The sequence below is a fragment of the Aphis gossypii genome, chromosome X (genome assembly GCF_020184175.1).
Source record: "Aphis gossypii isolate Hap1 chromosome X, ASM2018417v2, whole genome shotgun sequence".
Classification (NCBI taxonomy): Eukaryota; Metazoa; Arthropoda; class Insecta; order Hemiptera; family Aphididae; genus Aphis; species Aphis gossypii.
Window position 1 is genome coordinate 19,435,728 of NC_065533.1, and position 60,921 is coordinate 19,496,648.

Below are 60,921 nucleotides of genomic sequence, written 5' to 3' on the forward strand. Positions count from 1 at the left end.
AAGGAGCTTTTTTTTGACATTAAGGACCTTAACTTTTATTTTCGATTAGCGTAAGGAGCGGTAGGTATATACAAGTTCTAAGTCAACAAAACACGTAGGAAACCGAAGAGGCACTTTGGATTGTTTGTAAACCACTACATTTATAATTTTCCTTCATTGGAAACCTATAAGGATGACAGTTCATTTCAAATAAATGAAATAGATTCCTATATCACTATTGAAAATAGTATTTTTTATTTGTTCTGGAATATGTGAAAAGTAACCTTATTTTCTTCGTAAAGTTTGAAAACTGTTTTGTATGAGTTTGAATTAAAATTTGCAGTTTTTAATTTTAATTAAAGTAGAAAATTTAAATTATGGACTTAAAATGTATCCATACCTATATTATTATATTCCACAGTGACGTGCTGGTGTGGAGTGGGTTTCAACTTAATATATGTGTTGAAAATTATAAGACAATGAATTTGTGGGATACGTAGCACTCCTCATACCCCATTAAGTTTTAAAAAATTTAAATTCAAAACATATATAATTTTTTCAAGTATAACATCTTAATAATTATTAATTATTAATACAAATAAATTGTAAAAAATATAGAATTCGTTAAAATGTTGAAATAATATTAACAAAAAAAAAATTTTTACTAAGGCTTAATCAAGTCAATTCTCCTATTTTTGGCGAGAAAAATTTCGTCTAATTAATTAAAATAAATTAAATATAATGAGAGATGAAATAACGTGCGAATCAATAGTGTATGTAATACTGATCAGTGATCACACAAACTATAGTATATACAAAATAAGTAACGAGTACACGAGCGTACTATGTATTGTTATTGATATTACATTATTATTTATAACTCCGTACATAATAGTAATGCGGTATTTTGAAAGAATAATATTTACAACGCTTGACATTTGTTTGAATAAACATATAAACAAAAAACATCATATTTGATCAAAAAAACTTGCCTTTTTAACAACATTTTTATAGACCTTTTAAATTAAAATGTTAACGAAAATAAAATTGGATATTTAAATACAGAATTATGAGTTTAGTAATCTTGTTAAAGATAGGTACTTGAAAAAAATAATCTGCGGAATATGAAAATTTTAATGTATTTATTTATTTATCTTTTATTACACAATATCATAAACTCATATAATATGTATTAAATCATTTTTTAGCAATTCATAATTTAAATGAACAATAATACAGAGTCGAAATGACACTTTTAAATACAAGATCATTTGTTAAAAAAATTTGTTAATCGGTCCGCGATGAACTTTATAAATCGTTTTACTATAATGGCACACTCTTACACTTTACTATGATGCCTACAAAACTTATTCGACAAAATAGAAAACTTTTCGATACAGTAATTTTGTGTGCTATTCACGGTAGTCGAGTAATGAGAAATATTCTAGACAATTATTAGACATCTAAACCGCAGCGACTTACGGAAAAATTGGATAATTCGACAACAGTCTAATTAATTACACTACTGTTTATTATGGTTAATGCAAACTTGTCGTGGTTAGATACGTATAGGTACCGACGACAAAATGTGTATTAACGTCGTTAAAACACAATAGTAAGCTATAAAACTGTGTGAAATTGAAATTTTTAATATTAATGTAAGGTATTGAGGAACGCGTAAATGCACTTGGAGGTGTTGAAAAACCAATAGTAATCGCGATTTCCATTTAGTTACAAGTCGCGAACAGACGTCGAAATTCATAAAAATTAAGGGTTTGTTTTGTGCGTCACGTAAATGATATCGCGATGCTTACGACGAGATGTACTGTTAGATATAGGTAACAAATTAATATAATACTTACAACGAAAACGCCGTCTGACTAAACCGCTTCTTGAGTATTAAACTTATTTACCGTCCGTTTAGGTACTATATGCACTACTTTCGACGACCGTACAAATAATTCAAATGAACAGTAACAGAGTCGAAATATCACTTTAAAATACAAGATAATTTGTTTAATTGAATTGTTAATCGGTCCGCGATGAACTTTATAAATCGTTTTACTATAATGGCACACTCTTTGTAATTTTACAAATCATATATGTCAGATTCATTAAATCTGACATAAATTTTATGTGATTTGATAAAAATATATAAATTTACTTGGTAATTGATAAAATTAGTATAAGTAGGAAATATCAAACGTCCAATAAGTACGACTCGCATTGTTATGTAGAACTTAGCATTTTAGATAACATTTTATAATTTATTAAACATTATCGTAGGGTTTGGCATTTGAGTATATTAAGAGGCTTTCTCAAATCCTCGTAATTATTTTAATAATGCGAATTGGTAAATGTGAAATCTATAACATTTTGTGTTATTTGCTCTTCTCAGATAAACAGTTAATTAATGATAATACGTCATTATTATCAACTAAAAAATGAAATAAAGTACCCATTATTCAATTCACATTTACGTAATTGATTTGATAAATAAAATTAATAAAGTTTAACAATTAATTCACATTATTAACCATCATTACCATAATATAGTAATACTCTCGTTTCAATCGTATTCATTCAGACGTTTGTCGTTGTCCAGTCCGCACGTTTAAAATTATAATACATAGTACTTAGGTGTTAACTGATCTTTTTTTAAACATCACAATACCTACCAGAAGATACGCCGTTGGATTGATTTGTTTTATTCATAACAATTACAGTATCTAGAGAGTTAGGTAAGTGAAATTTAAATTTTAAAACCTGGAGTCTTCGATACTAGAAAACTCTTTTCAAATTCTTATTATTATCTTATTTTCATATAGGTACCTATAAGATTTTCAATAGCTTTAAGTTTAATAAGTGTTCGCATTGATTGCAGTTTTTTTTGTTGTTCATAATACCTATTATTGTTTTCAACGTGTTGGTGGATAAATGATAATTGATTTTCTTTTTTTTTTTTTCAACTCATCAACAATCAATATCACCCGAACTTTTATTATTAAAATAACGAAATTCATAGATGCAGAGTGCGGATTTAAATGCATTAAAAACCAACCAAAAATACACTAAATAATCTTAAAATATGGATAAATATATGAATGATAAATAGAATAAATATCTATAAGCAGTTAGCAAAAATGAATATTATTTTTTGAATAATTAGGTATAGTGAAATAATAGCAATGGCCAATCACATTGATCGCAGGTCATATTTGGGAAAACTGTTCGTCGTACCTAAAAGTATCTAAACATATTAATCTATTTTGATACTATAAAAATAACATTTTTTTTAAAATATATCAGACAATAATATACTATCATAAAAAAAACATTGAATAAAAAACTTTTATTTTTTAAATCATATTGTTGTGCTCCCTTAGCATATAATATCATACGATCAACCAGAATAAATATGCAAATGCATACAAATCCGTGCTATAGTCATAGTTGTCAAAATTAATGGAACACAAAATTGCTTTATCGAAAATTATTCTATTTTATCATACAGATAAGATACATTTCTTAATGTTCTTATAAAATCGAAAATCAACGTTTAGTTTTAAATTGTATTAAATATTATCAAAATTTGATAAAATATAAGAAGTTGAAAATCATTATTTAACATAACTGATGGGTACGTAATCCTGCTTTAAATTATTTCTTATTAATTTGCACTTAGATTTAATCATTTTCCGATTTACACGTAACCAGTTGACTTAATTTGCTTTAAATATGTTTAAATGTGGTTATTGTATTTCGTGATTGCAGCAGTTAATAATGTCATCTTCAAAAAACACACAGTCGTCGTCTGGGTTCAAGCCCAAAGAACAACAACCACCAAAAGTCTATGTGGAGATGCGAGATAAAAACTTCGCTGAAAAAGCTCGTCAGAAAGATGGTCTGCCGCCGGTGGACAAATATACGTCGAAATCGCAGTTTCCGCCGCTTGGATCTAAACCAAACTTCGGTCAAATGAAAGATTCAAAAAAGAAATGATTAAAAAAAAAAAAGTGTATCATCTTACTGAAAATAAATGTATAACGATAACCTTTTTTCTTTCTCTATTGCATAATCCTTACACGAACACAGACATCTCAAGTTTAAGTGCATGATGTGTGACAAAAATAATTTCATCGTATGAAAATGATTATGTTATAACGGTAATTTTAGCACAGCGAACTATTTGTGTGATCACACATTTAAATACACGTACAGCTGACTGGTATAGCACTATAGGTACGCAAGTATTAACATGACTGATTTGCAAAAAACTGGTTTAAGTTTCTAATAGTTTTGAAAAATAAATCGGTAAAAACTATAAATTAGAGACGGAACACCGCGAATTATAGTTTTACAAATAACGTCAGATTTTGACAAATTCGATTTTTTTACTTAGTTGTAACTCGAAAACGAATCGTTGTCAATGCTTAAAATGTTCATTAAATGTTTATATTGGTGTAAACTATTCACAGTTAAATTTTCAAAATATTATGGCTTATAATGGATTTTTCTAAGTATTCTTTTTATTTATTTGGGTGGCCGACAAAAACTTGAAAATTTAATTAAAGGCTTCTTATAAGTTGTTCTTATAGTCGTTAAAATAATCGAAAAACGTTAGTTACAATTATTTTTATCAGCGTTTAAAGTTCAAGTTTTTACGAAAAATGCGAAAATCAAGATAATTTGTAAGTAATTTTGTAGTTAAAATCCATAAAATGTTAAGTATTTATATCTAAGATTACAAAATTCAACACATCACGGACACTTTTGTACAACTGTCACGGATCAAATTTTACTAGGTAAGTGTAAAATGTTATAATAATTTTATAAAATACATATTTCTGATACTCTATCGAAATGAGACAAAGATATCGTTTAAAGTGTTTAATTAACGAGTTAACAATTTATTGATGTACCTATATTGTACAAGATTATATTGCGTCTTTGTACTATACGATTTATTTTATTTTCATCTCGTTCAGTCGTTCAGCCGTTTTCGTAATCAACCATAAGAAAAATACTTGATGCGGCTGTTATAGATCGTATCCGCTCAGAATTGCTCAAACAAATTCCTACCTTGCCTTAACTTTTCAAGATACATAAATCTACAGCGTATTATACTATGATGCGATGTATCTTAAATAATGATGAAAATGTTTATTTAGTACCTACTCAATTATCAACAAAAATTTTTGCACGCTTACAGGTTACAGCTGTACGTGTATTTAAATGTGTAATCACAAATAGTTCGGTACCTACGGTACGATTACCATTATCACATTATTGCCATACGATGAAGTTATTTTTGTCACACGTCATGCATCTAAACTGGAGATATTTGTGTTCGTGTAGGGATTGTGAAATAAAGAAAGAAAAAAAGGTTGTCGTGGTACATTTATTTTCAGTAAGATGATACACTTTTTTTTTTTTTTAAATCACTTCTTTTTTGAATCTTTCATTTGGCCGAAGTTTGGTTTAGATCCAAGCGGCGGAAACTGCGATTTCGACGAATATTTGTCCACCGGCGGCAGACCATCTTTCTGACGAGCTTTTTCAGCGAAGTTTTTATCTCGCATCTCGACATAGACTTTTGGTGGTTGTTGATCTTTGGGCTTGAACCCAGACGACGATTGTGTGTTTTTTGAAGATGACATTATTAACAGCTACAAAACAATAACCACATTTAAATTTATTTAAAGTAAATTAACGTCGACTAGTTAGTTAGGTTTGAATTTCAACGTTGTCTACAACACGCATCGGTATAAACGAAATAGTAGACGTAAACAAAACAGGATGTATTGTGAAAATACGTGTAGGCTGATGCCTACAAAACTTATTTGACAAAATAGAAAACTTTTCGATACAGTAATTTTGTGTGCTATTCACGGTAGTCGAGTAATGAGAAATATTCTAGACAATTATTAGACATCTAAACCGCAGCGACTTACGGAAAAATTGGATAATTCGACAACAGTCTAATTAATTACACTACTGTTTATTATGGTTAATGCAAACTTGTCGTGGTTAGATACGTATAGGTACCGACGACAAAATGTGTATTAACGTCGTTAAAACACAATAGTAAGCTATAAAACTGTGTGAAATTGAAATTTTTAATATTAATGTAAGGTATTGAGGAACGCGTAAATGCACTTGGAGGTGTTGAAAAACCAATAGTAATCGCGATTTCCATTTAGTTACAAGTCGCGAACAGACGTCGAAATTCATAAAAATTAAGGGTTTGTTTTGTGCGTCACGTAAATGATATCGCGATGCTTACGACGAGATGTACTGTTAGATATAGGTAACAAATTAATATAATACTTACAACGAAAACGCCGTCTGACTAAACCGCTTCTTGAGTATTAAACTTATTTACCGTCCGTTTAGGTACTATATGCACTACTTTCGACGACCGTACAAATAATTCAAATGAACAGTAACAGAGTCGAAATATCACTTTAAAATACAAGATAATTTGTTTAATTGAATTGTTAATCGGTCCGCGATGAACTTTATAAATCGTTTTACTATAATGGCACACTCTTTGTAATTTTACAAATCATATATGTCAGATTCATTAAATCTGACATAAATTTTATGTGATTTGATAAAAATATATAAATTTACTTGGTAATTGATAAAATTAGTATAAGTAGGAAATATCAAACGTCCAATAAGTACGACTCGCATTGTTATGTAGAGCTTAGCATTTTAGATAACATTTTATAATTTATTAAACATTATCGTAGGGTTTGGCATTTGAGTATATTAAGAGGCTTTCTCAAATCCTCGTAATTATTTTAATAATGCGAATTGGTAAATGTGAAATCTATAACATTTTGTGTTATTTGCTCTTCTCAGATAAACAGTTAATTAATGATAATACGTCATTATTATCAACTAAAAAATGAAATAAAGTACCCATTATTCAATTCACATTTACGTAATTGATTTGATAAATAAAATTAATAAAGTTTAACTATTAATTCACATTATTAACCATCATTACCATAATATAGTAATACTCTCGTTTCAATCGTATTCATTCAGACGTTTGTCGTTGTCCAGTCCGCACGTTTAAAATTATAATACATAGTACTTAGGTGTTAACTGATCTTTTTTTAAACATCACAATACCTACCAGAAGATACGCCGTTGGATTGATTTGTTTTATTCATAACAATTACAGTATCTAGAGAGTTAGGTAAGTGAAATTTAAATTTTAAAACCTGGAGTCTTCGATACTAGAAAACTCTTTTCAAATTCTTATTATTATCTTATTTTCATATAGGTACCTATAAGATTTTCAATAGCTTTAAGTTTAATAAGTGTTCGCATTGATTGCAGTTTTTTTTGTTGTTCATAATACCTATTATTGTTTTCAACGTGTTGGTGGATAAATGATAATTGATTTTCTTTTTTTTTTTTCAACTCATCAACAATCAATATCACCCGAACTTTTATTATTAAAATAACGAAATTCATAGATGCAGAGTGCGGATTTAAATGCATTAAAAACCCAACCAAAAATACACTAAATAATCTTAAAATATGGATAAATATATGAATGATAAATAGAATAAATATCTATAAGCAGTTAGCAAAAATGAATATTATTTTTTGAATAATTAGGTATAGTGAAATAATAGCAATGGCCAATCACATTGATCGCAGGTCATATTTGGGAAAACTGTTCGTCGTACCTAAAAGTATCTAAACATATTAATCTATTTTGATACTATAAAAATAACATTTTTTTTTTAAAATATATCAGACAATAATATACTATCATAAAAAAAACATTGAATAAAAAACTTTTATTTTTTAAATCATATTGTTGTGCTCCCTTAGCATATAATATCATACGATCAACCAGAATAAATATGCAAATGCATACAAATCCGTGCTATAGTCATAGTTGTCAAAATTAATGGAACACAAAATTGCTTTATCGAAAATTATTCTATTTTATCATACAGATAAGATACATTTCTTTATGTTCTACTAAAATCGAAAATCAACGTTTAGTTTTAAATTATGTTAAATATTATCAAATATTGATAAAATAATATAAAAAATTCAAAATCATTATTTAACATCATCATAACTGATGAGTAGATAATCCTCCTGGCTTAAATTAATTCTTAATAATTCGCACTTAAATTTAATCACGTTCCGATTTACACGTAACGAATTGACTTGATTTACTTTAAATATGCTTAAATGTTGTTATTATTTTTCGTGATTGCAGCAGTAAATAATGTCATCTTCAAAGGACACACAGTCGTCGTCGTCGTCTGGGCTCAAGCCTAAAGAAAAACAACCACCAAAAGTCAATGTCAACATGCGAGATAAAAACTTCGCTGAAAAAGCTCGTCAGAAAGATGGTCTGCCGCCGGTGGACAAATATACGTCGAAATCGCAGTTTCCGCCGCTTGGATCTAAGCCAAACTTCGGTCAAATGAAAGATTCAAAAAAGAAATGATTAAAAAAAAAAAGAAGTGTATCATCTTACTGAAAATAATTTTACCACGACGTGATGAGTTATAACTCATTCATTAGTGTAAAAGGTTTGAATTTTACCTAAATACTTTTGTTTTCGATATTATAGTATTAAATTAATTTATAAAACTTTTTAATCTCGTTACATACAGTTATTACTTAATAATATGTGATACGTTTGGGATGTGAATACGTAATTCCCTTACGATTTAATTGGTATGAAACAACATGTTCATATTTATATTATTTTTTACCTTTTATAAATTTTACAGAAAAGGTATACGTGTTATTTTTCAATAATGATGTTACAGATATTTTAGGTTGTTATTGTATATTTATAAGTAAAAGAAGAATATTATGATATTGAATCTATTAACAATAATAAGATACCCTGTGCTGGATCTAGGGGGAAGAGTGGGTATCCTTATTCCTTGCCCCGAGCGCTGTTGGCATAAGGGCGCTCTTTAATGTTTACAACCCTTTCACTAATACTACTTAAGAGCATTAAATGTTCATAAGGTTCGGGCGTCAAATCTACTCGACCCGGTAATGTCGTACTGATCATACCTAAAGTATCCATAATAATCTGCCAAATTATAATACAACTGCCCACTATATTGTTTTATAAATAAATAAAGGTCGTTGCATAGAAGTTTCCTGTACTCACTGAGTCGCACGTCTAAAAAGATATTCTTTCAGTACTTTGCAAGGACAACGTAGGCACTACTAGCACTCATTCAACATTATTTGCCCGATTTATTCATAAGTGTCCAAATTTCGAATTTTATACCCTTTAAATTATCGAGTCTTTTTAATTTCTTAGTGTCCATTTCTTATTTTTAAAAGAAGTATAAGTCTGTTGCTCGAGATTCTAATGATGTAGTCTACAATGGAAGGCATTTAGATTGATTTTCTCACAGACATGTGAAGGTAAGTTTTTATTTTTTAATTATAAGTACAAACAAAATACAGTATTCGTTTATATCGTTCGGATTTGGATAGGTACCCGAACTTTCTATATTGTGTGAGTTTTTCTTTTTACAGCTGCAAATATAAAATGCGCTTTTTAGTAATCTTGCATTATACATTTATAGGTACATTTAAACGTACAGACAGTGTAGACATGTAATTGGTTAACTTATTCAAATCGTTAGATACTGTAAAATCAAAACAATAAAGAAATTAGCACAATCTAATACATAACATGTAAAATAATATTATTGTCAATTTTCAATTATTATAAATTGATTAATATAATTTTTTTATTTAAAAGCGCTCATAGAGGCACAAGCTATACATAAAGACAATTCGCTGTACGAAGCGATCCTATAATCAAGCCGCGGCAGATTATACTTCGATTTTACGGAAATCAATACATTAAAAAAAAAAACCGATTTTTTTAGGTTCATCATATTTTAATTTTTTTTTTTAGATATTTGATGATAACAATGTGTATAGTTTTATTGTATTTAAAATTGTTGTATTATGGGTAAGCGTATGCAAAAGATTTCCAAAACAACATTTACATAATATTATACTTACACATATTATTATTATTATTATTATTATTACGTAATAATAAAAAAAGAATAGTTTAGATGCTAATCAGTGTCCGTTATTAACTACAGTTATACATTTTGATATTTTTTACGAGGTTATTATAATATAAAACAAAAAAACATAGTTAATACTATGTACCGCCAGAACAGAAAAACACGTGTGGCGCAGTACAATAATATTATTATAAAAATAAAAACAACTTCAAGCGTAGGTACATTATATGGTCGATGACAAAAAACATATTATTATTATTTTATTGGTATGCATTAGGGAATCCGCGTTTTCAGCATGGAAGACAGCGTGGCGTATTCTTTGGGCTGCAGACTTGGTGATTTTTTTAACGACAAATGCGAATATGTCATATTACTATTACTTGACGGCATCACGGTATTCGCGCTTCTCGACCGCTTCGATTTCGACAAATTGAATGGCGAATTCTCTCGGGATAATATGTGCTGTTTGGCATACAGTGCTATCCCGATTTCCCTGTGTCCCGCTTCCATTGCAATACTGAGTGCAGTACTTCCGTCCTGCCAAAATAAGTAAATAAAAAATATACGTATAAAATAACTGTTCTTAAAAACGTCGTTCTGTTTACTGCAGAAATTTTGTTCTACAATTATTTGTAAAAGAAGAACTACATATTTTATGATCTATATTTACATTATCTGCTATGGACACATCACATTCTGGACAAGCTAATAGTATATTAACGATTTCCTGAAGACCGTGTTCGGCTGCACACATTAAGGCAGTACTTCCGTCTTCATCCTGCATGTTGAGGTTAGCTCCGCATTCCAGGAGTAATTTTACCACTTCTGATTTTCCGTGTGAAACTGCTAACATTAATGTCGTCTGACCATGCTGCAAGTGAAAAAAAAATAGTCAGTAGTGGAACAGAATAAATAACAATAACATAAAATCACGTTTTAATATATTAAGTGAAATAAAAAAAGTTTATGCATTGATGATTATTTTTTGGCTTACAAGTTACAACCAAATACGAATTAGGTAGTACCTAAGTAATAATATAAAAATAAAAATAAAAACGAAAAAAAAATTAAGCCTAAATCGCGTAAAAAATAATGATAACGTCAATTTAATTATTTGAAATAAAAGCTTATTATTATTAAATTATTAATAAATTACAATAGTTGTATTATATATAGAGCGAGAGTATAATAACCTATTATTTATATTAATTAGAAAAACGCCTGAAATTAATATTCGTTGGTAAAAATGAATGTAGTGCGATAAATGATAATTTACTAGGTATCTAGTATTCATACACGCCGGTATAATCGAAGATAAAAATATTTACCATTGTGCGACGAGCAACGGAAGTCATATGAACGAGCTTATGAACACATTAACATTTAACACAAGTACTTAACACTAACGATCGATTACTACAAGCACGCACGAACTCTGGAAATTGCCTATACTCAACTCCTTAAAAACGATTGGTATCGAATTCTGTAGATATTATAATATTTGATGCTATATAGGATATAGCTACGTTTTATAAGTTTATAACTTATCATTGGCATCGATTTACTGTGAATTGGATTAATGTTCATTATTGTTCATAAAATAATAATATATTTAAAATTTACAGCTTATAAAACAAATATTTATTTTTGTAAATGTATGATTTTTTTACTAATTTATTTAAAGTATAATTTAAAGTATATGAAATGTGAAAACTAAAGAAAATATGTAATCACTAGTATTTATTTTGAAATGGTACTAGTATTTATAATCAATGTTACTAGGTACTTATATTTCAGTGTATAAAATAACATGCATATTGCATAGGTATTATGGTCAAATGATTTAGTTCAAATTTTAATCCATGTATCTAACGAGTTATATTTTAAAAGTTCCTGGAAAATTACGTTATTGCTTAGGAGCAATAATTTAAGTAACTTTGATTTATATGTAACTGATAATTGTCCAACTCTAGTTGTAATTTGCGAAGAATTTTATTGTAATTTAAATAATTTGTTGAATACTGAAATTCTAATATAATGTAACTGATAAGTGGTCTTACGTCAGTTACAGATTATACAATTGTTATTTAGAAAAGCGAGTTTATGCGAGAAAGAATCAAATATTCTACAGTTATAAGTAAGAAAAAATATTATCATAATAAAGGAAACTTAGTGTGCAATGTCATTTGATTTTATCGATAATAACACATACGAAAAAATTTTGTTTTCATTTTTATAATTTTTCTATTTTTCAAACCTGCATAATTTTTATTTGTAATTTTAATATCGAAAAGTAAAAAAAAAAATTCAAAATTCAAAATCTCGAAATTATAATATTTCATGGTGACAATTATTTTGTAATTTTTACGATTAATGCCAGATTCAAGTGATTTTTTCCTAATTAAATAAATAATATTTATTATCGTATTCATAGGCAACTGTCATCCGTTTAATGTATTATCATTTTATTTCGTAGTACAAAATAGTCTAAAAGATTTAATGTTATTAAATAAGTTAAAACTAGCCTAAACATTTGAAAATTTAGTTGTGAATACAAAAAATAATATACAAAATCGAAAATTTTTAATTTTTTGTATTAATATTTCTTGAATTAGGTACAATAAATTATTTAAAATTGTATTTGATTATCATAATATAATATAAGAGTTACCAATGTTTTAACACTCGGAAACTCTATTGATAAAAAACCTTTTTTAGATAGTGGTGATAATGTGGTATTTACTTGAAATCGGTAATTTATTGTTTTTCTCAGTACCTAATAATTTAAACAACAAGAAAGGAAAATCGTATAGCGATGTGTGTATCCAATATCCATCATCTAAAGCATTTTGCTTAGATTATTTTTACATTTGATACATATTTTTAAATTAATATTTAAAAGATAATTATTTAAACTTTGGTGGTATATTAAACTCAAATATAACTATTTATCAAATAAACAGAAATAAATTTAAATTTAGAATCAAGAAAATTCTCTTCAGGATAATCTTCATGACATTTTATTTTGTTCACATCACTATTAACCATTAAACATAAACCCAACTGAACAAATCATACAATATATAAAAACACAGTAAACAGTAATGCTTCATTATTTATTAAGACTTCAAATGGGTCAAGGAGATTGCTTTTAACGTAATCTAAATAATCTAATTAGGTGTGTTGGGTATTGGACATTTTTCTATATTAAATATTTTTTATAAATCCTATATAATACGTGTCTTGTTTTCAGATGAGAGATCAATATAGCAATATGGAAATAAACATATAGTATTATATACTTAAGTACTTATACCATAATTTTCTATTACTAAAAGATAATTATTATATTAAATTGTCTGACGAAGGGTTTACTTTGTATACGCGTTTATATTCTATATCCGTTTTGAAATACTAACTTTTTTAGCCTGTAAGTTAACATCGCCGCATTTGAACAACCTCGTGATGATTTTCATCTCGTCGTCATTTTTTATGTCAGCCAACGAGACGAGCATGACGCTTGAATATCCCGCGTCATTAGTCAAGTTGACATTGCAAACGCCTGTATCCAGTATGGTAGACACGACGTCGAAATTTCCGTGGGAAATCGAATAATGCAGTACGGTGTTGCCCTGATAAAATAAAAACAATCCAATAAAGTTAATGGATAATATTGTTAAGACACAACATAACATAAATATTGTATGTAGTAGCGTAGTAATTTATTATTATATATATGTGAATTCAGAACGCTAAAAATAACGAAACGCTTAGTGGTTGTACATTATAACATAAAAAATAATAATAATATTATGTTAAAATATGCAAAATACAATTTTTTTTCACATAGGTACATTTTTCAAACGCGAAAAAAATTAATTGGTAAAGCAGCTCACGTCACCGCGTCGTGACTCGAGATCGACTGCGATACAGATGTTTGTGTCTTTATTGTTCGTTTTTAAAGTAGAAACAATATCTATGTTTATTAGATGCATGTAAACATTTCATACACTTTATTGAACTGGAAATAATTATCTCTACATCGGTTACATTTACATATTGCTGCTGGACATTACGATTTATATTTAAAAACCGTAACAATAAGCGAAAAATTCAAATATCCATATTTCCTATGGCATAAAAAAAACTATTGTGGAAATTCGCTATAACATAATTTTTGCGTTTTCGGATCATCGAGTTAAGTCCATAAAAGTATCTAATTTTTAAAATCGTATTTATACAAATTGCATGCTTAAATTGCATTATGAAATAATTTATACAGTTAAATGTCTGTAGGTATACATTATTATACATTATTATGAATATAAAGTACAAAAAAATTCAAAAATAAATTGTATAGGTATTTTGAGAAAATAAACGCAAGATGCACTATATGTAATATGAGAATATTATCTAATAATTAACACAAATAATAATTAGGACTGTACATTTTAAATTCTACAAATATGCTTCAAATATAGGTATTACATACAATTTTAAAAAGACTAACTAGAACATTTTAAGTTTAAATACTACATCGAATGTAAATAAACACCAATTATAAAATATTTTGATGGCCTAATCAAAACATTTTTTTTTTTTTTTACAAAAAAGCTTTAAAACAAACAAGAATATAATTATAATATTATAATATTTGTATAAAAAAAGTTTTTTTGAAATAATGGTCGAACACTCATTGGATGGTAGGTATATAAAACATATTTAGTTATTTATTAATATTTGTTAAATGTTTTAGTGGTAGTTAGAATTTGAATTTAACATATTATATTAACGAAGTGAAAATAAATTTATTCATAATATTCATCTCCAAAAAAATATAAGTAATTACCAAAAATAATTTTATTTATTTTAAATTTATCATTGAAAATAATGATACAAGAGAAATTAAAATAACAACAATATATGGTTACTACTTAATACCTATAATTTAAAATTCTAAATTTGTATCCATATAAATAAATTCTAAAACGCATAAAAAACAGTAAAACAATTATACCCAATAAAAATCAGTTATATTATATACGTACTTATGTCACAGATATGAAAATATTTTTTTGTTTTGTTTAGAACGGTTACAGCAGTTAAGCGAGAATCACGATTTAATTAAATTAAATAATTATATCGGTGATAATGTAATTTCTGAACGAAATTTATCAATATACATATAAAAAAAATTATTAAATTCACATCATTGTTTATAATTTATACTCGTGTCACAGGTTTATTTTCGATCGTCAGCAGTTATATATTATACATCTGCTAAAGTAATTGGCATTCAATCGATTTCTCTAATGTGAGTAGTATTAAAATAGATATCCAAATAATTATATAATAATGAGCTTACCGCAGCATCTGTCATGTTGATTATGAATTCTAGCAAAACCGGTGAGTACGAAGTGAACCAGTTGATATAATTTTTTACGAGTTGACCACCGCAATCGCTCGAGCTCGTCACCTGTAAGACATTTTATAATTTTTTTTTTTTTATTATGAACATTAGTTAAATTAGATGGGTCTATTAAACCTTGAACCATTCTTCTCGGACTATGTCGATGGCTTGTTTCAATTGGTTCCTGGGCAATAGCGTGGCAGATGTTTTCTTCAGAGAATCGTTTAGTACTTTTAACGCGCCTTTCATTTCTTTACTAGGATTATCCCTGTATAATATAATACGCATTGGATTAAAATTAAAATTTTAACTACGAAATTGCGAAATAATCGTTTGTTTTCTAATAGTATACATTGTTTGTTTTTATTATTATTGCAATGCTGGCGGTTATTATGTACATTCGGACATTCGGTGCGCGACAGACGTATCAAATTATGTTACAACCGCTTACGCAGACAATATTATATTTATGAAAATAAATAAAAAAATTTTGTGAAATATTTGAAACGTCTTGTTTCTCAATAAAAACTATCCCAAGCCTTTCATGTTGAATGAACCTTCTATAATAATTAACTAGTTTTTATTTATATTAGAATTTGACGGACGGACTTTGGACGAATAAAATATATTCATAATATATTAATTGTGATATAAAAATAAATATGCGCATAAAAAATAATAATTGCATTCGTTCCATCTAATTTAGTATATTACATTGCACTTAGATCATTTTCTCTTTAAAAACAGTAAAATTTAGTTAACATTAAACTTAAATATTGAATTGTTTTTACTATCGAGTTTATTATTCAAATAATATAAGTGTTATAGGATTATATTCAGAGGTGTTTCCATTAATTTTTTGAGAGTATACTAAATCATAAAATACCAAACTATAAACATTTAATACAATAAAAATATTATTGTTAAGTGTTATAGGAGTAAAGCCGGTAAAGAGCTTGTCAATAATATGTAAAAAAATTTTAATCAGATTTTTTATGTATCCTCTTTATATTATACATTTATATCTCGTCAATCTTTACAAATATTAAAAAGTAAAGAGTATGACTCTTACAGTCATAAATAAATGACGTACATTTGAGACTATTACTTAATTAAATTAATATTGTTTTTCCTTTGTGTATGATTTGAGTATATGTAGTATTGTAGTATACTTATAATTTTGTAAAAATATCTTGAGAGTTAAAATAGCAAATCAATTGAGACCTGAGAGCATACTCAGTATCCCCACAATATTTAAAAAAAATCTTGAGAGTATACGGCGTATATGTAGTATACCCTATGGAAACACCCCTGATTATATTATTTTTCTTGGATCACTTTTATATAACGTGTAATTTACAACATTTATAATACCGATATTTTCTGACTTGTATTGTTTGCATATAAATATTTTATAATTAAGTAGGTACTATTAAAACATGATTAATTACTTGTATAATTCATCTTGAATGGGTTGGAAATTCATATCAGATTCTGGAAGCCTATTTTGAAGTTCTGGCGTTGACGACATCGATTCTTTAGCTCTAAAAAAAACGAATTATAATATTGAAATGAGTTTTAAGCAGTTAAAAGTAGAATAACAACAACTGTAGATATCATATTTCAATTTGAGTAATTCTAAAATATAGAAACAATCTTTTGTAGTGTGTGGATTTTTTCTAAACAGTATATTTATACGCGTATCCTTACAATATTTTATGTATAATATTATATAACTTTCATAGTTGTGTTTAAAATGTATTATCAGTTAACATTTTGATATATACAGAAAAGTGTTAAAAATTTGGTTTATTATAATAAATAATAGATTTGAAGGTTTAAATAACGTTAGAAAAAAATGAAACATTACTATAATATATATTTATATTATTACATTATTCCTTGAACGAAAAAAAAACTGATTGATTAACATAATTAACATGTAGAAATGTAGAATATATATTATATGGATTATAGGAATCAATATTATATCTATGGTCATATTATGTGCAATTATATTCATTTCTATAACCTAACCACAAATCAGTATTTTTTTTATGAATATAACGAATTATCCTGACATAAATTATGGACGCAAATTTAAACATTTAAAAATATTGAATATAATATATTTTAACTATACGTTTTTGAGTTTTGACTTTAGTAAATTGTATAAATACATATAATATTATAGTGTATATGAGGATTCTTACATGAAGTAATATGGAACAATTATTCCAAGAGTGGTACATAAGTGATTCAAGAGAGCTAATAATGGAAAATAAACCAAGCAATAGAAAAAAAGAAAAGATAATTTGTTTATATAACAAAGTAAAAAAAATAAAATAATAATAATATAATGTATAATAATCCTTTACATTTGTTATGAGTCTGACTATATTTTGTTCTTGTATAATGGTTAAAGTGTAATTTTTTTTTTTAAGAATCTTAAAAGAGTTGTTACGTTTAATTTCTAACGGTGATAATAATATGTTGTAAATTTAGTAAAATTAGTAAATTAATATTGTATTATTATAATGTATAAATATATTATAATAATCAGCAAATTATTCTATGACAAGACATACACTTATATGTACGAGTATTCACTGATATTACCTACATACCTAGGCTGTGTGACAAAATACATTATAAAATTATTATATCTAATGTAGAATTGAATTTTTCCGTGTTACCACCATCTTTGTAAACATAAAACAACATCAACAATTATATTTTGTAACAGTCGGTTCAATTAAGAACACTTTTTTCCTCTCTTATAATATATAGGTAGGTACTGTAAATATTACAATAATTACTCCGTGACGCACGCCCATCATGCATTCATATTTCATACCATAATATGTACAAATGTAATACGCTATAAACTTTCGAAATATCGTTGAAAATTATTACACAAATTGCATTTGCCATGTTGAATAGTTATAAATTTAATATTATTATTATTTTATTATACAGAAAATATGATTGGTAAAAATAAAAAAACCCGAGTAAAATAATAAAAACGAAAAAATGCATTCGTTGGGTCTCGTGGTATTCTTATTACAATATAATCATCCTTGGTGGCCCAATAACTTCTCTGTAATAATATTTTCCAGTAAGCTTAGGTGTATTTTATATACTTATATTATAGTCACATATAAATACCGTATGGAACATAAAAAGTGACCCCAATTTTGCAGTCAAATGGATATTTTTACGGATATATTAAATGATCGGGTACAGCCAATTCAAATTATTTTACGACATCAACCGCAACAACGAGTACTTAAAAAAGGCAAGGCCTGCTGTGGAATTTTCAGTATAAATAATATGCTAACACAGTTTTCTGCATTGTGAGTCGAGTAGGTACATAATATATTTCACATACTACTTTGGATTTCGGAGGCCAACAAAGCATTTAATTAATAGTTTACATAATTTATATAATATTACCATGTACATATATGGGTTTGCACAATTTAACAAATCACATATTATATAATTCCACATCGGTATTATATTTATTATTTAGGTACCTACATTAAGATGATATTAAATAGACTGAATAATTTTAACTTTTTTTTTGTAGGTATACATAAATATTAAATACATAGGCGATAGCACATATCTGTTGCTAATTTAAACGAAACTCAACATTTATCTATTACATAAGACTATGGTCTATGACTTTTACATAACTAAAGTATTATACTTACAGTGGGATTAATTTTACTAAATATATTAATACGAAAAATAGATTTTCTATTAAACGTTTACAAGTCTATATAAGGAAGTTAAAAAATTGTATGTTTGAACGATATTATAAGTATTTTCAAATTTTAATATTTTCCATACTCATAGTTTTCATACAAATTGAAACGCTATGACTATTTATTATAAAAAATTAACGTACAAACACAGATAATGTTTTTAATTTTAAGTTTGAAAGGTAAATCACACTATTATTAAAACTAACAACACATGGTTAGTTCTGTTGGGCGCTACAAGTTTGTTATGTTATTTGTGAGTCAGGCAAAAAACAAATACTACGCGCTGACATAGTGACATCCTCTTAATATAATGTATTATTTTAGTTCTGAATAAACTTCATTAAAATTTATATTGTGAAGACTAATCTTTTTTATAGCAATTAACGTAATATTCAAATCTTAATAATGACTTAAAAGCTACAAAATAATAATATAAACATCAAATAAACAGAACAATATTATATCTTTCGGGATAAATAATAAATGTATAGGTACCTACTTAAATCTTTAGTATGAAGATGAACTGAATTGAATGATTTATTTACAAAGAAGGTATCTAACTTTATGTGTTTATGAACATTTTAGGAATATTTTCATTCTTTAATTATTTATACAATATAAGTTATTTTAATAGTTGTATATACTTAAACAAGATATAAATTTTAAAATACAGTATACTACGACCGAAATGTCATAGTAATTATGTGTAATCATCATACATAAAATAAAACAATTCTTTCATTTAATTTTTAATAATTTACACTGAATTCTATCAAATAGAGTCAGTAATTTATGAGAATTTTGGTAGTTATGAATATTAAAATTTGTAATGAAATCAGAACGATATTATGACTATTATTACTTGAAAAAAAAAATTAATTAAAGATTAAGTTTTAAAATCTAGGTTTAAATTGTAATGAAAACAAAATATTTATTAATTTTGCCCAATATAGGTATTGAATTATTCAATATAAAAAATTCAAAGTCAAGTACTAAGGTCTAAAATTTAATTCTGAATATGTCAACAAGTATAAAAAAAAAATTTTTGAAGTGTTTTTTGTTTTTATAACAAATTATATGTATTTATAGTTAATAGCGCACTTATTTTGATTCATTAAATTAGTGTTACATAATAAATTATACATCTATTATGTACTTAGTTACATAAGCTATATACATTAATGCATATTGTAGTAAAACATATAACATCAATTTTGACAATTATTCGTTAAAATAGATTTGTTTCTATAATTAGGTATTTCAAATAGGTATTCTCGATATGAATTCGCGTTATTACAATCGATAACTATTCTGTTGTTTCATTAATTTCATAATTATCATTATGTAGATCGAGCATTTTTACAATGTTATGAAGCTTACATGACTTCTGAAAAAATTACAAAAATATGTTATAAATGCAATGTCGACTGTTATAAAACATTATGAATATGTTTCCATCGGTAGATTTATTTTATATCTACATGCAACAACGTAAGGTAATATACAAATCTTGACAAACTCTATTTATCGTGTAAGGAAAAAAAGTAATAATGTCGCTGTATAAAATTATTTGTATCTAGGTACTTACGTAAATGTACATGTATAGACTTAATATACAAATAAAAATGTGATTTTCTGGTTCTCTCTTTTACCTATGTCCTACTTATTTATTTTACATTTATATTTCTTAGCTCGTTTTAAAAGTTAACAATTGTCGAATGGTAATCATATTATATATTAAAACAAAAATAAAGTAATAAGTGGAATAACTATTTACTATTATAAAAAAAATAACTTGTATTAAACATCAAACATTGATTGAAGAATTAAAAATTAAATTAGGTAGAATGTATATTTCATCAACATTCGAACGTTGTATAATCAAATCATTAAATTTAAAATAAAAAAGAATATATTATTTTACACTGCATACTACAATTTATAAAATTCATATAGGAAATAAAAAATATTAATTTATAATTTAATTTATTTTTTTATTTTATTATTATTATTGACATTATCAAAGAAATTATAACTGCATACACAAAAAAATGAAAAAAAAATGAGGAACACGCTATACTATCTATATTATATAATATTATAATAGCATATAAATATAGGTTTCAAGTATACTTCGTTAATGAGTAGGTCACTGAAATAAATGTGTTAAACTTGAATTCAATGATAAATTATTGTATTATATGAAATGTTTTCGTTGTAAATATCGCATATTTTATTATTATATTATTACTATAAGTTATAAGTTAATACCGACATGCAATAATGTAAAATGATTTGAAAAGGACGAATACCTAAGTTCATGATATAAATAGCATAAAATAAGTCTAAATATTTTTTTTAATTCCATATTGTGCATAGAGAGAAATAAATACATTTTGGTAAAAAGTTTCAAGTTTTTTAATTTTTGAACTAAAACCAAATAACACAATACTATGTTGCTATTGTTTGCACCACACTATAATAGAAGAAAAAAGTGGAAATAAAAATCTAATATTGTAATAAGATTATATTATTATCGAAAGTTTGCATGTTAAAACTCAAATTTACAACCAGTACCTATAGTTGATAATTAGTTATAAATTATAAGATGCATTAAAAGTTTTGATAAGTTGAGTGTCATAGATGTAACTCAACATTTTAACTCACTATTTCTCTCTTATAAATACCTTTTTTTATTTTATTAAAATTGATTATTTACGATCTGTAAAAAGGAACACAATAAATAATTTAGTAATAGTAAGGTATATATATATATATAAACAAAACGATATAGATAGTTTAACGACTAGAATGAAGGCTCCTTAGACCAAGAACCAAGGACTTATTTCTATAGTGACTATATATTTTAAGTTTTAAGTAAAACTAATAAAATACTCATTCGAAATTTAATTTTAATACATTGAAATTCGCAGAAAAATATTTGGTTTAAAAATAATATAATATAGAAATGACGTCCCATGTAAATATGATAGTCATAAATCAATATTCATCATTATAATATATGTACTAATTATTAACTCTACCAGACTTGTATCCAGGAACTTTTTATGGAGGAGGGGTTCAAAAAAATTTTTAATTTATTTATTAGTGGAGAACCGCTCTTTACATCATAATTATTAGGTACATCGGATAATTAGTTTTATAAATAATAATATACAACTTAAAATTACTAAATTATCAATGGTTTTTTTAATACTCAAAATACTCAAAATATTTTCAATATTTTATTTATGTCATACAATTTAGGTATAAAGAAATAAACTTTAAAAACAATCTTCCACTTATTCTCAGCTAATTTAAATTTTTTTATGCATATTAAACTGAGCTAATCCATTTAAAAGGATCACCATGATGGGTTTTTAATCATCGCAATGTTAAAAACGACTTTTTTGTAGGATACTATTATAATTATACAGTGTACGAAGAATAAATGCTTTGAAGTATAGAGATCTCCTTAACACCCAAAAGTCATGTTTTCGGCAAATAGCAGGAAAAAATGTTATATTTCAACAAGATAATGCACCAATACATACTGCTCGAATCATAAAATTATAGTTTGAAATAAATTCTATACCAATATTAGATTGGCCTGCACGATATTCAGATTTAAAACTATTGAAAATATTTGGGAACTACTTGCCAAAGAAGTTTATAAAGATAGCAAACAATATTCCTCAATCCGTGGGTTGAAACAATTAATTTTAGATGCTTAGATTGCTTTCCCAAGATGTTATAAAAAAAACTTGATGATACAATTCCAAATACATTATTTGCCACTATTTGTGCTAATGGAGGTTTCACTAAATAATAATATTTAACATTGTAAAAATACCTAGTATATTAACACAATTAAACAAATAAATAAATAAAAAAAAAACTAAATATTATTATTTTAAAATTATGTAAATTATGTATGTAAATATTAATAACTATAATAAATGTTGTAATATCGAATGATTTGTTAATATATTTTCCTTTATAATTTTGTCGCGAAAATATCTTATTAAAATTATTTTATTATTTATGTAGTAAAAAAAAACTTAAATAAAGTATAAAATAAAGTAGGTAAAATAATATATAAGACAATGTATTTATTTAAATACTTAATAATAATATAATTTATACATACTTTTGTGAAAAATATAGTATATTATAACTAGATAATATTCAAGTGCCTTTATCTTTTTGTCGCGCACTGTAGATAAAGTTACCACGATTTTTAAAAGTTTATAGACATTTAAATAGTTGTATTCATTACAAAATTAGTAGAGATGCCAGTCATAATCTAAGTTTTGTAATTACTACTAATATAAGAGAAAAATATGGTAATAATTTTGAATATTTTTATACTAAATACGTTATTTTCATAGAATATCTTACTCTGTTATCGGAAACAAAAAAATAAAGCTCTTAATCGATGTTTTATGTTTTAAATTACTTTCATTCGTTAAACAAAGTAAAATAGTGTCCACTAACTTTGTACGATAATGTGTTTGTATAATAGTGTAAATAAACGCAATACTTAAAATAAACTTAGAATATAAACGACCGATTCTGCGAACTGATTTAAAATCGTTATAATGTGACCCGATTATAATGACTAATGAGATCGTGGGAACCTGAATAGGTTCAATGTGAAAATAATTATTAAAGTAATATGTTTTTATATTTATACATGTATGCATATATGCATAATATATGCTTGTGTGACGTGCGTATAACTATAATACATTTATAAAAACTGAGTATAATTTTCAATTTAAAATTCAAAATAAAAATGTTTAAGAAAAATTATATTTCTTATAAAATTAATTTACTAATTCAAGCCCATGATCTCTCATTGGAGTTTCACCTCCAATTCCATTACAAATACACCACTATACTGTATTATTGTATAATACATATTACAATATTACATATATACATAGGTATAGAAAAAAAATAATATTATCATTATTAATTATACATCTGATAATAATGATTTATGCAACTTTTAAGTTGTTACCGAAAAATCTATATTTTAAACTAAACGAAGTTCTCAAGTATCAATTCATGTGCGTGAAATGATTTTCGGAATCCGTCGTTCATTTTACAAATAAATACAATACGAAAAAAATTACTCAAGGCAAATAATATTGATGCGCAGTTTTTGGTATTTTACATTTTATAGTGAATTTTTTATTAGATTTAAAAAAGCGAAAAAAAATTGGAAATTATTATGGTATTTACGATAAAGATCAGAAATAATTTATGTAGGTAACAAAAAATGAAAAAAAAAACACTTCGCGTACTTGACGCCCGGGGCAACTATGTATAGCAATTATTAGAAAAATAAATTCTAAAGTAATTTAGAGTTACTGTGGTATCATGTAGTAAGTATATTGTTAGAGAGAAACCAATTCTGAAGGTTATTCCACAACAATCAGTACAAAAGAAACTCAATTAATAATCACATATATAACAAGCATAATAATATAAAATATTGTGTACACACTGTATGCGACAATAAGAAGGAAGGCTGAATTCTCAATAGAAATGTGAAAAATAAAAATTGTAAAATATTAACATAAAGTCTATTATTATTATTAAAAATGAATATATTTTAACTCATTTGATCATATAATAAATTATAATAGTAAGTACAGTTATTTCACCATATGCCGATAATTTGGATCTATATTAGCAGTTGACTCTAATAAACTAAAAATAAATTCTAAATTATCTTAAAAACAAGCTTTTAAAAATGATTTATTTAAAATACAACAGAAATGATTAAAATGCTACAATGAACAGTCATTTGTTTTCAATATAGTTTACAAAAATCACAAAAATGTAATAATATTAGTAGAAACGTATTTTATTTAGGAGAGGGAAGTGGGATTCGAGTGATATTTTATAATGTTGGTGCTATATTTGAAATGTATATTATTTCGCTATGGAGTTAAATACCTCATAATAGCCGTTATGGACGGCAGCATCATATAAATGCCACAATTAATTCGTGTATTAGGTATATGAATGATATTTTATAACTATTAACATTGTTTATAAATACTACTAATAATCGATGTATACATAGTGCATAACACAATTAATTTAAATTTTTTGTTTGAAGTAGAAAATATTGTAAATAAAATTATTTACATGTTCATCTTATTCATCTCTGCCAAATATTGGAACCACAAGTCCACAATTAATACGTATAGTCAACTAACGAAAATATAATAAGTCTTTTTCAAAACAAGCAGTTAGTAGATTGGAGCGGTGAGTATTAAAAAAACAATAATCGATTATGTACCTACAAAAACTGCATGTTGTAGAAATTTAGAGAAATTAAATTAACTAAACAGTGAGACTAATAACGATAAATTATTTTGTGTCAGGATAAAATTTCACATAAGTACGGAAAAGTATTAAAAATTATTATGATATAATATTACTACATTTCTATAAGTATTTCTTGTAGTATCAATATTATTTTATTAAGCTGTATATGACATTTAAATATTATGTAGAACTATGTTTAGTAACTCAAGTATTTCAGAATGGTATTACTTTACTACCACTAATTATCAATAATTTCAATTATACATAAATAGGTTATAGTATTTTCAATTTGCATTTCCCATGAGGATGCTTTGTTACGGTGTCAAGGTAAAATCGTGATGTCCATCGTATTTATGAATGTATTTATTTATTTATTTATGATCTGAACACCTTGCTTGATTGTGAGAGATGATAAATTAAATTATTTGTCACGTTTTTACACAAAGTTTTGTTGAGGGGACTGCAGACTGCAGTCATATGGATAAAAATAAAGGTGGTGTTAAAGCATGTGTTGATGAAATGATTAAAATATAGTAAACTTGTCAATCATTATTTTATATTCTACTTTCGAATAAATCTTGAGTATTTTTAATAGATTTTATCATCTAAATCTAAACTTTAAAACGAAAACTATAACAACGTATTTTACGACGCGGCATTAAATTTATCCTCTACAATAATTACGTCTAAAATGTTTAACACAACTAAAAATGTTCATTTTCGTGTTAGTAGATGAAAGATGCAATAATATGCCAAATAAAAAATAAAAAATAGATAATTAGTATCACAATGAGATGATTTGTAAACATTACTTGTACTGGCTGTATTCTTCTTAAAAGAGGAGAGGTGGACTAGCATACTCAAGTCACAATACCTTTTAACTAAAATTTGGGCCTCGTGTTCGGAGAAAAAACTAGGAAAATAAATTAGTTTCAACAATAAATTGTTTTGTTTTCAAATTTTTATAATTATAGTATTAATATCTAGTACTTCAGCTGTGGGGGAACGAGTAGTGGTCAACATTTTAAGCTGTATAAAAACGTAAAATACAAATAACAAAAATACAATATTTTAAAATTGTAATATTTAATTTAAATTTGTAGTCTTAATGTTCAAATAAAATAAAAATTATATTAAACAAATCTGAAATCTTCACAATTTAAAAAATAATAATCATAATTTAAATTTTACACGGTCGGAAAACAAACTATTATAAGTTACTAAATATATTAATATTGACAGTTGTATTTAAATTTTGAATGTTATTCTTACTACGTTTTTTTAAATTTTACATTGAATAAAAATTGTAATTTAGTTTTAAGAACAGTATTATAAAATTAAACAATTAACATAACATTTTTCTTTTTTAAAAACAACTTAGGGTGCCGCTAGTTAAAAAAAAAAGGTTGAGAAGCTTAAGTTTTATGAAATAGCCGAAATTTTAAACGTTCTCAAAAGATTATTATTATTTATTTTGTAATTATTTAAAAATATTAAACATAGAATTAATTTGAAAAATTCTAAGTTCACATATATTATGATTATACCAGCCATTCCCTAATTATTATATAGGTAATATAATATCTAGGGATTTTGGAAAAATTAGTTCAATCATTCGGCTACCGTATTACTTAGTAATAGAATAGATAGTAATAAAAGTATATTTTAAAATATTCTTAGAAATAGAAGTAAAAATTTTAGAATGATATTAATTAAACATCTTTTAAACTTATTTTTAGATGCATCGGTTTTGCTATGATGTAGTTTTTTGTTCGCGTATTTCGTTTTAGAGCAGGAAAAATTCTAATTATTTAACTTTTAAGGGTATTAGTATACGCCGTATATACATGTTACATCATTTTTTAATAGACTATAGAAAACATAATAATATGCAAATACGAAGTGTATAATTCTTATCATTACGCTGACAGTATACCTATTATAAAACTCGTATTTTTTTTTTTATAATACACTCGCGAGTTAATACGATCTTTTACATTTCGTATTTATATTTCATACGTTATACAAGTACCTACAGTTATTAGTTAGCAACGCCTTAAAGCAAACATAATATTATAATATTAGAGATTATAAATAATTACATTTATCAACACTATATGAAGTGACTACGTGTTTACGTTATTGTCTAGGTTTTACTGGTGTCGTCTAGAAAATAATTATATAGGTACCAATGTCTAAAAAAAAAAAAAAAAACCGTTTTTGACGCGTTGGTGCCTATGATATATTATACTGTATACTATGGTACCTATGCAGCTATACCTATTACGACTTTTATTTGTAAACTGTTATAGCCATAAATTATTATTAATGTCAAAATATAATTGTATAATTTATCTCTCTCATCCTGCGGCACATGCAAGGAAGTTCTTGTTTGTGACGATCTAACAATACAGATAATATTACTAACTCATATTATTATAAAGTATTAGGAGAAGTAAAATATACACGTGAAGAATGGGCGCGACTCGCATGACTAAGCTAACATAATTTAACTTCCAAGAAATACAACTATTTCAAGTGTCCGAAAATAATATACAAAATAAACTCAACGAGACGGGCGTATAGTACTTATACGGTTTGTAGTTTCACGGACAATTTGCGACGAAGTAGGTTTTTGAAGTCATATCAATGCGATGTAATATTATTATTATCTAATATTGTCGGAACAATAAATCTCGTAAATTAACTATGTATCTCAGTGCTTAAAAATCTCTCCATTTATAAAAAAATATAATATAAAAAAAAACCCAACAAGTAAAACAGAAATTAAATGTCATTAGTTTTATATTGAAGCCGTGATTTTATTATTGTTAATTAATATATGAGATACCTAAATATATACTACAATTAAATCGGAAAACAAACAAACAAACAAACATAAAAAACAAACATCTAACAAACATCTCCCCCGATGGACAAAATTGATAAAATTCTGGAATAAAGATAGGTACCTTCCAATTCCAATGTAGTTCATCTGCCTGATTCTTTCTATTACAAATACTATTATTAATACAGATACAGAAATTGATATTTCTTCTCAATACCTTCATAAAATCATAACAGACAACAATCTTAGTCCTTAATTCAAACTCAGATTAAATTGCATAAGTATAATATTATATACAGTTCGGTCGCGACAACTCACGCGGTGTGACGTAAAAATACGGATTACGACAGATTACATTTTATATCGCCATAATAACAATAACCTTAATAGCGTAAACTTATAATTATGCATATATGTATAATTAACTATACATGTATACATATATTTATATGTATATATGTATGTGTGTTGTGTGTAGGATTGTGTACTGTATTAATAATATATACTATTGGGCTTTTTTATAATTTTTATATGTTAATTAAAAAGATACCTCAGTATATTATACTTATAGGTGGGTTTTATTAAAATAGTACTAAAACCTGTCTACAACAAAAAGTCCTACAAAACCTGTCTATAAAGGGCATTTTGATGTTCTAGTGTATGTACTGGTTTCATTGCGCTTATACTTAGTTTAAAAATTATATCGGCTTCATAAACCAAAATAGTCCTATGTTTTCGAGTACACTTCTAAAAACGTTAATTATGTTTAAGAGGACTCAAAATTTCATTTGAACTTGAGATTTATATTGATATTATTTAATACGCATAGGTAAGTTAAGAAAGAAAAAATCAATCTTTTAGAAAATATTAAATATGCATAATATATTACCTATAGAATTAACAAATAATCAAAATTTATATTTTTAAACTAGCCATTGTATAGTTCGAATTTCTAGCTTGATATAATGTACATTAAGAGCATATAAAAATACGTAACTCTTAAAATTTCCAAGCCTTAATTTTTTAATACATAAAATTTTCAATTCTCCACGAATAATATTTTTAAAGGACAGCAAAATAGTTAAAATTGTAATTATTTGTTTAAATATTTAATTTTGTCCAAATTTTAATTTCTAATGTCCATAAAACAATTGTGCTTATATAATTTAAAGGATTTTTGATTTCTGTATAAACTACTTATGAGGAACCTTGTATTATATTTTCAAGTTTTTTAGTCTACTAAAAATTATTTTTTCGATCTGTGTAGCCGTGTAGGAAAAAATTAAAAAATCGAATATTTTAAGTATCAATAAATACTAAATACCTTGAAAAGAGCTAAAATATTTTAAAATTATACCATGTATAGAAAATAAAATAAATATTTGCTGTTATTCATTTCTGGAACAAAATAAAAAATTGGTTTTGACTTTTGAGTAAAATTTATTTCTCTTACTTTTATTTTTTATTTCTCCCAGCCAAATTTTAAAGTAAAGTACTAGGATTTTTTTTTACTTTGACTCCTCAAAGCAACAGCTAGATTTACTTATTAATAACAATAGACATGAAGTTGAAAATTAACTTATTTTTATTACTATAAAAACAGTTTTTAGCCAAAAATAAAAACACATCATTGTGAATTGCTAAGATCAGAATCTAAAACCATGAATAATATTATATCCGTTTGTCACGGGTATACGCAAATCGTGGCCGAGAAACAAAAAAAAACTATGAATTAATAATCTCAACGAGTATTATCATGCCTGTGGTATAACCCAATATCGTGTCGTATAATGTATATAATGTAATCTGAGCAAAACAAAGAGATTTGTCCGAAACGAAACAGTATAAACATAATTTTATTATTCATAGTAATATTATGTAAATCCGTCGTCCGATATATATAGGCATAGGTAATCTTTGAATAATATAATATTATACTCGTGTATCGGACGACATCACAAATATTAGGATATGCACCATACGGTGCCGGTAAATACCATTTAAATCGAAAATCTACGATGTTTGTTTTGAATCCTAACCATAATTTTGAATGTCATATTAAAACCGTAGTATATGTGTGTAATATAACATACTTAAACGCCGAGCGTGCGTATTATCGCGGGCAAACGGAATGTTCTTCGTGTAGAAAACAAAAAAAGCCGGTAGATTATATTATGCTACGGGCACAGATTAATAGTGATGATAATATATACTTAAATTACAATCTCTACGTTCCACCCAGAAACACAAACCGTGCGTATGTCGGTCATCTAGAATCTAGATTGATTACGCGATCCGTATCTATATACGGATTCTGTCTGACGACGAGATAAGATTAATCAACATTTTAAGGTTTGTTAATCATCATTTTTTACTATATAATAATATGACACTAACATTTTGTTGATATTATTTAAAAAGCTATATATATGCAATTAAAGGCAGATTTCCATTAAGAACATTGTACATATTATAACGATTTGCATATGAAACAACCCTTTTATCACTTTTGCTGCAACAAGAACAAAAATGTAAGCAATTAGAAATTTAACTACTCGTATTAACATTAACTAGAATTTACGTGATGTGACAGTCATACAATAATCTTAAGGAAAAATAAAATCTATAAACATTTAAACGATCAAAAACCTATTTTATAGGATCAATTAGTTACGCGATAAATCTTTTTTTTAATATTTATTCTTGTGATGTATTTGTTAAATTAAAATAGCGACTAGATACTAACAACAAAACATAAACTCGTATTTAATATGATTCTGTGCATCGGTAAAAATATCAAATATTCTTTTTATTTATTTTTTCGAAAAAAACTTTATTGGGATTTTATTGGATTAGATTTTTTAATAACATTTAAATAATGTCGGAAAAATACATTTTAAAATACTCGGACATTAGTGGTAATTGATAATATAATATAGAAGTTACAACCTTTAAAAATAAGCTTTTTAAATTCTAATCCAAACCGATCTACATAGTTTTCAATGTTTTCATCTTTCAAATAAAAAATAAATTATCAAATTCTGACTATATCATTATTAGGTATCCGAGTTTTTCCCGCTATAAATTAGTTCTTATATATTAAAAAATAATAAAGTATTGGTTATGATACTTTTAAGAGGATGACACACAATCGATTTTTAAAGAATTTGATTTTGGTAAAATTTAAATGAAATTTTGAAAAAACTAAAATTGTAGGTATATCTTAAATAAGTTTGCAGTCTATATCATTGTTAGCTGTTATGTAATGACAAGATTCTATAAATAGAAACTGTTTAAACAAACACTAAGTAAAACCTACAAGTGGAATTGAGCTGAAAAATCGGGTTTTTAAAGTTTGGTCATATCTACAAAACACAAATTAATAATAAATTATACGCAGTTTTTTCAATGGATCTGGTTTATTGATTATTGTTTAGATCACTATAATTGCATAGTATAAAGAAAAAAATTATTCCAAAGAAACGCAAAAAAGTACTCAATACTTATTGTAGGTACACTTTGCTCTGTTCCACCTAACCTAGCTATATGTACAGACAGAAATTTAAAATTCGGTTAACAACGAAGAATGCAAATCGGTTATTTACAGTCCACGTGGTGCATATACTGCATAGATATTCTTATTCGACCGGTTAGACATGTCAATTTAACGTGCTATACATTAATGCATTTGTGCAGGTTTATCCAAGTGAATTATACTGTTAACGGATTTTGGCAAATAAGTACAGTTATACATCTTAATTACGCAATATTTTTTGAGAGAATAATACGTATGAGCCACCAATGAAATATTTGAATTACTTGTTTGAGGTTGAAATTAACAAAAAAATTCAATTAAAAGTCTTTTATTGAAAACATTTACATAGTATGTTTTGTTAATCCTTCCACGTTGAAAACTAAAACTTATAGATATATAGGTGTAATCTTTGCTTTGGTTTTTGAAAAATTAATTACATTATAAATTATTAAGAAAAAAACTATGATTTACTTAGTAAATATCGTGCCTTATATATTTTTGAGACCTTGCCAATATTTATGTAGATGTTAAGTGGTAACTGGCGAAAACGTAATGACATCTCACAGGTTTCTCGTTTCCAACACAAGTGTAGATACCTTTCCCTTTTCCACCAGTGTACGTTTCTGTCATAATATATCTTGTCTTTTTCTACTAATAACCGTTTTTACCATTTCCACCAAATTAAATATTAACCGATTTTACGTTTCCACCAAAAAAAAAAAAAAAAATGTTTATACTGTCAAAAGCTTGTACTCAGTTGTACACAGCAAGTTTATTTAAAATACTTTTCATATAAAATATATTGTATAATATTAAATAGTTAAATAAGTATTTCTATATTAAATAAGTCTATTGAATATAATTACAATTATTTTTGTAAACCAAATGAATAATTTATCAAGCAATAGTAAGTACATCCTGGACCGGTACAGTCGTACCGAAATCGAAATCTTAAATCCGTCAAATACAAACACGTATTACTTACCAGTTTGTTGTATATATTATATAAACATTTTTTTATTGTTCTTTATTATGCTTTATTCAACTGGCTCACGACTTTGGTATTTCTACTAGTAAAAAGTTGCCTAATATTCTTACCTAATAGGTAAAAATGATTTTATTAAAATGATTAGTAAATTGTTTTTTAATATTTTATTGCATATAAACTTTCTTTGTAACAGCTTTTAAATGTATGTATATATATTGTTTCCTCGAAACGTAGAATCAGTCAATACCTTTTTTGGTGGAAACATGTTACGCCCGTAACGGCAACAGGTGCATACAATATAACTGCCTAGTGCCTAGGTATGGGCCTTATGACCTAAATTCTCAATGATTGTATTGTGTAGTGTTAGCACTGTTAGCAGTAACATAAGTACTAACGTTCGGTACAATTGTACAAACATAAATCTTGTAAAGATATCTATGTTAAAGCACCGAATAACGAGTACCAAAAATCAATATAAATTTAAACTGCAGGACAATCACTATTAAGGTCACAAGGTTAACGAGTTGCAAAAATGTACACCTTAATAATTGTTGAATAATTGGTTAATACTAAATAGTACCTATAAGTCACTGTTAACTTTCAAAATGTCTTTATTTCTTTCCATTTTCAGATTTATAAGTTATGCTGAGTTGATTCAAAATTAATAATATTATATAAACAACGATAGACTCGTGCACATCATTAACCATATGTATCGGCAATTGATTTTAAATAATATTTTAATCAAAATTATATGTAACTGCATTTATACTAACCGAAAGCAAAGTAAAATGTACAAAAATTAATTATATAATTGCTATATACCTAACACGTTATTTTTGTTTGAAAATAATCATTTTATCGGTAGTTTATAAGGTTACACTCTTTTTTTTTGTTGCTATTTTGTATTTATCTACAAATACTACATTATATAAACTATACGCACGAAAATGGAAAAATAGTTTTGATTTTTTTTCAGGCAATTCGTACGGCGTGCCTGCCTAGGTATGTAACGATTAACCAATAAAATTTCTTTTTTTTTCGGAGTACCAGATAGTATAGCCTATTAAGAATAGTAAACAGTTACTGCAGGTTAGTGGTTTCGTGGAAGCTGTTGCCGTGACGGTGATTGTTTCGAGTTACAATAAAATCGAGTAATTTGCGCAGCTTTGTGGCTATATTGCACACTGTCGAATTAGGAATCCGACCAGAGTGCAAGTCACAGTCCAGTCTTCGCACCGGACTATTTTATTATTATTATTATTCCTCAGACACCATAATAATAATAATATTATCATACCAACAAGCAACAGCAGCAGCAGCTGTCAACGACCCGTAGTATACGAATACATATAAACGGGAGTGTAATGTGTGACGGTTTTGCGGTGCTACCGGTTATACCGAGCGCGGACGTATTAGACAAAACTCAATGGTTAAAATTTATCAGAAATCAGGATCATAATATTATTATTTATAGATTTAGCGAATTTTAATTAAATATTATTATAAGAATTTTTTAATATCTATAAAAGGATTCTTATATATGTGTCAATATAAATTATATAATATAATAATTGAGAATATTTTTTATACTATTAATAAAAGTAGAGATACAAAGTTTATTACGATTTATTTCATAAGTATTTTATAGCATAACAAAATTATGTTTATTTTAGCGGGGATTTTTCAAATTTGTTCACAAAAAAAACATGACACTCCAAATTAAAATGATTTTCTTTCTATATAGCCAATATGCATTTCACAGAGTGTACCACGAAAGAACTACCTAAATTACAACTCAAAGATTTAAATTTTTAATTTTATAATGAAGCGAAAAAAAAGAAATTTTCAATATTATTTTTATTTGTTGTCAAATTAAAGTTGTATTATGTTATTTTTTGTTATTGCCAATACCTAACATTATAAATTAGTTTTTGGTTGATTCTTAAAATTACTATCATTATAATCTTCACATAATCAAGTCTTATAAACTTATACGGTTTTAATTGTTTGATATTAGAGTCTACGATGAATTTAATTTTTTACTGGATGACAATTTTAATTTTTTTTTTTTAATGAATAAGATTGGATAGAATCAATTTGAATTGATATTTAAATTTATAATACAATTGAGGATGCTGTTATGTTGTACAAAAAATATCAGCAATTACGTTGGGCATGCACTTGGGCAATTAAAGATACAGTTTTAAAAACAAGACTCATTAGAGCATGTCCGACGACAAAGTTTAACATAATATAATAACACATCGATACAATACAACAATAGTATTATAATGTTAAGGTATGACCGCCCCCTACTCCCGAAAACTTTTTTGTTAAAAAACTGGCGCGATATATTTATTTACTTATCTATAAACTCCTAACATTAATAATCACTATGTATAGTATAATATAATGCAATATAGAAATAATACAAGTAATACAAAAAATCCTAATCTCCTACATTAGTTATACACACGACATAAACTATGATGTTATTTCGTAATAAACACATCTCACAAATGTATTATATTTCATACCGAGGTACAAAAATAAACTCCTGATCTGTCAATTATTATTTTATCGCGAAGCGACGATACACATTAGCAACGACGTATGTAATGTGTAACTATATAGTTATCAATATAAATGTTAATTATTATGTAATTAAAATAATCGTTTCCACGTGCGCTTACATTTTATATGCTACTTACTAATTATGTTGTATACATAACACAGTAGTTGTATTGAGAAGTGCGCGGAAAAATTATTTTTGGAGTAATTGTTATTGGTAAAATTAAAATAGTGTCCTACCCCATCCGCCCACAAACATGACCAAATTATGCCACTGATATTATATACAATGATCATGTCAATCCTTATCTATAGGTGCTTACCTCATATATGTTATTATAACTAATCCAACGTAACTATACGTGCGTATTGAAGTTATTCGATAAGTTTAATTTGCGTATTTTGAAATTAATATAATATTTTTAAAATAGAAGATCGATCGCATAGAGCGTGCAATAATATACGTGACGATAAGTCGACACAATGATTTGGATTCTCTTACCTGACGTCGTCCGCGGTTGCGGTTACGCGCGCAGGCGGCGGCGGCGGCGACAACGGTTGCTGTTGCAGATCGTCCGTGCAGATCTCGGCCTCGGTCTTGGTGTACGTGTCCTGTCTGGTCAACACTTTCCGGTTGAGTTCGGGCGTGGCAGGCTTGAGACGGGGTATCTTGGACGTGACCGGCGGCGACGTCGCGTCCGCCGCAGCGGCCGCCGTGTAATGATGAAACGAATTGCTCCGTCGGCCGATCGTCCCGTAATTAGGCCGGGCGGCCGCGGCCTCCGCCGTAGTGGCCCGGGCGGCCGCCGCGGATTCCGCCGGACCGACACGGGCGGCCGCCGCGGCTTCCGTTTGCGTGGTACGGTTATGGGCGCCGCGGTCGTCCCTGCAGGCGTCCGTCTGAGTGGCGCGCGTCACCGGCACCGCGACGGGCGGTTTCGCGTCCGTCGTCGCGTCGGCCGAACACCCGACGTGCTTGAGCGTCGGTTTCGCGGCCACGCTGACGTCGTACGTCCGCGGCTTGGCCGTCACGCCTACCGCGGCCGTCCTGACGGCCGGCGGCCTGGAAGACTGAGTGCCGACGTTTGCCGTCGTTATCGGCGGCGGCGCCGCCGCCTTCACGGCCACTGCCGCCGCCGCGTCCACCGCGGTGGCCGGCCGGACGTCGGCGACCGCTGCGGTCTGAGTGTACGCCGCCGAGGTGGCCGCCTTTGCGGCGTCCTTGGTCTGGGTGTGCGCCGCCGTCGTGGCCGGCTTGGCGGCGGCGTCCGTCTGGGTGTGCACTGCCGCCCCGGGCGGAGGCCGTTCCGTCATCGTGGACGTGTTCACGGAGGTGGTCGACGGTGTGGTCACTCCCACGTCCCGGCACATGGGTACGCAGTTGACGCCCACCTCTTTGGTGGACACTTTGGTGTTAGCTGCTGGAAACGCTGCCGACGACAGGGACCATCCGCCACCGACTGGAAACAAATGATAATAACATATAATAAATTCATGAGTATAAAAAATCAATACGCGCTCGATTATAGTTGTTTAGGCCGAAGTTTTGGCGTAGACAGCCGGCATAATGTTAAGTGTTAAGGAAGAGGTACCCCGCGGGTCGTTTTGTTTTTTTATTTTTACTGAAAACCATATTCTCTTTACATCGAACTCAAACTTTAAACAGGTATACAATATTTATGATTAAATCGAAATTTTATCAATATTTCCCGTCGAGTTCAGATTATTATAAGTAAAACTATAGTGTCGACAAAAACCTAATACAGAGAACTCACGCAAGTATCGCGATGCCGTCTTACAAGCGAAGAATATTGTAAATTTTTCTTCGACAGTTTTGTATAGTTATATATTTAACAGTAAAGAGAATTGACCTACTATCAAATTTAAAGGTCAGAAAACTATATGTGATTATTATGGAATTTTTTACAATATTTTAATTTTTAAGTAAGTTATAAATAAGCAAAACCTAACAATTTAAAAACTCTCATGACTCGCTACTTAACAATTACAATGTCGTAAAAAGCTATACAGAAACCTTTGTTGAAATTAATTCATAAAAAACAATGTAGCCAAAACACATCAAAAAGCATTTATATGGGCGTTAAAAGGTTCCGATGTTTTATGTATAGGTATTTGGTATAACTAAACAGAACTTAGACATTTGTGGCATTTTAAATTAATAATAACACTAATTTTTAATAAGGGATGTTTTAATGGTAAATTATCGTAAGTCTGTTTGCACATACGTATTATGATATGATATTTTCTTTAGAATTGGTAGGTACTTATAATTAGTATTGTTTTAGCTATGTATCACACTATATTTTCAAAGGCATGTGAAAATCTAGTCTAATACCGTGGAAAAAGAAAAGTTTTCCAAGGACTCGATACATTATATTAGGTATATGATATTATAAGGCGAGATTGTACGATGAGTTATTGTCTCGTTTATACGTCAAACTTTTTTTAATTGTTTTAAAACATAATAATATACACGCGCACGCACAAGCGCGCGGCGCATTGCTGCGACCTACTCGTTTGTCCACAAACGGCTAATGCGATTCTGTGTGTTTACATGTGTATACTGAAAAATCGGAAAAAAAATATATATACCATACTCGGAGAGTAGTCCCGAGACACGTTGTGCTTTGTCCCGTGTTAATTATTTATAGTCATTTTGCCTACTACCATATGATGCTATATGCTGCTATTCGTGTTCTTAGGACGCGTGATCCGTATGCGTGCAACTTCCCCCCACATCTCTCTCAAAGTACGTACCTATGTATTTTGAAACATATACGAGTATAGTCGATCGTTTGTTCCACCCGTTTTCGAAAACCACTAACTCAACGACCGTCACGCCAATTTACATATCATACTAAAATTATATAATACATATTATACCTACATATATATATATATGTTAATATAACTCTCTTCCCTACATTATCTTGGATTTTGTACTAAGTACATATTTATCAGAAACTAAAAAATTGTATACAAGTATACTAAAGCGAGAATCACAAAAAAAAAAAAGGAAGAACCGAGGATTAGTTGGGATTACCTATAAGTTAAAATGCATAGTTTTTAGTTTTAAAACCAATGGATTGACAGTTAAATACGAGATTCCTCATAATATGTCTTGTTTACTGGAATCTAAAAACAAAATTTAGACGTATTTTTTTATAAAGCGATTTAAGTTCAAATTTTAAGAAATTGAATATTCAAAAGTATAAAAACGATTTTAATAATTCTGTTATGAATATAATTTTAGAATTCTGGGTAGAGTGATGTATGTACATTAATTTGTTTGGTTTTTTTTTACATATCATCTTTTATTGAAAATTCTTAGTTTTTTAACTAGGAGGTTGGTTTCTGAGAAAAAAAATATGAAAAATGAGAATTTTTATACAAAACTGTTTTATTTTTTTTTTTAACAAAATTAATTCTGTTTTTTATTGTAAATCAAAAAATGAATAACTGTAGAGATTTGAAATTGTTCACCAAACAATTATTGGTATTAAATAGAAGATATTATTTTTCAAAATATTTAATTTATGTTTTATTTATGAAGACATTGTTGATTTTAAGTAAAACAGACTTGAAAATGTAATAAAAAGTTCTTCAGAATAGTTATTTATAATATGCCAATTAAAAAATATCGAAAATGTATAATTATAGGTATTGTTTTTATAAAAAGAAAACAAAGAACCACAAAAATATTTTATGAGTAGTTAAAATTACAATTTTAAAGATACATAAGGATATTAAAACTCGTAATACTGTTTTATATTTTCTAACGATTTTTGTTTTATTATTATAATTTAAAAATATTAATCTTAGAAATTTGAAACATCTCTATATGAAGTACTTAAATTATTATTTACTTTACATAATGATGTTTTTAAATTTTTTTCGTTGATATCGTAAATATTTTTGTATGCGCGAGAAATATTGATCAATATATTTATTATATAATATATAATATACACAAAACACGTGTGTATCTAATATACCAATACAATATGAGTAAAAAAAAAATATATTTTTACAAGAAAATTTAGATCAATCTTTTGAGAATAATTCATGTTTGAGATTATATTTTAAAAATAATGTTTAAAAAATATGTGTAAATTACGTGAAAATATTATCGCATATTAAATAATAATTAATTATGTAGGTATACATATAAATTTAGAAAATTGTAAATAATGGTTGTGATATTGATAGGTAAGTACATGTCCACACAGGCCCGTTAGGCAAGGTGAGGAGGGCGTTTCTCCTTAAAAATATTAAAAATATTAGAAAGACAATGTTTTTTTTTACGTATATATAATGCCTCCCCCTTAAAAAAAAGTTTGCTTTGCCCCATCTGAAAATTTAGTCTGGCTTTGGGCCTTTGTCCACGTAATATAAACAGATACGTTATATTCTGTTATGTTACTTATATAATTTTGTTTCGTATTATATTTAATTTTAAACATCTGAAAAATGATCATCTGCGCAGACTGTACGTTTGGATATTTATAAAGTTATAAATTATAATACCTTTAGTGGCTTCAATACAATTATAAATTTGTTTTATTTCCAAAAATCTAAATAGGTAAAATATAAAATCATCAGCATAGAGTCAGATATAGACATATAGTTGAACAATATGGAAACCATATTAAGTTAGATATTTGTAAAAAATAATCTGAGCTAAGGTATACCAAATAATATACATATTATAATTCATGTAACAAGTACTAAGTTTTTGCTGTTATAGAAAATGTATGATTTTGTATCATAACAATTATTACAATTTTAAAATATTATTATAATTGCATTTAATATATCATTAAAAATTAATTATAAATAAAAGAAATTTTTTTCGTACATAAGTAACTTATGGCATTTTTTAACTATATCTGTGATCGGAGAACTTTCAGAACCAAGTGACTTGCATAAAACTATGTTTGAGTCTAAATGAACGTGAAAGTTTAATATTTAGTATGATACTATTATTGTATACATGATGATTCACCATGTATGTCTAACCCTATTTTTATGATACATTTTCAGATTTTCTACTACAAAATTTTAATTTTTGTAATTTTTAAATTTACATAAAACTTATTAATGTGAAAAATTCTACTATTTATATAATAACTAGTTTTTTATTGTTAATTAATAAGTAAATTTTTTTCAGAAGTTTGTATCTCTACAGGACACTTCTTCAGTAGTACAAAAATCTAATGAATTTAAAAATGTGGTGATGGTATATTTAAAAATTCCAATTATCAGATTTTGAAAAACTGATTTTTTATTGAATTTAAAAAAGGGAGCAAGTATGCTCGACAAATCACGTTATATAACCTTATATAAGATTTGAAAATCTGAATATTGACTAAACTTTACCAACTAAAAAATAAAAATATTGAAATAATAACAAGAATGTAAAATGCTAAATGAATTTTTAAAAAATGCGTAAACCTAAAGACTCTTAAAGCTAGGTTTTAAACCACACATTTACGATCGAATTAAGTTGCAAAACGATTTTTTTTATATTCTTTTTAAAATTTACTCAGTTGATAAACTTAAGTTGAGTTATTTCCATTTTAATAATCCTCGCCTACAAAAAAAAACATAGTCTATAATTTACTATCAACCATAAATTAGATATGTTATTTAATAAAATGCCCCAGTCCCCGCAAGACACTTTTAAATCACTAATAATTTATTAGTTTTCAACTATTAAAGATACCTACCTATATAAATTATAAACATTATTTATTACCTACTTATATTTTAAAATTGTTTTATTATATTATCATAAGATATTTGATACTTGTAAGTACGTTTGATGTTTATTTTCTTCGTTATGCTTCGTAATGTTAAGTATTTATTTTTTTTTCCGTAATAAGAATACTACAATATTATTATCATCTATAGGTACTAACAGTACTAATTATGAATATTCATCAGCCTTAAATACTAACATGTAATATGTATACAATATACATGTATAATATATTATATATATTGGCTATTACTTATACACTATTATACATATAGACTATATAGTTATTAATTATTATAATACATAAGGGCTGAGTGCCCGACTTATCAAAAATCTTGTTCCCAATTCTTAAAATAAATAAGATATATTTTGACCTATCAAACAAATAGTTATTTTATTTAAATATAGGAACGTAAATATAAAGTTATCTGTTGTTAATTTTGTTCATAGAAAATATTTTAAAAAACATTCGAAATTAACTTAAAATAAAAAAATAAAATTGTTTAATAATAAACAAAAAGAAAAAAAGGTAAGAATAAAAATATAGTAATAAATTAATATTAATAATCATAAGATGTCATACTATTTTATTGGAAATATATTTATTAAAATATATTGCTAGCATTAATCTTGTGTGGGGAGCGTAATTACATCCGGTGATATTATACTATTATATTAAGACGACCTTCAAGATTTAAAATCCTATTCAAATTGCGTAGGTATAGTAATTTCGGCAAGTGTACAATTTAAGTATGCAAATTCAAACCTATCCCATCTAAGCATTAAAAATGTATATTTGTGCGAAAACACTTACCTGTTGCATATTTGTTTGTGTACTCCGATTTCTTGTGTTTGTCTAATTCAGAGGATAAACGTTGTTTCTCCAAATTCAATGAGGAAACCTGCGCCTGTTTTATACACACAATACAAATCAAAATATTTAATTATATGCATATTGCATTTCTAAGGTATCATCTACACAAAAATATAAAATATATGCACTTCTTAAAATCCCAAAACAAAATAACTTATAACACGTAAAAATAATAATCTGTTATACAACTGTGAATGTATTTATCACATACCCGAATTTATATTTTGGTTTTATTAAATGTCATATTATTAATATTATATTTTATACTCGACACGTTGGAAATATAATATTGTACGTTATTTAAGTAAGAAATTTACTGAAAATACTTCACTATACGAAATATCCAATTATTTTAATAAATGTTCGCAAACAGATTGGAATATTTTTTCTTTAATAAATGTGTCAATTAAAAATAACTTTGTTTGACAGTGTGGAATCGTTTTAAAATGTATTCTACTCATGAAATATATCACGCTAGAAATAAGCTAGATTTGAAATTGTATCCCTGTATGCAATCGGAGACCTTTGTTTTCCAACGACACGCAACAAAACCGTCATCGATTTGTTCTACTTATTAACACGTTCACTATGCTCATAACAACTAATATTGTTACTTAATATTAATAGTAATTATAGATTAAATAATAGTTATTACTTTAAGCATAGGCACCAGCTTAACTTGTTCTTCTAAGTCTTTGATAATCTCCAAGCTCTTCACCATTTGTTCTCTGATGAGCTGTGAACACCGTGGTTTTAAATACATTAGTGTTATTCCGTACAAATGTGTACTTCATTTGTGTGTACAAATTTACTTGGAGTTCGTTATAAGTGTTCAGAGACCGATGCATGGACTGATCAGGCTTGGTGGAATAACCACTACTGCCAGTTGTATTGCTCTCAAAGCTACTATCGAGCTTATTGAAATTCGATTCATCACCTTCAACTAAAATTCAAATTTCCAATAACAAATTGCTTCACAGATATTTGATCCTGTATTCATACATACCCAAGTTTTGATTGGAAAATCCTCTAGGTGGTGGAACGATAGAGTTTGACTGAAACGCCAACTCAAGGGTCTCTTCGAAGTCCATTAAAGCTCTATCCAGAGAGTCTTGGACGTCAGGAGACGCTCTTGTAACAGCTTCAGAATTCTGAATAAAAAAAGTTTTATATTATTATTAATAATTTAAAAGTAAATGTAAAATGTACGTTGTATCTGTTTAAAATGAAATTCAAGTGAAAACAAATAAATTATTTACATCTATAAAAATAATGATATAGCATTAATAATTACAAATAATTAACTATTCACCAACTATAAATTGTCTACAGATTTAAATACAATTTTAAATTATTAAAAACAATAAATTCAGTTTAAATGATTAAATAAAACTTTAATCAATTCTTTATACAATTATTTATTTAAATCTTTATTAAGTATTTTAAAAATAATTGTTCCAGAATAAATTTGAAATAAATGTATAATATTTTCTAAGCTACATTTTAATTATAAAAATTTATACCTACTAAATTAAATGTTTGATAGGTAAATATAAAGCTATCTACATATTGTTCAAATGGTACGTCTTCAACGCCATAAATAATGATAATTAATAATGTTTCATACGGCGGGGTACTTATTGAATGGAAATTAATTGTATATTTTTACCGCCGTATTTAAAAATATTTTTTTTAACTTCTTACCATATACTATATTGTGAGAAATAGCCAAATAAAAATGTTGTTTTAGTTTAATTTTTTTTTTAAACGTGAATTGCACAATCATACTTGTACACTAGTAGATAAATAAACTTAAAAAATCTGATCGAAAAAAAGACAAATTTATATACTTAACAACATCGTTTTTATTTTATTTAAAAAAAATTCCAACTGAATGCTTGCGGAGCTTTAACTATAAACCTAACACTAAAGTGTTGCTAACAATTAATTGGAAATTTGATCCATATTGTATTTTATATTATATATTTTTATAAGTTATTTAAATATGTTAATTTTTTACTATTTTTCACCAGTTACTCATATAAAATGACATAGTATTTACGTAAAAGTAAAATTATTTAAAATATATTTTAAATTTTATAATTTACTATTTCCTCTTTATTTTATGATAATTAAGTTACCAGCTTAAATTTAAAAGCTTGAAATAGCTTATTATTTCATAAATGTATAATTTTGAATCCCAGTAAATAAAAGTCAATAGTTAATTATAGCTTAACATTTACCCATTTAAAATTGTAGGATTAAATAATTTTTTTAATTGAATTTGTACTTTTAAAAATAAAGATTTAATATTTTAAAATAAAGTTTTGCTATACCTATATAAATATGATGAATATATAATAATATGTTCATATTATGTACAATATATAAAATCAAAAAGACGTGTAGACATTGTTATATATTTTAAACATTTAATCGTTCAGTTAAATATAAATATAAATATATTTTTATGTGTGAAAATTAAAGTTTTTAAAATTAAAATGTCCCACAACTAATGTTATACATTTATAATGAACATAATATATCTATTTAATATTTGAAAATAATGCGTTGATTTACCATCATCACGCTTAAATTTTTAAAAAATTTAACAATAATGAGTATTTAATGCTGCAGAAAATTAGAGAAACAAGAAAAATGCTCAACAGTCATAATATCTGACATCTGTATCCAACAATCGACCCACCTTTTTCCACAAATATATAATAATATTTTAATTCCGTGATTCCATACATAATTCTAAGTATATTTATTATAGTAGTATATAAACTACCTATATGTTATATCTATAGTCGTAGCCCTTAGGTATCAGTTTAACGGAATCTTTGTGTTATCATATTTGTTCTACTCTTTGAATTATTGTTACAAAATAATACACTATCCGGTACTGTACTTCTATGTCACGTACCAGATGTTTGCCATTTAAGTTTTCATCGCTCAATCCCAACAGCGATTCCATTGACTTGAGCTGTCTCCGGCGGTCAGGTACTCTTCCATCGGTAATAGTAGAGATCCGGTGCCTCTTAACTGGTGAAAGAGGGCGGATCCTATGGTGGTAATCAAACTCCGGGTAACTTCGGTCATGGTTACCGTTTGACCGCAGCCAGTCTTGTATTTGAAAAGTATCGTCTGCGTGGGGGCAAAAACAATTAAAACCGGTTAAAAAAAATATATAAAGGAAAATAAAAAAGAACGAACGCCGAGATGACTCGACGGGAGAGAGAGAGTAACAATAATAATAATGGTCACGGATTGCTGGGCACTTCAACTTCAAAACGGATGGACGCTAAGACATATGGAATGCGTCTTATGTACTCACGTAAAACTGGTCTTCACAACGTAAAATTCCTTTACGATGTTACGTTATGCTCGTGTAAATGCTATTTCTATAACTAGATCCAATGATATTATATAAAAACCTAAAATCTAAATTGCATTTCCCTACACACAGTTTTTCTCAAGTCATTTGTACGATTTGTAACCTGCCTCATATGTTATTATGTCACCTTAGGTATTTTTTAGCTTCTAAATATAATTTTTTAATGACATTTGCATTATGTATTATAGCTATGATAGTTATATTACTATTTTTTTTTTATTAATACATAAAAAAAAATGCAGGTTTTATACTATTCGAAGTATAAAAGATTTATATATTATATAAATTGGAGACCTAAGTTATAAAACTAAAAATGCTAGTAATAATTAATTTAATTTAAAACTCTACAATGAATACAGCTGAAAGTATCAGACCATACAAAAACGAATTTTCGAGTAGCTGCCTCAGTTGGGTAATTTAAATCGTTCCATTGTTTGAATATTTGTGCCATTCAAAATACCTACATTTGCGCTTCTAATGGATCTGAATTAGATAGGTACTTACTAAACATTCAGCCATATTATAATCAAGGGCATATTATAAACATAATATATAGTAAATATATTGTGATTAATTTGATATACTTCGTCTCTAAGCCACAATACACGTCGATGAAGATGAGATGAGAAACGACAATAAGGAGAGATGACTTTCTTTATCGGTCGTAGAGTCAAGGACAATTATAATTCGGGCTAGTTTGACAATGAACTCTTGCAAAGTAAAATCAGTTAGGCGAGTACCTGTTTGGACATTGTGCAATGTTTATCATTTGGCTTAACGGTTTTCGAAACTCAATGACATTTGTTTTATGATTTAAAATTAGTCTAAATATTTTTTAAGTGTAATTGAGTAATAAAATAAAATAATACGATAAGTGAACTTTTAATTACAACAAAATAACTATAATCGTTTTAAAGTAAATTATGTTATATATTATACAACCTTTAACTAAAATAAAAATGTTAAAAATTGTTTACTACAAAATACTCTCAAATTTTCGAAATTACAAACTGATTAACATAATTAAAAATTGTAGGTATCTTAGGTTAGAAAATACGACGAAAACAAACACTAAATTTAGAAAACAATGCTATTTTTGTTCATTTTTTCTTAATTATTTTTAAGATAAATAGCCACTAGAAATATTTTAATCTTAGCTGAAAGTACTAACTGTATAAAAATGTTCTACCAGAAAGTAAATACTCTCAAAGTTGCTTTTTTGCCTCATAAGGTAATGATGGAATCAAAAACATAAATAAATTATTAAAAAAAAAAAGTATACAATAATGTAAACTAAAAGATTCGTTATGAATTTCAACAAACACGTAAGAATACGAACATCTTTAAAAAAAAAACTTAAATATTATTAACACTGTATTATCGCATAGGTAGTACCTAAATATAATATTTTTTAATGAGCGTATTTATTATTCCAGTGTTTTATGGATTTAATAATTCTTTTTCATACATATAGTAAGCACTCATTATCTTTGAATATAAGTAGATAGGTAGGTACATATATTACCGCTATTGAAGTATTTATTTTTTTTTAACGACGATTATACATTTTTAATTTTATTTAAAAAAAAATTTAATGTTTTTTGTACATATTATGTACAATTTCATATTTTACAGGAATTTTTATTTTAAAAATACAATTTAGTATGAGTGCCTAGTAAATTGTTGTAAAAGTTTTATTAAAATTTTTTATGAGCACTGATTTGAATCAAAATATCGGTTTACTACTACACACGCCTAAATTTTAAGTAGCTAAATAATTTTTTTACCGCACACTTAAAATTTTTATTTTTTAGAATTTACAAACAATTTATTTTATGATAAACAATAAAAACAAAACAAATTATATTAATACTTTGGTACACTATACAATATATACATATATATTATATAAGGTCATATAAATTGTGGTTAAATAGGTTAAATTATAGTATACATATTATGTGTATATACTGCTCATTTATTAAGTTTGAACAACATTGATTAATAACATTTCATAACATTCGGTGTAAATTTTATAAATTTAAAATAAATCTATTGGTAACAGACGAATCAGATATAGACAATTAAAGTTCATAAAATAATAATAAAATCAAATATTACGTAATATGTGTATAATAATGCTATAATACATAGTTATTACAGATCACGAAAGTTATTATTACGTATAGCCGAACATCTGTTCGAGAGATACACATCACAACTATAATATTATATTTTACATGTTGTTTAGCCTTATAGATAATTTAAAGTAAGAAGTCAATTATTTATTTTTCATTTTGCTATGATTTGTTTAATAAAGTAATTAAATTAAAACGATTCTATATTTTGTGTAATTTTACTTAACATCGTACTTTATAAAGTAATAACTAAATTATTTACAAAAATATAATTTCTAATAATCAGAACTATAAAAATTATTACTGCACTTGATATTATAACCACACTTTATTTATGATGGTGTTATTTATTAAAAAAGCAATTCATTGTTTATGGGGTAATAATAATATCATCTTCATAAATCGATTTAAAATATTTTTACGTGGGTAGAGCATTCATTCTTTTTGTACATATTCTTACATTTTCATAATTACAAATGTACAATATGTATATGTTTGTAGGTATTAAGAAATGAAAACAAAATGATAAAATTATGGATTATTATGGATTTAACAATATAATAATATGATATCAGTAAATCAGTTGACTATTTTTCACTCGAATAACTGTTTTCCAGACACAGTAATTACATTAATATTTTGACTTATAAGATAAAATATTCATATATTTAACATAATTCTATATATCAAAACAAAAGTGTCACATACTTATAAAACATGGTTATATTATTATACATATTATAATTTACGATTGATAGAGGTGATGATTTGTTAGACAAGTGTGATATTTTATATTTTAATTTATTCCTACATGACATTACTATTATGTATGAGCACAGAATACGATGAAATATTGAGCTATGTATTATATAATATTAAAATAATTATAATAAAAAACAATAATAAACAAAATAATAACAATAAATGTTCGATAATAAAATATACTAAATATGTATATAATATTTAAATATACATTAAATAATACTCATATAAATATAATATTGCAGTATTAGTTTAATTTATTTATGTTTTATATATTTATACTTCAAAGTCGACGTATATTTTCTGAAACCTTTAATAAAGACCAGATAAATTATTATTTAATTTGAAAATATGCATTAAAATCGGAAGTATCAAATTATATTAAATATTTTTATCAGTTATAAATATATAACAATAACAAAAATTAATTACTTTCAATATATTATATGTTTATAATTAAAAATCCATTTTAAATAATGTTTTTTAAAAAACCTTTACGTAACATTTAAGGAGACCATTTTATTGTTTTTAACATATTAGAAAAGATAATTAAATGTGCTTAATAAGAAATTATTTACTATAACCAAATCACAGTATAATATAATGCATTAAGATATACATTTTTTATGGTAGGTATAACTACAGTTTATAACTTTTTATACTGTTGTGTCAATTATCATTTTTGCGATACTACGGTTATTGTTTAACAAACCCGCTGCAATGGCCAACTTGAATGATAATTATTTATCTTTATGAAAAGTTAAAGTTATTTTGTACTAAATTCTTAATTATTATCAGTATTTAAACATAAAGTACCTATTCAATTATTAAATACAATCTTAAATAATATAAAAAATAAAGTTTTTAAAAATAAATCTAATACTAACTCTTTATAACCAAAAAGCCGTAAATGATTAAGATTATAGGTTTTTCATAATTTTCTGATTCCAAAATAATAATTGATTTCTATAAATGTATAAAATGAAATAAATCGGTTTCACGAAATTAATATCGAAACACAATGTGGATAAAAACTTTGAAGTGTTCCGGAAACGGTTGATATCAACCCATATTATGTCAATATTAATAGAATAAAATATATTAGATACCTGTATATAGTGTCGGAAAAAACAGCATAAAATTTCCAAGAAATTACTCGTAAGTAATTGAATCAAGATTATCAAATAAAAGTAATATTTACCGTCGAGAAACGTCGTTAAAATAATTATATAGGTACAGGGTCTATTTGACATTATTGCATTTGCAGTTTGCACTATTATTGCATTTGTCAGACTAGTTACGCTCTGTAGACTGTATGTACAATATACTTTATATATGTATATTAAACAGGAATAATATTGGCTATTTGTAAATTATTTTCCGATTATTTTTTCACCTAAAAAATGGACAACAGATTATAGGTAGTACTTAACATAATATTATTATGGTGCACCATAATGCTATCTTAATCGTTTAATCATCAAAATAAATGTATGTATACAATTATAATGATTGAAATAAATAATTTTTACTTAATATTTCATGTCTTTGAAAGTTAAAGTTAAAATTATTTGATAGAATCAAAGTACAGCCATTATATAATTCCCACTATAATAAAATGTACACCTAATTTACAAATTAAAAAATTTAATTAAAATATTAAAACATGGGTATTAATGCACGTTCATTTATGGATATGACGTATAAGCTCATATTATAACTATAATTACTATAACTATAACTTAAGTGTTTTAAGAGCTGTCATTGAACTGAAATCGAAATGATTAAAAAAAAATATTACTTGAACATATAATAACATTGTTTTCAAGTGTATTTTACACAAGTATATTAATGTCAATTACAATGGGAAAGATTAAACACCACGCCTATTTTTAGTGGGCATTCAAAATTAGTTTAAACAACATAGCATTTATAATGGCCTACGAAGGATGTATTTATCACATTTGTATTAAACTAAATAACTGTACCTAACTGTATGTATTAGAAAAAAACTTTTGTCGGGTATACTAATTTAAATATTTATTTCCTTGGTGTGATACCTAAAAAAAAAATTACCTAAAATACTCGTAAATAGGTAACCTTAAAGATAATTTTATTAATATAATAAATAAGCAGTTATAACTAATTTTGAAAATTTTAATTAATACAATGGTAGGTACATGTCAGAATATAAAAATGTATAAATCAATTTACATAAAGTGGCTAAATAAATTTTTATATAGGTAATGCCTCTGACAGTAAAAAATATCCTTTAAAACGTAATTCGTAATTATTAATCAGGTAGGTATGTATTGATTTTAAAAATCTTATGAATAAAAATTCTTGTTTAAATCAAATACATTTGTTAATTTTAACAAATAATATAAATAATAATGTTATCATAAAAATGAAATAGCTTACTGAATTACAGAATAAACTATTTCCATGTTATATATTTATATATATTTTAGCCTTTAGGTATATAATGGTATTTTATACTACATACAATTTCCTAAATAATATTAATAGTATTTGGTAAATTCCTGACTTAAATAAGATAGTCTCATGAGTCATGTAGTCATGTGCTCATGTCACAATATCAATGTTTATTATTTATATTAACGAAATATATAAATATTTATTTTTACTTATATCCAATAGGCAATAATGTATTGATATTTTATAGTTGAGTCATATCTAAAATTTATTATGTTATCATCTGTATTAAAAAGTTATTACAATTTGTGAATAAATCTAAAAAAATAAACTATTTTCCCTTCGGTGAACTACATATTTTACAATACAATTTAAAATATATTTTAATCATTACATTAATATTTAATAAAACAATAACTATTATTAATTAGTATCATGCACGAGTACGGTTGATGATACACGTTACAATAGTTTTAAAATAGTAATAAATAAGTGATTAAAGACTTATTTTCCATAATTTCTAATTTCATTCTGCCCATCTGTTTGACACGATTACCATAAAAAAATATAACATGAAAAAAGTCAAACAAGTTCATAAAATATTTAAAGGATTCATTTCTAGTTTAATCATATTAATTATATCGGCAAACGACCTTAGGTAAAACTTATTATACATTCAGTAACTATAAGATACGATCTAATATATTATAATGGCCACCAACCATGAACATGATCACATCATATTTTATGAAAAAATTAGTTAGTATTAATAGTTTTAATTATAAATAAATTATTTGAAAAATAATGAAACTGTAATACATGATAACGTTGTTACTTGTTGAGTGTTTAATACATTTCTTTATAAAATATATGATAATTAGAAGCGATTGAATACTGTAGTATGGGTAGGTGGCAGGTGCATAGATACTGATAAATAATACTTGAAAATACAATATTATTCAAATTTATTAGATTAAGCTATGATTAAATTATATTAATGTACAGCTAAATATAACATAAGTTAATATAGATATATTTATATGTAAAGACGTATAGTACATAACACATGATCATGATTCATAAATCATAAAAATATACTTACTCCTTAGTCCTTACTCCTTATATGAGTTATAATATTATACGCTAAAATGGTATACGCGTATTTCAATGTAAAATAATATCATAGTGTCTTCGTTGTGTCATCTGTTTACAAAACTACAGTATAATCGGTATACCTAATATACACAACATAATATTATTTACGAAGTTGTCGAAACACATGTAGGATAATATTACATTCAAACATAGAGGTAAATTAGATATAAAAAATTATAAAAATTAATTTTTAAAGGTGTGCTAAACCATGGGAATGTATAATCAGATAAAAGAAAACAATAATTGCGAAATGAAAACAAAAACAAAAAATATATTTTATTAAAATATTACTTATCTACATACGTTTTTTATAGACGTGTATAAAATGAACATGGTGAAGTTTTAACTACGTTATGTCGACCATCGTGATGTGTATCGGATAAGTACAATAAGGAATATCTAGTTTGACCTACATACTTTTTCATTTTCCATGAATGGGAAACAAGTACTGAATTTTTCAAAATAAACTACCATAAAATGTTACAAAGCAGTTGACAGTACAGGTTCAATAAATTGTAGCATTTTTTTTAGCACAATATTATTTATTACCCATTATATATCGAAGGAAAAAAAAGGTAATAAGATAAATGTTATTGTTTAGGCGCTATATGGTGTGTTCCGGCGTGCCAGCATGTAAGTCTAAACAAATCGCGAGCGAAAAAAAAATTATCTATAATCGATTCTAAAAATTTAAATAATTGTCTAACTGTAATACTGCATTAAATAATGGCACTGAACGACTCATAGCTACTGTCATTATTTATTATCCAAATTTTTTATGATATAAAAAATAAAACACAAATGAGAATAATGTTGTTGTCGTGGCTAGTAATATTGCGTGCATGCTATGATGTTATTTGTTAACGAATACTTCTAGAAACGTCTTTATTGACATAATAATATTTGAATTGAATTTTTTTATTTTTTTTTTTTTTTGTGATGTGATAATGATTTTTGATTACTAATTACAAACCGGCTATGATTAAAATGATTAAATACGGCAGTCGATACTCGATAGTAACATATTGTATTTAATTCAATGTTGTATTAGTGTCTACAATACCTGTTTACCCTTCTACCCTCAGAATATTATAGGATTAAAATTACTGCTATTACTAAAAGTAATGACTATTTTATGTAATATGTATATTAAATATTAATTCATATTATGTACATTTTATTACGCTCAGGCCTCAGAGGTATCCCGAAACTTACAAATTCACTCAAATTTAGTTCTAAAAGTGTAGCATCTATAATATTATTAAACTAATATCTTCTGGTTTAATAACAAACCATTTTGAATATTATATCATAATTTAGTTCATTAAAATATTTTTCGACGATCACAATTAAATGTCAATGTCAAATGAATTATATACAATCATAAAATATTATATTATATTAATACATTTTTAACCGCAATAAACTTGTATAAAGTGCATAGAACTAAAAAAAAGAAGTAGATTCCTAATATGAACTCGTTAGTCGTTTATAATATGTATTTTATATTTTTATAAAAGATTTACCTATACATTTTACTCGGCAAAGAATTAGATAGGAAATAGAAAGTTGACAATTCCATAATAATTATGCCAAATCCGAAACTTATCAACTGGTTATTGTTTTAACCCAATTAAACTTAATAATTATACTCGAGGCAATACCGTATGCTTTAAAATCGACCATAACAGATTTTAGGTGTAGATATTCTTAGTAATCGGTGGCTAAACAACGTTCACCTTCAAAACAAAACATCATAACTACACCGGAGATAACATATGTTAAGTGCGCGGTTTACGTACCTATTCAATATCGTTTCACGACGGCGACGATAATCGTGTTTTCCTATACGCATGCTTAATACTGCGTTTCGGCACAAATAGTATAATATCAAGGACGTATATTATATCTGTATATAATATACTGGGTGATTCTTTTAAAATTATTTACACAGTATAATATAGGTATCGGTAAAGTATTGACGTTTTTAAAATATTTTTTTACTCAAATCATTTAAACTTTAAATAATTTAACTTATAGCCAGGGTTAGAATTTGTATGCAATAAAAAATTGTTAAGTATTCATTTTATTTATCGAAATACGCAAAAATATGCATTTTAATTTTTAAAAGGTACACACAAAAATATAGTTAAAATAAATATTTATTTATTGAAATACATCTGTAGTGATTAGCTTATTGCCATAATTTATAATACGTTTAATTGAGATTAAAAATTATTTATTTTTTTTTTGCATACATTAATAAATTATTATTTAGTATTAAAATATATAATTCTCATTCTAATAGTAGAAAAACGTATTTTATATACTACGACCACATATTTTTTTTTAAATTTTCGAATATAAATGATCGGCTAACATACATTGTACATAGTATATTGTACCTGAGGATTGTATTTATAAAAATAAAATGTATGTCTGACCAAAAAACCAAGTTTTATACTTTGATCAGTTTAAAATGTTTAAAAACAATAAATACGATTATATTGAGTATACAAAAATATGCAAAATAAAAACAGTATCATTTTCATCATAATAATATAAATCGCGGACATTACTCACTTAAACTTAATTTGGACGTAAAAAAAAAAATGATTTTGCATACAAATCCTAGCCCTACTTAATACTTATAAAGTTATAACTAATTAACTATAAATTCGAAATTTGATTTTTATACATCGAATACTCCAAAAAATATTCTGTTTCGGAATCAGAAACTAAAAGTGTATATTCTATAATTCAAAAATAAAAATGAAACTGATAGTAAAAAATGTAAGAAAAATATTACTTTTTCAAAAATCATTTTAATATTTAGAATTATAAAAAAAAAATTTTCAAAAGAGTTCATACTTTATCGGATAAAAAGCGTACCTATTTACTCTTATAGAACCGCCTGTTAATGTCGTAACGTTTGATATCCGAAACTAGTATTTTCGAATTATCTATGCATAATATTTATCTTTATCTATAGTGTCGGTGTTTAGTATAGGTACAATACAATATACTGTGACGAGAAGTAAGTAATAATAAACGGAGAAAGTATTACCTTGGAATGACAACGTCACCTTGACAGTCGAAAATAATTACAGATAATAATTTTATAAATTACGGTATAAAGTACAATAACATAATATAGGTAGATGGTACCTTATTCAAACTATTGCACTCTTGCACAGACGCATGCATGCAGCCATGCAGGTATTATAATATTATAATATTATGTAGTAGGAACCCTTTCCGCCGTCCAGTTCCTAAGTAGTACTAATGCGTTTTCGACGTTCGTGTCATGTTTGTTTCGATTTAGTCGTAAATTTAACCGCGTGACCGAGTCGGATGAGAAAAAAAACAAATCAACCCGATGACAATACCGCATTTATAACGCACGTCATCTTACTCGTCACATACACACACTCCACTATACAGGGTTATAATATACCCGATGCTGCGCAATTTATACTAAATATCGTGTATGAGCTTTGCGCGAGTTTCTAAAAAGTGAAAACAATCGTACGACGATTTATCCGTATACATATTATATGTATGTTTTTAAATCAGTTCCATTTTTGGAAACGGCGAGCAGAAAGTGCGATGACGAGACTACGGCATTCGATTGCAGCAACGACGCCGCTGCACGCTGCACGACGAATACCACCTGCTCCTATTTTGCATCATATATGTCATACCGAATATCCGCGCGATCTTCGCGTGCACAACAACAACAACAACAACAATAATAATAATAACAATAGTATAACAAGCGATGGGTTTTCGATAACAATAATCCAAACGGACGTTTAAAAAGAACAAGACGGACGTCTGTACATTCAGTCGTCGCCGTTTAGTCGCAATTCCAGTATAATAAATATATAATATATAATATTATTATATTAGACCGGCACCGGCTGGGTCCGAAAAGGTTCCGAGGAGGAGAAACACGATAATAAAAACATGCTGTAGATTTTTTTCTAAAGAAATCGATTCGATTACGCGCGCCGCGGGCACACACAAGTATATATATATAGGTGTACCGTATAATATAATAAAAATGTACGGGCACGTTCCGCGGTATACCTATATTATACGCACAATGATATCGCGTTTTATATTATTAGTACGGACGGGGTGGTATTCGACCTGGAGGGTAGAGAAAAAAAATAAAAATACAAAATGTGCGGTGGTGAAGGGGATGAAACAGGTACAGGGGGAAGGGGGGGGGTGTTCAAAAACGGAGCGAGGCTCGTCGCAACCCGCGCGTTTCTTAGAAAGCGTGGCGATGAAATATTATTACCGGGAGACGGCGGCGGCGATCGCGCCGGCCCGCCGTCGCCGCGATGCCAACCACACACGAATCCCACGCGCGGACGACACCTACCAGCGGGTACACGCACGTCGTATATCCTGTCGCGAGTGTATTAAACCGATATTAATATTACTATTACTATTATTATTATTGTTAAACCGTAGCTAGTTGCTGCAGTAGGTAAGTGTAACGGCGACGGTCTGCGACACCACGATTTATGTAACACCGGTTTTGCCTACACCATCCGGTCGCGGTCGTCGTCCGCGCGCCGCCGACGGAAATTTTACACCGATAACAATATAATAATAATAATAATAATAAGACTTTATGCTTTTTATACGGACCGCATAAATCATAATAATATCTGTTCTACATATAACAAACATAATATCAGCTACAGTTATTTTTAACCATTATATTACGCAAAGGGACCTTTGGAGTGTAGGTGCGTGTGGGAGGGTCAAATGTAATGGGTTGAAGGAATCGAACTTTTACTTCGCGTCGTTCGAAATTGGTTCGTTGTCAACACGACTGCACTCAACTTCCACTAGTGATTAGGTATAAATGTACGTATAATATATTTGGCTGAACTCACCTGTGATCATGGCGTTACGATTTCGCGCCGAGTACATGGTAGCAGCGGCGGCAGTGGATTCTGTGGGTCACGTCGTCACTTCTCCGGACTTTTCCATGGTTTTCCGATGACAGATGGTCGGTGGCGGCGGAGTTACACGCACTCGGTTGCGCTTCGAACGGCGTAGTAAACCTTTCGACCAAAACTTTCACGAAATACGGCGGAAACCGAAATTGTCGGAAAATCCAGGGCACCCGTGACGAAGGGTAGTCGATGGAAAAACGTTTTTTTTACAAGACGTGAGGAGCTGCACGACAACCGGTGAAATAGGTACCGACCGCGGTGGACCGGCAAACGGTTGTGGCGGCGGGGAAACCACTTTGCCTGACCGATTCCGCCGCGGCCGTTCGTCTTTGGCGGTCGTACCGCGGATTGTGGTGGGGATCGTCGGCGGCGGCGTGCGGTACAACAACATTGCCGTCGATGACGTCTCGAGACCTCTTCTCGGTTTTAAATCACGGACACCGCGGGGTTTAATCTTCCTAAAATGAGCCTGAGTCGTATGCTGTATACCTGTTGTAAAAGTGTCTAAAAAAATATAATATATAATATTATGATTAAAATGTTAATTGATTTATTAATTTATAACTATTGAAAAAAATACTCACCACATCAAAAAATCACACAAACACACTTATTCACTCTCACTCATATTATACCTATGTATGTAGGTAGGTATATATATATATATCTACCTACACATAATTTATACGCTAATAATTGTAAAAATTTGTTTATTTTGTATGTTTTAAAATGTATGTATGTTTTAAACAAATAAAACATTTGTTTACGATTAATACGATTATTTTTCTTATTCAACATTTAAACAATATTTTTATAATTATTTTAGATATGTATGTTAAATTATAATAATATCCAATTAGAATACTTGATACTGCCACGAGATGACAAATTAAAAGTTGACATGGCTTTAACCTGTATTACTTATCTAATAATTAATGCACAATAGTTTGAATTCGAATTTCAGCAGAGTTAAATATATTTTTAAGCTTAAATACAGTATTTTTTTTTTAATCTAAATTCTAATATATTTTGTTATTGGAATAAATTATAGCAAATTTGACGACAACCAACAGTTGAAAAATAACACTATTCGTTGTACCTCCAGGAAAATCATTTGTAAAACAATTTAACTTAACCAATCCATTAAAAAAACTTAATCTTGTGCAATATGACAATATATTATGTAACACTATATAAAGCACACACTTGATGACTTTTAAATTAATTTAATTTTTACTGTTGAAATGAATAATTATTCATTGACCTATAAGCATAATATATTTTACACAGCGGATATGTTTATACCACCATATAATATTCGTTAATACTTACAAACGGAAGAATAATATTATATAATTATAAAATGCCCTGCGGCGTACCTATGTAGTTTATACTTTATTACAATATTATGAATTATGATTACTATAATAAAGGAATGTACACATGAACACATGCATACAATAACGTTGCACACCTCTGACGTCTTTTGTTTTCCTGTTTAGCAAACACCGCACTGGATTGTTAATCGTTGTTAATGGTATCTTATATGGTTTCTCGGAAAAACTTCACAGACCACCATATGCCGCCACATTTTTCTCCCATATAGGAGACTGTAGAGTATGATGAGGCAATAATACCCTATGAATGCTGAAAACGATTTAAAACTCTTCCAAAGACCATTAACACCTTCTATACAAGTGTCATTGTATAAAGCGCGTGTTATTGTCGAGAAACCGAATAACTCAAAGCAGCTTAATTTCTAAGCAAACAAGACTAAACATTGAATTCAAATTTATGCAGGACCTGCACTAGTCACCAATTTTATTGGTTTAATAATTTATTATCGCTTCAATTTAGAACTCGTGATCGAGAGACATCTATATTCTATATGAAGGATAGAACATACTGTCATATCACTATACCAGGTTAGGTTTTATCTATTATATCAATTAATTAAAAATAACTATTAACAAAACGACTCGTGTGTATTTTTTTACTCTTACTGGACAGGTTGTGTTGTTTCCTCTTCCGAATTCCGACTTGCATGTGGATCAATTTATGTGCATAGGTACGCCTGAAAATTTACTCGTACGAACTTAATGTAGGTACATACATAAAATAGTGTATATTGAAGCATTCATAACTATAACTCGCATTATAACCATGGTTAGGTACCCAGTAAATGTATTCCAATTTGTAAGATTAGAAATTCTAATTCTAGATAGTTGATAGGTTTATTAATTAATAACAGTTTAATTTAAATCAATATACTTGTAAAATCAGGGTCAAATTATTGAAATATTACAATATTTTACTGACCAAAAATATTTTTAATTTTAACAGATTTTTTTGTACTCAAATATATTCTAAAAAAGTTTATACGTATGGTAGATATAAGAATAAAATAATTGTACAAACAATTTTGAATATTTTTTTAATTCAGCTCACTGGAAACTTCACTTTTCTGTGAATTACCGCCGTTCCCGGGCCAATGGTCAGTATATTAAATACGATACGTATATTATTTATAATTTTGCATCGATTGCCTTTAATAATAAGAGCACATCCATTATTAAGACATTTAAACGAGCGTTATTGAATTGTTTAATACTTTAATGTACCTAATAATAATTAAGCAGACTGCAGACACGACAAGTATAAAAGTAGAACAAGTTTGATATAATATCTTATTAATTATTATAATAGCACAGTGTGATTATAGTATGTACACATAATATACATGTATACGTCACATAATAAAATACACTAAGTGGTACCTGCCTATATAATGCCTATACCGTTTAATATCAAGCTCTGAAAAACAAGTAATTATTAATTACAAATATGATAATAAGTATATATTTGACATTAAACGAATATTATAGTGGATGTATATTGTGTATATAATATAATATATTTATAAATGTAATATGTTAACATGGTAAATAAAATAGAGTGTGCATAAAATCAATTATAGTAGGTATTGTTTAACATTATTTGTTTTTTAAGCTTTATCCGTCCTACATTATATCCATACCTATATATTATAACAACTCGTTTATAAAAATAATTTATGGTTAATAGTCATAATTTATAACAAGATTATACACTAGTTAATAGTTATATGTTTATACTCCCGTTAATAAAATATAATTTTGATATTTATGAGTGTAAAATGACATACAAATTCTGTTCTTATTATTAGTCTGTATAATTACTGTAATTTAATGAAATAATTATGTATATCTTAACCGGTTGTAATGGCATTACCATAATAAGTAGGATATTGCATTGTAGTGTAGGTACTACACTGCAGTCTGCAGGTGGATTTAAAATAAAAATAGTAAATTCATATTATTTTTATTATTAACTATGACAATATATACAAATAAAATATTTCAAAAGTAGATGTGCTTTGGTATGATAAACAATAGTGTATACAAGTTGTTTGGTGAATCAAATTTTAGTTAAAATAGTTATGAATTGTGATTAATTATAGTAATTATAAATCTGATATAAATTTAGATCACACAAAAATATTTTTTGAATTTCGTTAAAATTTTAACTAGAAAGTTAATGAAAGTCACTGAAATTATTTAATGTATATGTATAGCACAATTTTTAATTCTTTTAATATACGTGCATATTTTATTTGCATCATGATTCATGGTATCAAATATTTCTCAAACAATTCTGAAATTTTGAAATATTAAAATAGAACTTAATTTCTTCATGTATCTATCCATAGTTTATTGTATAAAGTTTAGTAACTAATATGTAGACCAGTTAAATTTGAATTCAATGATAAATCATAGTAAGTATAAACACTATAAACGTTGAAAAATGTTTCTGAGCGAATACCACCTGTAGTCAGTG

The 60,921-nt window shown here is 27.1% G+C and overlaps 1 protein-coding gene and 1 long non-coding RNA gene across 2 annotated transcripts; both read right to left on the minus strand.

The window, feature by feature from the left end:
* Positions 1 to 5,365: 5,365 nt before the first annotated feature.
* Positions 5,366 to 6,854, minus strand: LOC126552197 (uncharacterized). Its single transcript, XR_007606028.1, has 2 exons — positions 6,314 to 6,854; positions 5,366 to 5,648 (listed from the first exon to the last, which is right to left on the minus strand). It is a non-coding gene; the product is annotated as an uncharacterized LOC126552197 (long non-coding RNA).
* A 2,836-nt stretch (positions 6,855 to 9,690) lies between these two features.
* Positions 9,691 to 57,482, minus strand: LOC126551768 (KN motif and ankyrin repeat domain-containing protein 2). The gene is made up of 13 exons (XM_050205897.1): positions 56,983 to 57,482; positions 45,105 to 45,325; positions 43,182 to 43,326; positions 42,988 to 43,118; positions 42,831 to 42,911; positions 42,116 to 42,209; positions 36,022 to 36,979; positions 16,905 to 16,997; positions 15,589 to 15,721; positions 15,409 to 15,519; positions 13,463 to 13,675; positions 10,714 to 10,914; positions 9,691 to 10,580 (listed from the first exon to the last, which is right to left on the minus strand). Exons 1-13 carry the CDS (start codon positions 57,017 to 57,019, stop codon positions 10,317 to 10,319), a joined length of 2,682 nt encoding a protein of 893 aa, XP_050061854.1. The 5' UTR covers positions 57,020 to 57,482; the 3' UTR covers positions 9,691 to 10,316.
* Between the last annotated feature and the right edge of the window lie 3,439 nt (positions 57,483 to 60,921).

Bases quoted from the DNA above. Each gene is read 5' to 3' on its own strand.
- LOC126551768 (XM_050205897.1), bottom strand. From the start codon at position 57,019: ATGTACTCGGCGCGAAATCGTAACGCCATGATCACAG. The intron at 16,998-36,021 runs GTAAGAGAATCC...CGTTTTTTTTAG, and splicing joins GCAACCGCGGACGACGTCAG to AGCTAAAGAATCGATGTCGT. The intron at 10,915-13,462 runs GTTAGTATTTCA...TTTCACTTGCAG, and splicing joins TTAACTTACAGGCTAAAAAA to CATGGTCAGACGACATTAAT.